This window comes from Hippocampus guttulatus, chromosome 6, assembly GCF_054856545.1.
Source record: "Hippocampus guttulatus isolate MCC_2025c chromosome 6, RoL_Hgut_1.0, whole genome shotgun sequence".
NCBI classification, from domain to species: domain Eukaryota; kingdom Metazoa; phylum Chordata; class Actinopteri; order Syngnathiformes; family Syngnathidae; genus Hippocampus; species Hippocampus guttulatus.
In genome coordinates, this window is record NC_141266.1 from 4,535,542 (window position 1) to 4,606,863 (window position 71,322).

General features: G+C 42.3%; 4 protein-coding genes across 8 annotated transcripts; 3 read left to right on the plus strand and 1 right to left on the minus strand.

Annotated features, from left to right (window-relative positions):
• Positions 1–4,208: 4,208 nt before the first annotated feature.
• Positions 4,209–15,292, minus strand: hpn (hepsin). 4 transcript variants are annotated; one of them, XM_086113378.1, is made up of 13 exons: positions 14,904–15,292; positions 14,387–14,516; positions 11,338–11,445; positions 11,181–11,222; positions 10,603–10,732; positions 10,423–10,539; positions 10,169–10,209; positions 9,884–10,049; positions 8,875–9,065; positions 8,199–8,294; positions 7,952–8,094; positions 5,820–5,984; positions 4,209–5,733 (listed from the first exon to the last, which is right to left on the minus strand). In XM_086113378.1, exons 2-13 carry the CDS (start codon positions 14,421–14,423, stop codon positions 5,689–5,691), a joined length of 1,281 nt encoding a protein of 426 aa, XP_085969504.1. In that variant the 5' UTR covers positions 14,424–14,516; positions 14,904–15,292; the 3' UTR covers positions 4,209–5,688. The 4 variants fall into 4 exon arrangements, with proteins under 4 accessions (XP_085969504.1, XP_085969505.1, XP_085969507.1 ...); XM_086113379.1 differs by having other exon boundaries at positions 14,387–14,543; XM_086113381.1 differs by lacking the exons at positions 14,387–14,516; positions 14,904–15,292 and adding an exon at positions 14,083–14,362.
• Positions 15,293–24,298: 9,006 nt separating this feature from the next.
• On the plus strand, positions 24,299–29,260 carry LOC147203342 (uncharacterized). The gene is made up of 6 exons (XM_086114375.1): positions 24,299–24,506; positions 25,227–25,310; positions 26,974–27,176; positions 27,881–28,028; positions 28,557–28,679; positions 28,816–29,260. Exons 2-6 carry the CDS (start codon positions 25,250–25,252, stop codon positions 28,881–28,883), a joined length of 603 nt encoding a protein of 200 aa, XP_085970501.1. The 5' UTR covers positions 24,299–24,506; positions 25,227–25,249; the 3' UTR covers positions 28,884–29,260.
• A 4,521-nt stretch (positions 29,261–33,781) lies between these two features.
• On the plus strand, positions 33,782–36,795 carry fxyd11 (FXYD domain containing ion transport regulator 11). Of its 2 annotated transcripts, none has more exons than XM_086113128.1 (7): positions 33,782–33,904; positions 34,911–34,952; positions 35,163–35,195; positions 35,578–35,592; positions 35,861–35,935; positions 36,271–36,295; positions 36,430–36,795. In XM_086113128.1, the coding sequence occupies exons 2-7, from the start codon at positions 34,919–34,921 to the stop codon at positions 36,458–36,460; spliced, it is 213 nt and encodes a 70-aa protein (XP_085969254.1). In that variant the 5' UTR covers positions 33,782–33,904; positions 34,911–34,918; the 3' UTR covers positions 36,461–36,795. The 2 variants fall into 2 exon arrangements, with proteins under 2 accessions (XP_085969254.1, XP_085969253.1); XM_086113127.1 differs by having other exon boundaries at positions 33,792–33,894.
• A 237-nt stretch (positions 36,796–37,032) lies between these two features.
• fxyd3 (FXYD domain containing ion transport regulator 3) lies at positions 37,033–58,743 on the plus strand. Its single transcript, XM_086113126.1, has 8 exons — positions 37,033–37,262; positions 48,684–48,740; positions 49,719–49,751; positions 50,161–50,184; positions 50,934–51,008; positions 51,123–51,159; positions 51,242–51,285; positions 58,057–58,743. The coding sequence occupies exons 2-8, from the start codon at positions 48,707–48,709 to the stop codon at positions 58,074–58,076; spliced, it is 267 nt and encodes an 88-aa protein (XP_085969252.1). The 5' UTR covers positions 37,033–37,262; positions 48,684–48,706; the 3' UTR covers positions 58,077–58,743.
• The last annotated feature ends 12,579 nt before the right edge of the window (positions 58,744–71,322 follow it).

Consider the following 71,322-nt stretch of genomic DNA (forward strand, 5'->3'; position numbering starts at 1 on the left):
GGAGTTTTGATCATTCTTATACCAGATTTGGTGTGTTTCAGCGGCCCTCAGTAACAACTGACACCGTTTTCTATGAGGCGACCCAACCGACGATGCCAGTGAGAGAGACCTTCATGGCTGACATACCAGTAGGCGGAACTAAATATCTTAAAATCTTGGCAGCAGAGAAGGGGCATTAACACACACACACACACACACTCTTTTGTGCAGGAGGAACCTGAAGACTTGAGTGACAGCTCCCATCCCGCAATTGTTCCTCTGAAGGATGCTCCTCCAACGACAGGAGCTGAAACGTACAGCCCTACCTCCAAATACATTACAGTGCATTACTCCAGACTGTTGAGGTATTAGCTCAACGAGCTTTCTATGATATGCTCCTCACATCTTCTCAATTTTTTTATTTTTTTTTGCTGTCTTCCTTGCTCATCCATTAGTCAACCGAAGCACATGACTCCCACCCAAGGTGTTGACAGCAGAACTGTAGACACGTTTATATAACGACGGCATCCTCTCATTGTGCTGTGCTTTCTTTATTCTTCTGTTGTTGAAAGGCAAAAGTGCAGTCTGCCGTAATGATGATGCGATTCAGATGTGCTCGTGAGCTCATATGTTTTTGTTTTGTTTTTTTTTGCTGCTGATGTTGATTCAGGGGCGAGCAGGTCCGGTTCCAAAACCTGCCACTTAGGGGCGACAAGACACCAAAGGAGTCCGCTTAAGTTGTTTACAGTCTGCGTCCCCGCGCATATCACCACTGACAGGAGAGGTCAGTTGAGGTCTGACGTCCATTTTTGAGTGAACGTAAGTGCATAGAGGTTAACCTTTGTAGATTACCACGACCTGTGAATCTCATCAAATAAAAAGACAGACAAAAATTCATACTCGCATTCACACCTATGAACAATTTGAGTGAACCGAACATGCATATTTTTGGATTTGAATGTGGGAGCAAGTCGGAGTGCCTGGAGAAAAGCCCACGGAAGCACGGGAAGAACATGCAAACCCGAGACAGGAAGGCCTGCGCTGAGAAGCCAACTCAAACCTCCAAACTCTAAAGCAGACATGTTAACTAGAATCAATAAAGTAAAAAGACAAAGAAAACGACTGCCCTTACAACGATGATGTTACCACGATAATGACCGACATTAGCCTGCATGTGTCTTTGTCAATCTTTGATACTCATCTGTGAGCTAAAGACATGTGTCGGTGAACCCAATGTTGTGGCCGTGAGTGCCAACGAAACCGCCTTAAATTGAGGCAGCTGGACTCAGTTTGTTTGTTGAAGACCTTCGCCTTTCATCCAAAAGTCTTCTTAAATTCTAATTGCCTAAATGTGGAGTCCATTTTCAGGATGTCACTGGTGGGTGGGTGTCCCTGGGGTGCTCACAATAGGGTTGCTTTTATTGTTGCTGATGCTGCTGCCAGGTCTGGCTGGTGAACCACGGGGTGACATGCAGGATCGTTCACCGGCTTGATGACAAAACGGTTCATTCGAATCCACTCTTCCCTACTGGCTACCCTCTTAGAATGACACAATGTAATGACATAGTTGCAAGCAGAAGGTGTTCTTGGGTTTGTTACCTATGCTAGTTCAACTCAAAGGAGAAATTTGTGAGAAGCAAACTCTTGCACTGGAATTTAGTGAGGGGTGAAATGACCTCTACTTTGGAGGAAACAAGCAACCGCCTACACAAACACATGGCTCAACAGCAGATATTTCGGATCCAGAGCCAGCAGGTCATTTGCATCTTATAAAGACAGGCGTTCCTTTGAGGCCAATGTCCACATTCCGGGAAGGGAAGCCCACTGGTTTCAAAGAGGTGTACAAGAAGCGATCTATGACTATGTTTACATATCGTGAGTAACCCTTTCAAAAAGTATTGGCAATATTTGGGGTTTGAAAGGCCATGTTAACACATACAAAACCCCAAATATGCTCATCTTCGGGTTTTAAAAAACCTCTCAAATTAGACAACAACCTTATTTTTCCACCCGGAGTACAAATCCGCGGGCGTCAATAGGCAGACTCCACACTTTAACCTCAGACCCCCAATCGCGCGGTTTGTGTGTGACACCACCCCGTGACGGCTGACAGGGGGTGCTGTTAACATATCTTTACGATCATAATGATTATAATCCATTCAATTCATTTGCCTTTTGCGAGTCTAAAATTTTGTCTACTTTTTGTAACCAAATTTTCACAAATGCCGGCAAGCACGGCAGGAACGGTCAGTGAGGCGTTGTGTCCAAAATTATCCAATTACTAAATTCACAACCACGCTGAACTATATATACCATTGCCCCGGCATAAAGAAAAGTTGATGATGCACCCATTTCTACACTGAGCGAGGTTTCTTTCTGTTACCATATTGTCTGAGGCAACTTAGTGCGCCAGAATACCCACATAGCCCCAAACACGGTAAACTGGACACTAAACACAACATTTTTTATTTTATTTTTTCCATCGAGCGCACGGGCGCCAGGCTACCAAAACATGGCCCCAATGTGTGAGTTCTGAACATGATCACACATGCTGATTCATCATAGGTTTGTTCGTCACTGTTGTTTTAAACCAAACACTTATTTGTGGTTCTGCTGCTAACAAACTGAGTTCATGTTCTTATCAATGCAACATAAAACATCCATCCATTTTCTGAATCGCTTCATCCTCACAAGGGCCACGGGGCGTGCTGGAGCCTATCCTAGCCGTCTTTGGGCTGTAGGCGGGGGACACCCTGAACTGGTTGCCAGCCAATCGCATCTGCACTCGCACTCACACCGAGGGACAATTTTGAGTGTCCAATCAGCCTGCCAAGCATGTTTTTGGAATGTGGGAGGAAACCGGAGCACCCAGAGAAAACCAAGGCAGGCCCATGGGAGAACATACAAACTCCACACAGGAAGGCCGGAGCTGGAATCGAACCCGGTACCTCTGCACTGCGAGGTCGATGCACTAAGTACTCGGCTGCCGCAACACAAAACAAGTCATCCTAAATTATCTATGGTCGGAAAACAACAACTTTGCACGACGCAAATTAAGCCTGCTGCTGCATTTTAGAGTGGAACACTTCAATATGCACATAACGACTGGATGCTTTATTATGAATGATGCTACATTTACTCGTAAAGTCAACGTAATCGAAGCAATTTGTCCTTTGTTTTACTACCGCTGTACCGATGTACTTACATACACAATGCACGTACTGTACATACAATAGAAAACTCTCTCTCTCTCTCTCACACACACACACACACACACACACACGGATATAGTTCATGTTTGTATCACATACTGTGTTTACACTTGTAAATAAAATGTATGTGAGCGATACAGCTGCTTTTTTTCGGTGTTGTCCAGAAGCAATCATAACTATGTGAATGAAGCAAAGTTTTCTTGTGCTCTAATCTTAAAATGACAAATTCAGACTCTCATTAGAACATTTTCATACATACACTTTTTTTTTTAATGAAACCCCTTTTTGTCGATATAATGGGCTTTTTTTACTCTCGTTTTGAAAACACTCTTCAAGAGTTCAGCTCAAGACCATGTCTTAACACAGCTGTCATGGCATTGTTGTCATATTCCTTGAGATGATTTTGTATTTTTTTTCCGCATATACAATGGTCCGTTCCAAAAGATGAAAGTTAAGTGAGGTGAGATCTGGGGATGTGGGAGGCCATAACACAAGACCACACTGACCAATCCAAGCATCTGGAAACTGCTGATTTGACCATTGACGCACATGAATACCACAATGAGATGGAGCACCATCTTGCCAAAACCACAAATTCAAAAACACTACAAAGGTGGCCCACAAAATCATATTGAAATGTGTTCTCAAAACAGCAGTAAAAAAAAAAAGTGTACTGTATAATTTTTCCTATGTAGGGAAACCTACAGGGTACTTATGTTAAATCAGCACAACACTGAGCAAACGCAACAATGAAATGGAGATAAGAGCAAAACATTTTTTTTTCCCCTGTGGTTGAAATTACAAAACACCCAGAATCAGGTCAGTCTGACCAGTGTCAGGTTGTCATACACCATTCTAAGTTCACTTTAAAAGCAAGCAGTCATGTAACTCGATTCATGTGCAGTAGCTCCAAATTATTGCCACATTTAACACAAGAAGAAAATACTCAATGTTACATGAACATGAGCAGCATTTCAAAGACATTTTCATGGATCCAGTGATTCAACTTCAATCACCTTTCGATTAAGGTATTTATTTTTATTACATGAAAATAAACAATTTTCATACAGTGCAGCTACACGAAGAGTGACAATCATCGCCAAGTTTTGATTTTGCAAATTCAGTGTGATTTTTCTTTCCAAATAACTATTGACTCATTCTACTAGCTTTTCTTTCTGTTACAGTTACATCTTTGGATGGTCACAAAAGGACACGGGGGGGGGGGGGGGGGAAATCTGGATAAATGAGCTCCAAATTTCTCATCTGTCGAGGAGTTTTGAGCACCTCTAATATATAATACTATGCTCGAGTAGTGATTATACAGTACATACTTATCTAGACGTAAAACGAAATATAACTTCTGAGCACATGATTCTTTACACTGTGGGCATAAAAGAGACACAGATTATTGGGAAATCCAACAAACGATGGATAATAAAACATGCTACATACACAGAACATCAGCTATTATTTACAAGACCACAATATATTGATTCCAATATGAGCGGTCTATCCTCAATCTTCGGACATTTCATCAGAGGTATGAGCACACTGTAGTTTCCATAATTGTAGGTATTTCAGAGGTTTTATATTACAGCACCATTGCACACCACTATTATTATTATTTTTATTTTATTTTATTTTTTAGGTCTTCATCATTACTGGTCCTGTAGAAAGGTGACTGTTCTATAGAGCATGCTTGAATCTATAAGGCACCCTGGAGTTCTCTAACCAAAGGACCATTTGGTTTCATATCCAAGAATGATTTGGCTCTCATTTGGTGCCATGCAGTATAGAACTCCTGAATCATGCTTGGTTCTTTATGGAACCAACTGAGAACGAGTGATACTTGTCCCAAAAGTGACGCCCTTTGGTGTCAAACGACGAACCTTTTTTTTTTAGAGTGAATGTGAGCCTTTGTGTATTCATTTGTTTTTCTTCTTTACCATTGCTACTGCGGTGTCTCATAAAAGTGCCTTTGTGGGATTATCACGAGCAATCAACAATCCTGGTTTCATAGTGCCTGAGGAAAAGAAGCAAAGAAAATCATACCAGTCTACAGTGTCCTCCACAGAACATAAGAAAAATGAAAAGTCATAAACTCTGCAACCAGGATCTCCAAGACTGAGCTCGCCAAAGGGGCCAAGAAAATATGCAATTATAGCCAATCCATTCAGAGCCATGACCCATTCGCAGCACTTTTCATTACAAAAAGATGCAATTTGATGGCCATCTGCCATTAAAAGTGAAAATTGTCATCAACATAGTAATTGAGGTGCACTTGGACAATGGCAGCAGGGGATACCATGCTGTCAGGTTGCCTTTGACCTTTTGGCTGTTGCGCTAAACAAATTCAGAATACAGAAAAAGGGAACACAAAAAGCAAGATATGCAGAAGGATTTAAAAAAAAATCAGGAACCCAAAGCTGACAACGTTGAAAACATACACTAACACTCTTTAGTGAGAGAGGCAAGCATGGAAACATGGGTGCAAAAGTCATGCCCGCGCCATTTTGTGAATCCCTGGTGAGTTGTTATAGTTCTGCAAGCCCAAACAAAACAAGATATGAACATCATGTGCAAAATAGTTACATAAACGAGACACGTATAAGGTAGCAAACCTCTTACCCTCATGGCAGTCGATATCCATGGCAGAAATCGGGAAACAGTGGTGTAAACGCCAGGCTTCTTTGCCGTTGCACATTCTATTCCCCAGCTCACCACCCCCAGCAAACGGTATCGGCTGGTTTTGGACAAGCGGTCGTCTGCCATAAAGGGGCCTCCACTATCTCCCTGACACCACCAAATAATAGATATGAAACGTATTGATAGAAAACAATTGAGAGATTGATGTGAACAAATAGTATGTAGCATATCTGACAAGAAAGACGATGCAATGGAATATACGACAAAACCTCTCACTTGCCCCCTCAAAAATACACCCATCAAAGAAAGTTCTCTTTTTCACCAAAAAGCTCCAAAATTTACTCAGTTGGACAAACAAAATGGTGGTGGGGGGTTTTTTTTTGTTTTTGTTTTTTGCTAGAGCAGGGGTGGCCAACCAGTCAGACTATTTTTTTACTGTGTTACTGCAAAGAGCCACACACACACACACACACACACACACGTGCTTGCGCGCACTTTTTTACCCAAAGATGACTTTTGGGGCGACCAACCTCCCACGATCGACCTGATCGTACACGTGCAAGCATATGAAAACACACACACACACACACACACACACACGACCATGCACTCGCACACATATGCATGCACGTCACGACGCGCAACAGCCTGAGCGCCCGAACATAAATGAAACCTTAAGACACAAACATACAAATCCCCCCCCCCCCCCCATTTCCTCCTCCCACTGCTCGCGTTCGACTTGGGACCAGTCTGCTGGCTCTTGGTCGATTGCGATGGACATATTGGGAACCTCTGCCTTAAAAACAGAGGTAATTCGCTGACTAGCTTAGCACTTAGCAGTTAGTGCCGTTGTCTGCACATGACCGGTGATTCAGTCATCTGATTGGTTGCCCTCTATGTCAATCAAGTGACGGGATTGGTGATAGGCTGACGTAGTACGTTCAGTGTATTTAGCACTGTTGTTTTAATGGCAGCGCCATCGCCGAGGCGTTTGACAATTGTCGTGTAAAAGCCCGGGAGCTGCATTGAACCAGCCAAAGAGACGCATGCGGCTCGTGAGCCGCGGGTTGGCAACCCCTGTGCTAGAGTAATGGCATGAGAATTTTTTTAAAGTGAATTGTCTTGGTCTGGTTCAGGGGTTTTCTGGTGCATATGAGAGTTGCTTTTTTGGTGAGGGTGGAGTTTTTTGTCACAAGTATTTTTGGTAAGTGAGAGAGAGATGTTTGCTCGTGGGTGTGTGAGTTTTTTGGTGAGATGCGAGTTTTTGGTGTGAGTGGTTTATGAAGTTGTGTGAGATGTTTTCGGTTTGTGAGATAGGTTTTGTGATGTGTGTGACAGGTTTGAAGGTGAGAGTTTTGTGAGCATTTTTGTGAGCGAGAGATTTTTTGGTGCAACTGACAGGGAGTGAGTGTTCTTGTGTGTGTGATGATTTCCCTTGAGAGACGTTATTTTTTGGGAATATAACTTTTTGGGGTGAATGTTACGAGGACAGTTATTGTAAGAGTTCTTTTTTCTGGGTGGGGGGGGTGATACAGAGCGTGTTAGAAAATTTTGCAGTGTGAGTTGGATTATTTTGGTTGGCGTGGCAATATTTTATGAGCATGAGTTTGTGTGTGAGTTCTTTTTGGTTAGTGTGAGAGGTTTATTGGTGTGTGTGTGTGTGTGTGTGCGCGCGCGCGCGCTTTTGAGAGCAAATTTTTTTCGGTGCACGTAAGAGGTTTTGGTGAGTAACATTTGTGTGAGTACTCCTGGTGAGTGTGAGAGGTTTTTCAACCTGAGAGAGGTTTAGTTGATGTGTGTGAGATGCTTTTCAGTCAAAGTGAGAGGTGTCTGTGATCTTGAGAGATTTTCTGTGAGCTTGAGAATTTGTTTTGTAGCCTGAGAGGTTTTTCGATGTGTTTATTTGGGATCATGAGAGCTTTATTCATGAGGGCTGGAAGTTTTGTGTGTGTGTGTGAGAGAGGGAGATTTTGGGTGTGCGTTCACTTTATTGGTGAGAGTTTTGGGGGGGTTTTCTTGGTGAATGTAAGAGTCTATGATGTATTTGTGTGAGGCCCCAAATGGCACCGGGATGTTACAGCCACGTCAGCACAGACATTAGAGGACACACTGACCTGGCAAGCATCCACACCTCCCTTCTCAAAGCCAGCACAGAACATGCTGCCGGTGATCTGGTTGTAGTAGTAATCAGGCGCATTGCACATAGCGTCACTGATGACGGGGACGTTCACCTCATGCAGAACGTCCGTTTCGTCGCCTTATTGTACAGTAAGCATAGAGTCTTATTAGAAGTGACACAACAGTAACGGTACTTTTTCACATCAGCATCTATACTGTGACCCAAAAAAACCCCCCACTCACCAGAGTCTCCTAAGCTCCCCCAGCCTATTACTGTGCCTATCTGTCCGTCTCTTATTCTTTGGCCATACGCTGGCAGGCAAATGGGTTGGATATATTCTACAAACAGCAGAAAAAAAAACACATTTATAGAAAAAAAAACACATGTATAGTGTGTTTGTTATTATGCATGCCACACAATGTAAATATGTAATAAAGCAGATTCAGTTCTTGAGCATTCACCAGTCTGGATTGCTAACCCTTTATTTTGTCCTTCATATCAAAATAGTGTTATAAAAGGCAAACACTAGACGGGACAAACAAACAAGCTGAAATGCGGTTTTGAAAGCATGCAAACGCTTCACTGCTGAACAACACACAAGAAAAAAAATCAACTTTTAAAACACTCACCAGTGCCACAGAGATAAATCTGTTTTGGTTTAGACTTTTAATGAGTTCTGATGAAAAGCTCTATCTAAGGGACCAGGATAACTCTCTGAACCAAATGCTTCAATTCTAAGTGATGAATATTAACCCTTTCAGGGACAGCTGTCACTACAGTGGACATGCAGCTTATCAGGTTACGGGGTGCGTGAATGGGTTAATTGTGTTTGCCTTTATCGCTCTGGTCATACGAAACAGACATGCGTATGTGGAAGAAAATGCTTGCATGATTCCTCTCTTCCTCACTATGTCTTACCATTGAAGGTGATGGGCTTAGCCAGGGCCAGTACAGCAATGTCGCTGCTGTGATCATCAATGCTATTGACCACAAAGGGCAGGTAGTTGCCGTGGTAAACGATAGTTTTCACTTCCGCCACGTTGGCATTGGCTGGTTTGTTGTAGATGGAGCCCATCAATACACGCCAGTGACTAATAAAGCCATTACGCCTAGTAAAAACAAAGGGACAAAAAAAAAAATAAAGACATTGCACATTAGTATTATATTATTCATAAAACATTTCTTGTATTTAATGGTACACTTAGACAACCTTTGGGATCCAACGTATACTGTAATTGTTGCAGAATTCTGCCTCCCGAGCTGAGACTGACAGTCATTTGTTAAACAATATTTGCTTTATGATTGCAGTTTGTAGTGGTGTTGTGAGTGATCTAATGGACTGAAATGTCCAATTAATGTTTATGCTTATGCATATCACGCATATGCTATAAAATTAACATAGTATTGTGAACTGTGATTGTTTTCAGAATAATACAGATCAGATATCCCTTGGCAATCATTGTAAATGTGCACTCATGAAATCTCATGGGGGGGGGGGGATAATGAAGTGAATGAATAAAATTGTTACTTCAGTAGAATTTTCAAGTAGCTGCGCTTTGCATGAGTATTTATTTTTCTGACCCATTTTTACTTTTACTTCCTCTTCATTGATTTTACAGCATTAGCGCCATCTACAGGGAAATTATTTTGTGTCCAGTTTTATTTTTTTATTTGGGGTTTTTCACTGTGCCAAGTTATCAAAATGGGTAGTGTACATAAGTCACAGGTAAAATGATCTTGACATTTTACTTTTGCACTAGAGTACATTTCAGTGTCTTTACTTTTTTTAACTAACTTAAGTGAAGCTCTTGAGTCTTTTTTAGTATATTGAGGCAATTTCTTAAAAAGAGAATGTGAGTACTTTTGCCTGCAGTGCAAATAAGCGATGATCTAAATTTCATGCATGAGATCAAGCTCCGCCTCTTACTTGGGGAAGCAGTGAGCTGCAGAGACAATCCAGCGGTCGGAGATGATCGATCCGCCACACTGATGAACTCCATTGTACTGCAAGCTGACCTGCCACGGCCACATGCCTTGCCTCGCTTCCATGCCACCGACGATGCGGTCTGCTGCAAAACTACGCCTGCCGCAGTCTGATGAGGGAGAAGGAATTGAATTCTGGGGTAAATGTGAACGGAATGGGTCACGGGACTGATGGGATGGGCAAAAAGGAAAACAAAGGTGAAGCAATGGTGGAATGAGAAAGATTTACCTTGGCATAACAATGTGAGAACTTGCTTGCTCTCACAGTCGCTGGAACAGAAGTGACACTTGATAAGAGAAGAGCAACCTACCTCATCAGAATTTAAAGTACAGTGGAATCTAAAGTAAGTCAAGAGAAAATGATTTAAAATGGACAACCAGCAGGAGTGTTTGCATGGCTAATATGAGTCAATGGAACGAGGTGAGCGTTTTGACTGTTTCTACACATCTTGCATGATTGAATCGAAATGTCAGTGTAGTTACCATAGGAACAAAGCATCTTTGATTTTCTTGCCAAAGCTCAGCTCTTCGGTTCTGACACAGAAGAAGCCTCCATCACTGCCAACATCTTGCACGGACGTGATCGAGTAATTCACCACGCTGAAAAAAACCGCACGTTCGTTTTGCGTTGGTCATACGATGGACCTTTCGACATCGTCTCACCTGACAAAGCCCACTTCCTCACAGCTGACCCGAGCCAGAAGCTCATTGGCTGAGGAGGAGCACACTTGACGCCACCTCTTCTGAGTGGAATCGAAGATTCTGAGATGTTGGTCGGCAGAATTTACTTGAACTGTTTGGGATAAAATCAACATGTTAGTGGGATGTGGCAGTGGTACGCGAAGTTTAGTCTGAAGCTTTTTTTTTTTTTTTTTTGTGTGTGTGATGATGAACATCTGCACCCAGCCACAACACTCTTTAGTACAAGAGTTGGACCAAAAATCGTGTCTTCCCAAACATCACGATGCTCAGTTTAGACTTTGTAGTACCAGTATTAACTGGACAATATGTGCATTATTGTGGCTGTTGTTTCAAGTGGGGTAGAACCGGAATGCACCAAGTCTACAACAGCAATAATATTATAGGATCGCGAAACAAACACCCCCAGCTGCCAATCAAAACTGAGCATTACTTGCGTTATTTGATACAGCTCTTGTACTGCATGTCATGTATTGTGAAAGTGGTCAACAGCTTGTAAGTGGTCACAGGAAACAAACCAGTGTGTTTTGAACAAAAATTACCATCGTAGTGTCCTGTATCTTCCTCCACAGTGCAATATGTGACTAAAAAGGAGACAAGAAAAAAACGCACGTTCATTGAAGAAGTGCAAAATGTCATACAATTATGTGTTTATTACGTGTATCTTTTCTACTGCTTGTGTTGGAGTACGTATCTGACCTATGACCCAGATTGCTGCTCCAATGGCTCCCAAGGTCATGAGCATCACACACACACCCATCAGGCGGCAAGGGGTTAACACACAGGTGAGCGAGATCCCCCGGTTCACTGCATACACGCAAGAATAAGTGGAAGACTCAACAGCAGAGATGCAAATTAAACTAACAACACTAGCAATCATAACAATTGAGAATAATGGAGTCATGTCGACACCAATGAGCAAGTTTTAGTGTAAACAGAAATAAATTCAGAGGACTTGGAAGGGACTCCAAGCTATGGTTTGGCACATGGCGAGAATAAATGACTCGTGATCAATAGTCTAAAGCAAGGGTCAGTAAGTTTAAACACCCAGAGCTATTTGGGCCGTCTCCCACAGAAACAAACACGCGCGCGTGCACACACACACACACACACACACACGACCCGATTTATGGAATCACTTAACTTCAAACACATTTTATTTTATTTCTGGAAAAAGTGCTTAGTTTTCAAATAAAATAATCAATGTATATTTGAGACTTCCTCGTCTTTATAAAATTAAAGCCAACTTTAAAATTTTCCACCAGCCCCAAACCAAAAACACCATCTGCCTCCGTGTTCTGTCATCATTTCATTGCACATGGAGCGTGTAGCTGTCCACTTCAATTTCAAAAGAACAATTTCACTTCACAATTTATAAATTAAATATCTCAATAAGTCTCGGTGCCAGGTGTCGCACATTGGCGGTTGTAATGCATATTTTGAGTGATTAAAAAAAATAGAACGTTCTACTTTGTTGTTAAAAGGTCCCATTCACCACAATCCTCCAATGTATAAATGAAATTAAACAATCAGCATTTAGTTCCCAAAATCACAAAGAGGCACAGCAGGAGGATGAAAGAGCCCCATACGGTTGTCTACCACTGGTGTCAAGTCTAATGTCCACGCAAGAACACGCTTAAGGATATCGTGTCATAACTGCCCTGCATGCACAGTCCAAGCGTTGGCACACAGGCAAGCCGATGCCTCCGGGTCAAGAGACATGGAGTTTTTAAACTGAAAAAGTGCAAACACTGCTGAATGTTTGACAAAGTAAGTTAGCTGAAATTATAGACCACTTTCGCCAGTTGGTGACCGCAGACAGCATCTCCCTTTTCATTTCATCGCACTTCATCTTTACCACTATTTTTATCAACAATAGAGCCACAGTGACCTTGGTAATATTATTCACATGTGAATTCATGCTCACTTCAATTTCACAATTCTGCGAGTTGTGCGTGTTTGACGCATTTACAGCAAATGTGGAGGAAACCAAGCAACATATTTGAATTTTTTTATCAGTGTACGTAATGGATGAACCCGTCGCCGATCCACTCCTTAGACCCCGCCAGTGTCGGTTCATGGACCGGCAGGGCCGTCCAATTAGGCAGTGCCTTGCTCCCCATACTACAGAGGCACTGCAGCTAAAATAACACAAATTGCATAACAGCTGTGGTAAGATACTCACCACAACTGCGCTGTAGTATTGGAAATTTGTTGTTATTTGTTGCAAAGTAACTTGCAATTGCGCAGGACAGCCACCGATGGAGTGAAGAGACTTCCTTAATATAAAGTGGTGCAATTAAGGCTCACTCATGCCAATAAGCCCGAATGTGTACTTGGGGCCCCGTTTTAACCCCGCCTCAAAAATCCAGACAGCTGGAAGAGTGAAAAAGAGTTTCACGATATAGCTCAACAATTCAGTCCTAAATTGTTTTCAGACAGTGCATGTTTTCTTCAAACAAATGACATGCATTCAGAAACAAATCCATCAAAATCACTTTTCCGGATTTTTAACAGAAAAAATCCTTTAATGCAGGGGTAGGGAACTCCGGTTCCTGGAGATCCAGATCCTGCCTGTTTTAGATCCCGCCCTACTCCAACACACCTGATTCAAATGATCAGCTCATCAGCAAGCTCTGTCCAGGCCTGAAACAATTATGAACAGTTGAATCAGGTGTGTTGGACACGGGATGGGATCTAAAACAGGCAGAAAATGGCTCTTGAGGTACCAGAATTCCCAAGCCCAGTTTTAATGGCTTCCACAAAACCTTGTGGAAAGGTCATAACTTAAGCAAGGGGCAGAGGCGGAAGAGACCAGATAAGTATCTAAATCCAGCATCGTGCTTTTGTCAAGAGTCTAAGCTTGGCAACAGTAGCGGAAAGTCTTCTCAATTAGTCGTGAGGAATGATCAGTTTCATTTGTAACACTGAAAATGCAATTAGGTTTAGGGTGGTTTTATGTTTATTCAGTTTCATGAGAAACATTACAGCAGTGAATATCCTTTTGACCTGTTCCTGACATTTGGACTTTGGGAAACATGTTCTAAAACAAACTAGAAATCCAGATCTTTTTTTTTAATTCATCTGTTTTCTTTTGGTTGAGTTTTTTCAAAAACGATACTCAGCTAAATTCAACATAACTTCACTCCAATTTAAATAGGAAACGAGGCCTTAATGTCTCCGCGAGCAAGACAGCTTGCTTCCTCACAGCAAAGATAGTGGTTTAAAAAATAATAATCAGCAGGAGACCTCAGTCGATGTCAGGGGTCCCATTGCATAAAAACACAGTGCCATACAATACAGTCCACTGGCTGATTATTCTTTCTATTTTCACGCACAACTCCTCACACACAGCAAGGCCCAGATTGTGCAAACAGCTAGATAGGGAACTGCCCAAAGCTGCAAGTGCAAATACTTCATAAGCAACTCATCCGTGGCACTCACTTTGAGCATCTCCTCAGCAAGGCAAGGAAGGACCACATAAGATCATTTGCTGCCATTCTTTGAGGATTGACCAAACAGATAGGAATAGATCATTTATCTTGTCTGGGATGTTGAATTGACAAATAGAGGATAAGCAGTCAGCTTGGAACAAATCTGTTAATAGTTAACAATTGTCAAATGGACTGATGTCTGCTCCCTGTCCAAATGCAAAACAACATGCAACTTGACCATCAACACATTTTAATTTGAGCATGTGTGCGTCCGCACACGCGCGTGTGTGTGTGTGCGTGCGTGTGTCATTTACCCATCTTCCCCTCTTTTACAATTTTTTCAGCATACATCTTTGCAGAGTAGGAGGGAGAAAACAACTGTTGAAGTTCTCCTCCTCCTGTATTCCTTCTTTCCTCCCTTGATTTCTTGTGTCACCAACTCCACTGAAAAGATGGAAAGTGGCAAAGAACCTGCAAGTTTGAACTTAACCATAAATAGCAAACCAAAGTGTGTAACTCATATATACATATGTGTGGCTGGATGGACAGACAGACAGACAGACAGACAGATAGATAGATAATTCTGTTATTGTTATTATTGTTGTATTTTAGGTACACACAACACAGACCTATTCCTATTCTATTTGTAATTGCTTTTCTTCATTCCATTTTGGACTATAGAAACATCTTTTAAGTGACAATATTTACACACATTTACGTTTTGGCTAAATGGCAAATGACTAAAAATTCAACAAACATTAGCGCTTAGTAATTGTTTCTCCACAAACGGCTCAGCTCTCTAAATTAAAACTCAATTTTAAAGAGGCTCACCTTATCGTCTCTGAAAGCAGGTGTACTGGTAGTTTCCTTCAGAATTTAACAGGAATTTGCTTTAGTCCACTGGTGGGGGGAAAAATGACCCAAAACGTTTGAGTGCTGTCAACAAGATAAATCCCAGTATGCAAAGTTTCTCCCCTGTTAATGTCTTGGAGTTCCCTCACAGGTTACTGACCCCAACAAAGCCCTTAAAAAGTTTAGTACGTCGGGTTTTTGCTGTTGTTGTTTTTTCTTTCTTTTCTTTTTTTTTTACACTTTCTATCAACCGAAACCACCCGCCTCAGCTATCAATATAAAGTGCGCCACCATCTGAAAGACTAGATACAACGAAAAGGGAATCTGGGTGACTTTACTGGAAGTTTTTTCGAGCTAAGTAGTCGTCCTGTTAGGGGGAGAGGAGGAGGGGCGTGCGTGACGTACTGATCGGACTTGCGTTCTTTGTGCATTCGCGACTATTTGTCAAGTGAATTCACTTCAACTATGGGGACATGAGTTTTATGGGCCAGTTCATTCATAGATTAGGTCTTTGTGTAAGTAATATTATACAATGTGAAATTTCTGTAAGATTTTTTTGCCCCAAAAATATGGTTCTACCAGCGCACAAAACTTCAGAGTTGGACTAATTACTACCGTTTTTCCTCTGTTGGTTTGGCTCATTTCTTTAAACAGAAATGACAATGTCTATATAAAATGTACAAATCTCCACGCTGCCTTCCAAGTGTTCACAACAGAATGTAATTTCTCATTGATTTCATCAAACTGCAAATGTCTTGCAAATGTACGAGTAGCCTGCATTAGCACAATGAGCCCACCGATAGCACATTTTCAAAATAAATATAAATTGCTGATCTAAATGAGGGCCAGTGGTTAGCACGTCGGCTTCACAGTGCAGAGGTACAGGGTTCGATTCCAGCTCCGGCCTCCCTGTGTGGAGTTTGCATGTTCTCCCCGGGCCTGCGTGGGTTTGCTCCGGGTACTCCGGTTTCCTCCCACATTCCAAAAAACATGCATGGCAGGCTGATTGGACGCTCTAAATTGTCCCTAAGTGTGAGTGTGGGCGTGGATGGTTGTTCGTCTCTGTGTGCCCTGTGATTGGCTGGCAACTGATTCAGGGTGTCCCCCGCCTACTGCCCGAAGACGGCTGGGATAGGCTCCAGCACCCCCCGCGACCCTAGTGAGGATCAAGCGGTTCGGAAAATGGATGGATGATCTAAATGAATGAATTGATTCTCAGTTCAATGGTTGTGCTCTCCAAATCATATGTGCATGATTTCATTGTTACCGAACCCCCTGATACGGGCGGTTCGGTCACTATACCACCGATGTCAGAGTTTGGTTCGCATTGCCGGCAGTAAGTCGGAATCGTTTCCAGTGGGGGTAGGACTCCGCCAAGGCTGCCCTTTGTCGCCGATTCTGTTCATAACCTTTATGGACAGAATTTCTAGGCGCAGCCGAAGCGTTGAGGGGTCCGTTTTGGGGGCCTCAGTATTGCATCCCTGCTTTTTGCAGATGATGTGGTGTGGCTCCTTCAAACAGGGCTCTCCAACTCTCACTGGAGCGTTTCGCAGCTGAGTGTGAAGCGGCTGGGATGAAGATCAGCACCTCCAAATCTGAAACCATGGTCCTCAGTCGCAAAAGGGTGGAGTGCCCCCTCCGGGTCGGGGAGGAGATCTTGCCCCAAGTGGAGGAGTTCAAGTATCTTGGGGTCTTGTTCACGAGTGGGGGCAGGAGGGAGCGAGAGATCGACAGGCGGATCGGTGCAGCGTCTGCTGTGATGCGGACGTTGTATCGGTCTGTGGTGGTGAAGAAGGAGCTGAGCCAAAGGGCGAAGCTCTCAATTTACCGGTCGATCTACGTTCCAACCCTCATCTATGGTCACGAGCTATGGGTCGTGACCGAAAGAACGAGATCCCGGTTACAAGCGGCCGAAATGAGTTTTCTCCGCAGGGTGTCCGGGCTCTCCCTTAGAAATAAGGTGAGAAGCTCGGTCATCCGGGAGGGGCTCAGAGTCGAGCCGCTTCTCCTCCACATCGAGAGGAGCCAGATGAGGTGGCTTGGGCATCTGATTCGGATGCCTCCTGAGCGCCTCCTTGGTGAGGTGTTCCGGGCATGTCCCACCGGGAGGAGACCCCTATGTCACCCAGCTGGCCTGGGAACGTCTCGGGATCCCCCGGGGAGAGCTGGAAGAAGTAGCTAGGGAGAGGGAAGTCTGGGCTTCCCTGCTAAAGCTGTTGCCCCCGCGACCCGGCCCCGGATAAGCGGTAGATGATGGATGGATGATTTCATTGTGTAAGTCATCATATGCACAGTTGTCAAAATTAGTCAAGAACTTTACACCATGAACACCATCTATGAATTTCTAGGAACATTGGATAAAGGTTGATGGAATGGAGCTACTTCTTTGTTTAAATCAGATAAATACCCCTGCCCCCCACCACACACACACACGCACACACAGTTTTATACATTATTGCATTCTGTTAGCTAGTGATGAAATATCTAAGCATTTTGACTTGCATTGAATTACACAATGCCAAAGGGATGATGCATTTTGCGGGGGACTCATATATGTGAGAAAGGAATTTGGTTTTGACACATGGAGGTACTGCTTTGACATACAGTAGATATAAGCTTTTGCAGATAATCAGTGATGTTGTACCGAACCATCCAGGTTTCTGAGGGCGCAAAAGCACAGAGTGAATGCAAATATGCCAAAGCAATTGAGAAGAATCTTTGCAATTTTGGTGGTACTGACCACTGACAGTATATTTGAAAGGGATCTAGTTTGAAGCATGTGTTAACAGTTTTGGGAGCGATATGAGCTTTTGCTAATGAGTTGTACTGTCAAGCAGACCTGTAAAACTGTTTGGCCAAATGACGATTTAGTTTTAAGAATGTCATTTCAGTTTCAAGAAACAAGACAAACCAATGAGAAAAACTGTAAGACATCACACAGGGTGGCCATAAATGACAGGGAAGTGAAGCCGTTTCCCAAAAAATTTGGTGGTGTATTCAGTTCAAAGTTGGGGGCCCAAAGCAGTGGCCTCTCCCAACTGAGTCACCTTGAAAGGCACGGATTTATCCCACTTAGACTGTCACAGTTATGACTGCAAAGCATTCCAGGCAAAACAACAAAGACAACTGATTCCGAAAAATTGTTTGTTGTTCTGGTTCATCACAACACATTTAGACCTCTAAGCAGTGGCGTGCGGTGAGGTTTATGGTTGGTGAGGCTGTGACTCCTTTAGTCTCACATTTACAAATATATAAAGCAAAAAGGGTCGCTTATTCAATTGGCTAAACATTATATTTGGGACATGCAGATATACGGCAAGCAGCACGAGCCAGTTGCATGTATCGACCCAGTTTGTGACGAGCCAGTTGCATGTATTGACCCAGTTTGTGATGATTGCGCAATGCAATGCGCATTCAGAGGTGAGGCTCTGCCTCACCTGCCTCCCCTGACCGCACGTCCCTGCCTCTAAGAAACATCCATCTGTCCACCCATTGTCTAATCTGCTTATCCTCCCATGGGTCGTGGGCACACTGGAGCCTCAATCATTCCTTCATCATTTCCTTTATTTATAAAATAATAATAATAATAATGTCGGCCCGGTGGTCCAATGGTTAGCGCGTCGACCTCACAGTACAGAGGTACCGGGTTCAATTCCAGCTCCGGCCTCCCTGTGTGGGGTTTTCATGTTCTCCCCGGGCCTGCGTGGGTTTTCTCCGGGTACTCCAGTTTCCTCCCACATTTCAAAAACATGCAGCTGATTAAACACTCTAAATTGTCCCTCCGTGTGGTTGTGAGCGCGGATGGTTGTTTGTCTGTGTGTGCCCTGCGATGGGCTGGCAACCGGTTCAGGGTGTCCGCCGCCTACTGCCCGAAGACGGCTGGGATAGGCTCCAGTACCCCCCGCGACCCTTTTGAGGATAAGCGGATTGGAAAATGAATGAATGAATCAATTATTACGTCATATAATATGCATTACATGTCATTTACCAACTATAATTTGTCATACGCTGTCACATTTTAGAACAAAACAGTAGGAAAGGGGGCAAATGATTTGATTTGCAAATGACCAAGTTTTGGTAGTCGAGCAGATCCTGGCAAGCAGGCACAGCATGGCGCATTTACAGCAACTGTATTTTGCGCCGTTGTGGGTGTGAACACAGCTCACTTAATTTGCCGCCATTCAAAGCGGTTCCTCTCATTCTGTTAAATGCATCACGTGAGAGGCTCAATAGTCATTTAAATGGTGAAAGAATAAAATGATTTGCTGTGTTTTGCGGTAGGTTGAGCGGATCGGAAGATGGGTGGATGGATAATAATAATAATAATAAAGTAATATCTTGTGTTCAAAGCATTTCATTCATTTCACCTAATAACTTGCTGGAACACAACAGTGTACTTTTCCTGGTCAGAGGTCAGAAAAGTCCAACTTACCACCTACCTCGAATGGAACATTAGTTCCACTTGAGGACCTGGGAGGCCTCTACTTCACTGCCTTTTTTTTTCCAAACCTTAAAGGGATCATCTGGCGCGATGGCCCATTTTTCACTAATAAGCTCAATTTATGAATGTTTTTTTATCAGGAAAATGATATCAGCTTGGATTTTCAATTTTATCAATTTAATTTGGAGAAGTCTATAAAAAACAATAAAATTAAGGCTTTGATACCGTCTCTGCTATGAGTAGACAGGCTGAGGTGGGAAAAAAAAGTCAGACAGATGACCATGATTCACCCACACTGGCAATTAAGAACAATAAATATGGGACGGTACTGCAAAACAGCAAAAGGGCAATACCGATCAATACTGTGATGATAATGGCAAAACAATGTATTCATAGGTGTAGGGAATGTCAACCACTGTTTTTGGGGTTGTTGGAAGGAAATCGAAGGTTTCTGAGGGACATTGAGGAGGATTAAAACAAAGCAGGCCTCAATGGTACATGATAATAGGAAGATTTAAATGTTCTGATTAGACCTCTTTTTTATTTTATTCATTGGTTTCGTGATAATTATTTCTAATGAGTCTTAATTTGAATGTATTTAGTTTAGAGTCGTATCATTGTATCATCATTGTAGACTCAGCATGACTTAGATTTGTTCTTGGTTTTACTGTTTGGTGCTTTCTACCGCCTTTATTACCGATTTGTCTTACTGTTTATTGTGCATGTTAAATTGCTCCATGTACAGCACTTTGTATGCAGCGATGGCTGTTTGAAAGTGCTCTATAAATACTGTTGACTTGACTTGACTTGACTTGACTAGAGTTAATGTCCTTGTCATGCAGTGTTTGGTTTATTTTAAGCGTGTGCTCAATTGTATGTTTTTATGAATAAGTGCTTTGTTTTGATTAATAAAGAGACAAAGAAATGTTTGGACTAAATAGGCTGCTGTTTTCTTAAATGCATTTGGCCACATGAAAAAAATAAAAAGACTTTACTGCAAACCTTAGAAACAGGTGGATGCTTAGACGAAGTAACAGCCCCAAACGGAAGAGACACTCAGCAAACTAAAATAAGTAAGGAGTAACAGGAACTGATGATTAGCTGTTAAATTTGACATCCCGTGTCCCTGTATTATGTATTCATGTCACAGTCAGGGCATTATGTCCGGAAAGAGCCAATTAAACAAGCAGTGAGAGAACAGGGTCTTGTTGATGTTAATTCTCAAGTTCCCAAATTGTGATAAGGCCCAACCAACAGATACTGAGCAGGAGTGAGGATGAAAACCAGAAGAACAGTGACTCCCAACAAGAGGACACTTGTTTACAAGATAGTTTTGGACATCAAGATTTCATTCTCAGCATTCAACATTCCTCTTTATTTTACCTCCTGTTTAAGGGCGGATGCTTACAGTTATTGTAGAAGAATGCAGCTTTTCACTCTGTATTATATTTTAAGAGAGAAAATGGATTGAACAGTTTCGTGACACTTGAGGTTTGTTAAGGAGGTAGCCGTATACAAGTAGCACTGATCAAAACATTAATCTGAACATTATTCGAGATTTCGATTTTTATTCACTTTGCAGATGGAAGCGAGTGAAATACTCTTTACACTTTCTATTTTGCTGCACAGTTTTGCATAAGACTTAACACTGTATTGCACAATATAATTATATAAAAGTAAACATTACTTGCAACAAAAAATATATATATATATAATGTGTGAAAAACAATTGTTAATAGCACTGCGATTTATCAATTTTGTATTTATATTGCACTTAATTGAACGGTGTTTGTTTCTTCTTTCTACCCACATTCTTGCTGCTGGAGGCTGTAAATTTCCCCAGTGTGGGACAAATAAAGGATATCTTATCTTATATTTTTAAAATGTTGGGTTCAATCAGGGGAAGAACTGCTTGGTGGACAGGGCCACCATTGGCCACTCTCCAGGAAACATTTGATAAATGGGAGTTTGTGTTTGGGCGGCACGGTGTGCGACTGTCACGTTTGCGAGGTGGTGGTAGACCCCAAAAAGCATGCAGGAGGAAGGAGCAGGGTGTACTTGACGAATTGTATTAAACATAGAGAAAACTGATTGCAGCAAAGAAACATGACAGTAGCCAAGAGCAAACAGCAACAATGACCTGACAATGAGTGGTCGGGCTGGGAGTCCTTTTAAAGCACTAATTACCTAATGACCAACAGGTGTGCAGCTGCAGGGGGAGCCCTACAGTGCCACCTGTTGGTCCCAAACCGAATCATGACAGTAGCCAAGAGCAAACAATGACCCGACAATGAGTGTTCAGGCAGGAGTCCTTTTATACAACCGGTACTAATCACATAACGACCAACAGGTGTGCAGCTGCAGCGAAAAGCCCCACAGTGCCACCTGTTGGTCACAAACCGAAACATGACAGTACCCCTCCCTCAAGGGACGGATCTCAGACATCCCAAGGTTGTCCAAAAGGCTTGCCTCGCCGGGGAACGGGAACAAAAAACGACGGCAACCCTTGCCTCGCCGGGAAACATGAACAAAAGCGACAGCAGCCCTTGCCTCGCCGGGGAACAGGAACAAGAAGCCTTTGGCTGGGCTGGGCCTGACGTGGACAGAGCTCGACGTAGCAGGGGACATGGGACAGCCGGACGTGAACAGGGGCTCGGCCTGACGTGGGCGTGGACGTGGCACGGCTCGTCGTCGACGTGAATGTGACTCAGTTCGAACAGACACGTGACGAGCCTCGGCTCAACGTGGACGCAGACGGGGCTCGGCCCACCGTAGACGGGGCTTGACGAGACGAAAACAGAACAGCCGCATCACCAGCGCTGCCTGAAAGGGAAAAGGGCCGCAGACGCGGTCCGCCAGGCACATGGTGGAATAGGGACCGGTCCTTAGTACCTGCGGGGTCCAGGTGGTCGGGTCATTTTGTCACGTTGCGTGGTGGTGGTGGACCCCAAAGAGCAGGCAGGAGGGAGGAGCAGGTTGTATTTGATGAATTGCATTAAAACAGGAAACTAAATCCAAAACAAAGTCTCAAGAACAAAACGAATCCAAAGTAACAAACAAAACCATGGCAGAAGCTAAAACCTCAATAACAGAAACATGACCGAAACAAACCTGACAGGAACAAACAGCAACAAACAAACATGACAGTAGCCAAGAGCAAACAGCAACAATGACCCAACAATGAGTGGTTGGGCTGGGAGTCCTTTTAAAGCACAAATTACCTTATGACCAACAGGTGTGCAGCTGCAGGGGGAGACCTACAGTGCCACCTGTTGGTCCCAAACCGAATCATGACAGCGACTGGTTTGCACGCCCACCTCACAGTGCAGAGGTGCAGGGTTCGATTCTGCCTTCGGCCTTCCTGTGTGGAGTTTGCATGTTCTCCCCGTGCCTGTGTGGGTTTTCTCCGGGTATCCTGGTTTCCTACATTCCAAAAACATGGATGGCAAGTTACTGGAATCCTCTAAATTGTCCCCAGGTGTGAGTGTGAGCACAGATGGTTGTTCGTCTATGTGTGCCCTGCGACTGGCTGGCAATCAGTTCAGGGTGTACGCCGCCTGCTGCCCAAAGTCAACTGTGATAGGCTCCAGCATGCCCGCGACACTCGTGAGGATGGATGGATGGATTTTGTGGTTTTGAGAACTAACTCTGCTGTATTGCCATATCCACACTGTCACATTACACTGTAGCACATACATGCAATGAAAAGGCACCTTCCCAGCATGGGTAAGTGGCAGAACGCTCCGGCCCTCTGGAAGTAACTCTGAGCTCCAGCACGGACAGGCCAGCAAGTGTAAAAGTGTGTCCGGGAAAGAGGCGCCCAATGGAAGTCACCCCGATCACCAGCAAAAATAGTGTATTCAATTTGGTCATCCTTCTAAACATGTGTTCAGACAATTGAGCTGCATACAAAATATAGATTCAAACTCTTGAGAGGGAAGAAATTTCATCTGTGCTGTATGTTACACATACGGTACATTTGACAATAAAGTTGTATCCTATCCTATTAAATGGTATCCAAGGATCCTTAAATTGAGCATTGAGTGTCTATCCCTATCCTATCCCCACTGTCTTTGGGCAGCAGGCAGTGGACACCCTCAACTGGTTGCCAGACAATCCAAGAGAAATAGAAATGACAAAAACAAAGAAAAAATAAATTAAAGGGCCTAATCGTTTCAATTCTGATCAGCTAAACGTTGCTTTTTTTCCTTAGATTTGGTCTTGCTTGTATCCTGAGAGCGTTGGGCAAGGATGGATACACGTGCATTTTATTTCATGAAACCCTGATTGTGGATGAAATGATATAACATGACTTCTCTCTCGTCCATGTTCATCGTGAAGCACGCCAAGCGAGGTATGCGCGCGCGCACGTCTAGTCTGCGCACACGTCATGTTATTGCTCCCCCGTCGATGAGTCCTTGGGTTACCCTGGCCACCCGACCCAAATGTTTCGGAATTCGCCCCAGGTTTCATTAAATCTCTAAATGTACAGTCCATGCAAATCATTGAGTGCCCCAAAAAGGTGCCTGTGAACAAAATACAAATAATAATGTGAATAGTAGAAGTAGTACGACAGATATTATTCACGAGAATGTACATGTGTTCATCCAACTCAAGGGGGCAGCATAGCTTTTTGACCGTGACATATCGTTGCAATCTATGAATTTGACGTTTTGCAGTGATAGCAGGGTGAGCGTCTTAAAAAAAAAAAGAAAATGTTTAAATTAATTTGGGTAACTATAAGAAATGCTGTCCAACTAAAAAGAAAAAAAAACAGGAGTTCCGTATAGGAAATAGGACTGACCAGGTTTGTTCTTGTCGGTGTGTGCAGCGTTTCTCAAACGGAAAAGAATCAAAATAACTACCAGTAAGCAGCCACTTTAAGCCAGCTCAACCTGTTTGCTTTTTTTTCTCCACTGCAGAATTGTTTCTTTTAAATCAGAGACTTGACTTTCTCACAGTCATCCTCTGAGCTTCACCTGAGAGAAGTTGGAAGATGATGAATTTGTTTGACATACAGCAATTTATTATTTCAAGCTATTCATTATAGTTCCAGCTTTAGAAAGAATTTTGGATTCATTTCTGAAGCAGTGTAGTTATCATCAGTTAAGAGGTGTTCTACTGGAAAGCTTTAATTGAAGGTTAGTTGGGGTTTTTTCTACCTTTTCTTCTTAATCTTGAACAGGTTTGCATGAAATTATGGTGGAAAGTTTGTATTTGAAAATATCAATGGAATTCACTTCAGTTAGAAATAAACATTTTTGTTTATGTGTATAGTTCCTCTTGAAGACCAGAAAGCAATTTTAATAAAAGGGGAAGTGCATCAATGAGGCCAGTTCTATAAGCAGCGGGGAAAGAAGTGGTCAACAATGAGTTTTCAGGGTTCTACCAGCCATAACACACTATTGTCGAAACACCCAAGAGTGAGTCCATAAAGCAAAAAATAAATAAAAAATCATATATCAGGAGGCTTTGTTTTACTCTGCTGTCTGCTACCAAGTCGATATTGCAAATGAAAATCTGTTCTTGGCTGCCTTAAGTAAAAGTTAGCAAAATAGATGAAATACAGTAAAGGGTAGTCCAGAGTGTAGTCTGCCTTTCGCCCGAAGTCCGCTTGGATAGGCTCCAGCACCCCGCGACCCTAAACAGAATAAGTACAGGTAATATTGAAAATGGATGGCTGCGTGGGTGAACAATACAGTCTAATAGACCATTGTGGTAACACCTTTAGTTTCACTTTTGCATTGTTTCATAATTACGGTGTTGAAGATGATGTTTCTTAATTATTGCATGACATGACAAAATAATACTGTCTGTTGTTGACATTATAACCTGAAGTTACCATGTCTATGTTTGAACAGATTAAAAGAAAAATACACAAAGGATGAGGAAGAACATTAACGTGTTGCTACTGATCTTGATCCACATCTTCACACCCTCATCGGGTATGTGTTTATTTTTACTTGTTTTTTTAAACCTAACGCTCCAGTTTTTACAGTGGTATGAAAAAGCATTTGCCTCTTTTCTGATTTCTTATGACTTTGCATGTTTGTCACACTTAAATATTTCCCATCCTCAAACAAATTTAAGTATTTGTCAAAGACAAAAAAAATCGAACACAAATGTTTTAAATTATAAGTATTTTTAAATTTTAAATATATATTTGAATATATATATATTATTTTCAAGGTTGAAAAAAAAAACCTCAAGCCACATAGCCCTGTGTGAAAAAAATGATTGCCACCTAAACTTAAAAAGTGGTTGGGCCACCCTCAGCAGCAGCAACTGAAATCAAGCGTTTTTTTTTGTTTTGTTTTTTTATCACTGCCATTGAATCTTTCCCATCTGTGTGGAGATAATTTGGGACACTCTTCATTCCGGAATTGCTTTAATTCCATCAATCACAGCAAGTCGTCCAGGTCCTGAATTGGCAAGCAGCCCCAGACCACCACACTACCACCACCATGTTTGACTGTTGGTCTGATTTTCTTTTTCTCAAATGCTGTGTTACATTTACACCAGACTTGCAGACCTTCCAAAAAGCTCAACTTTCATTTTGTCATCCAAAGAATATTCTCTTCAACGTCTTAGAATTCATACTTGTTTTGCAAAACTAAGGCTGCCATTAATGTTCAATTGATCAGCCCTGGTTTTCGCCTTGGAACTAAGCCTTGGATGACATTTTTGCTCAGTCTCCTCCTCATTGTTGAGTCATGAACACTCACCTGAGGCGAGGGAGGCCTACAGTTCTTTAGTTGTCATGGATTCTTTTATGACTTGGCTGAGTCGTTAGCTGTGTCCTTTCAGGCTAATTTCTGTTGGCTGGCCACTCCTGGAAAGGTTCACGACTGTTTCAAGCTTTCTCGGGGACTATGGCTCTCACTGTGATTCACCGCAGTCCTAAAGCTTTAGTGATTCCTTTGTAACATTTTCAAGACGAGATGATATTGGTTACTTTATTTCTCTTCTGTTCCTGAATTTCTTTGGATCAGGGCATTTTGTTGCCTTTCTGCTCACCTGCAGTATTTTCTCCAGATTCTCTTGGTGAAAATTGCCCTTAAACTGCTCGACTATGTCCTCATGCAGTTGCCCATAAAGAGGTGAACACATCTTCCTGGTAAATGACTGAAAAGTTCAGGAGAGCTCCATATATCGCCAATAATGGCAGTCAAGGGTTCTGAGTTAGCCTGTTCACGTGTGGGATGTTCCAAACAGTTGTTTGATGAGCACTCCTCAACCTCAGTCTTTTTTGCCACCTGTCCCAGCTTTTTTGGAACATATTGCAGCCATAAAAAGTTCATGATTATTTGCTAAAAACAAATTTTAAAAATTGTATATATTGTCTTTCTAGTGTATTAAATTAAACATAGGTTGAACATGATTGGCAAATCACTGTATTCTGTTTTGGTTTCGGTTTAAAACAACGTCCCAACTACATTGGAGTTGGGTTTGTCAAAGGGATCGCATACTTTTTCATGACTGTACATATTTAATTACATTTCTTTATCAATATACCATGTCATTTCATGACAAAGCATCCCTTTAAATTTTTACCTACAATGTGCAGCAGCTGAGATTCGGCATATGTATTTCTTCCACATCTTGCAGCACAAAACACAACCGCGGTATCCACAAATACAACAACAGAGATCTTGACACGGCCAGTGGATGTCTCGGTGTTTGTGGGGGACCCCGCCGTGTTTACCTGTGCTGTGCCTGAAACATCTCCTGTTGTCACCTTCACCTTGTTCGGTGGTCATGGCAGTTACAGCCTCACCTGCCCTGGTGGACATGTGGAAGATATCCCCCAGGTCAGATAGCAACTAGAAACCTTGTTTCGCTGTTAAGAAGCACTAATAATCTTTTGTGTTTTCACATTTCGTTTCATGTAGCCTAAAATGCAAAAAAAAAAAAATAAAAATGTTAAGTGTCTCACATGGCCAATGATCAGTGGTTGTGCCGATTTTGATGCTTCTAAATATTTTCAGTTGAAGGCAGGGGTGGTTTTAAAAACGTAATCACACATCAATCACAGAAGGATGTTGCTTCTTCACAGATTTTCATATTGTTTGATGCCCCATCAGTGACGATTGTCAGAGGGGTGATGCCCCCTCTCAGGTGGATGCTCGAGATCCCCACCTTGTCAGCAACACCCTTTGCATGCTACCGCCAGTGACACCCATAGCATGCGATGGTATACATCCAAACACAACGTTTTTAGCCACATTATTTTTTAAATTGTTTTTGCTGGTTAGGAAGTGTGCGGACCCTCCAGCAACACTGCTAAAAAATTGTGGCCTTCTCCATCATTTAAGGTGCCAATCAAAGGCAAAACATTAATCCAATGAAGATCCTATTGCAGCTAATGGGATCTTCATTAAAGGACAATCAAGGTTCATCTTGGCAACAAAAGCAACGGATCTAATTTTATATACGGCTGTCATGAATCAACTTCAAAATTAAGAATTTCAATAATGTGATGTTCAGTAAGTTATGCCCTCATCTGTGTCCTTAGGCTCTTTATGGAAGTTGTCATATAAAAAAAGGACAGTCAGTGGCTGTGTGGACCTTCAAAGGAACTTCGAAATCAGACAATAACACAAGAGTTGTTTGTCAGTTACCAAATGGTTTTGACTCTTCCACTGCCACTCTACGTATCTATGGTGAGGACAACCATGCCATCCATCCATCCATCCATTCATTTTGTACTGTTTGAGTCATGGGTGAACTTTCGGCTGTCCCAGTTGGCTTTGGGCACCAGGCGAAGTAGACCTTCGACTGGTTGCCAGCCACTCACAGAGCAGATATAGAAAAACAACCATTCACACTCACATTCACCCCTACTGGCAATTTAGAGTGTTCCATTTATCCAAGAAAAGAAGCCAAAGTGGGTCCCAGAAAACAAACTCACGCAAGCACAGGGAGCGCCTGCAAACACCTACATGGAAGGCCTGAATTCAATCACCCAACCTCAGAAATATTAGGCAGCTAACCATATCATGCCACACGACAAAAATCTATCATATCACATTTTAAACATTCACAAAAGCCAAATCTTGAGGACTAAATTATGCAATTGTTGGAAAAGAAGGGCATTTCGATGATAGATGAAGTAGGTCATACTTTACAAGAAATCTTCCATTTTATTCCTTCAACTGTTCCCCACTAATGTCTGATGTCTTCACTCTTAGATAATGGCAGTTACATGGCCATCCTCATTGGCTGTGCTATTGGGGGCTTCTTTGGCATCATCCTCGTGTTTGCTTTGTCTTACACATTACTGAAGAGATCTGAGGCCTGCCAGAAATGTTTCCGTAAGTAGAGGCTCAAATCCAAATATGCTCCGACATGTTCACTTTATCAGGAACTATGCTGAACAAGTAGCTTAGACTCCTTGACTATTAGAAGTTATTGAAGTTGGGATGTTTTTGTTTTTTTTTATCCTTGCAGGGGCCAAGGAAGATGAAGATGATACATTCGCAATTATATCCAAGGATTTTGCAAAGCAGAAGAATTAATGATATCATGTTTTTCCCTAATAACCTGCAAAACAACTACCGATGAATCAAATCACAATTAAAACCAAGAATCTGCTCAGGTGCCAATGTGACCTACAAATAAAAAAAGGCTTACACAAAATATCTATGATAGCAAAAAAAATAATAATAATAAACATGGTGAACTTTTTTTTGAGGAGCTTCATTGACATAGTGATTTAAGCCACATACTAGTGTCATCATCAGTTCAAATTCATGGAACATTGATGTTTTGAACATGAAGCACTGAAGGGTTGGGTTTACATGTGAGGCATTCCTTGAAGGTGAAAATTTGCAGTGTTTCCCGATCCCTCATAGAAAAATGTTCTGTTTAAAATAAACAATGAACTAAAATATCACGTTTTGAGTGTTTATTTAAACCTTGAATTGCAACGTGAAGTCTTTTCATTTTGTAATGAAATCCAAAATATATATTTAAAACCTAAGTTTCATCCATGTAGGGCACAATTTTATTTACATTGTTTTAGTCAATCTCAGCGGTTCCCAGTGCGATGAAGTTAATTTGTGGGGGGGTTTCTTTTGTTAATGAATTGTTTTCGAAAAGCATTATTTTATGGGCTTGTCAAATTTAGGCCACTAAAAACAGATTGAGATAACTGGTAAGTGCATACTGTGTGTGTGGTAATGACTGTAATTAACAGACTGAAAGTTGTTTGTACAGCTCAGACGTGAGGAGCTCAATGAAAATGTGATAGCTGAGTAATGTGTTGGATTAGTGTTTCCCCTAGTGGTGATCAACCTTCATGCTTTGTTGCTTTTTTTTTAGTTGTTGTTTTCTTTGGGGGGTGTCCGATTCAATCAATAAAAATCTAAACACAGATTGGAGGCATCTTTCAACACACTTTTTGTTAAGCCATTAAAAGTTGAATGAAATAAAATTCACTTATATTAAAAAGAGAGAGATAGAGAGAGAGAGAGAGAGAGAGAGAGAGAGAGAGAGAGAGAGAGAGAGAGAGAGAGAGAGAGAAAAGCAACAAAAAGTGCTCAGTGCAATAATGGACTGCCCCCTGGATGTCAAAATCAAAAGAACTTAATGTGTGCCTTTTTTGTACGCATTTTCGCTCTTCACACCAAAATGACCACACTCTAGCTTTCAGTGGCTCAATTTACAATGTGTGTGAATTGGCAAAACGTGACCAGAAGGAACCAAAACAGAAAGCAATCAATAATCAAGAAAAAGGTGCCAGGCTAAAAGGTAATAATTTACAGTATGCAGTGTGACCGCCTGCTGGAGCCTACCCCAGCAGGCTTCATCCAAGACACACTGGACTGCATGCCAGCCAATCACAGGGCGTGCCACGGACAAAGACAAACTATTATTTTTGCACTCACATCACACCAAAGGATAATTTAGAGTCTTCAGTTAACCTACCATGCATGTTTTGGAATGTGGGAGGAGGTTGGCGTACCCAGACAAAAAGCCACGTAAACACATGAAGAACATGCAAACTCCACACAGGAAGCCCTCTTGTGAACCCATGACCTCTGAACTGTGATGTGGTCTTGCAAACAAGTCAGCCACCGTGCGGGCGACCTTCGTTTTTTCGTCTTTTGTATGTATAATGGATGTGCTTGCTTCATTTATTTTAAGGCAGTGTTTCTTAAGCTTCTTAGAGGTACAGAACCCAACCAGTTAATATGCACATTCAGCGAACATTTTATTAGTGAAAACTAAATAAATAAATAAGATTTTTTACATATATATTTAAAAAACCCGCATTTATTAATATTTCATGGCATATGTATAGTGTTTTTCTAATCGTATAACGTACAGTCACACTGTGACTATTAAGCGAACTAAATTTCCCACAGCACTGATTGGACAAGCAATGTAATGTGATCACATGCAGCCAGTCATGGCCATGGCAGAGCCTCCGTCGAACCCCTGAGACCGATTCACCGAACTGCTAGGATTCGATCGAACCCAGGTTAAGACCACTGTTCTAAGGGTAATATATAATCACACCGGTTGATTTTAAATTAGCAGTTCTAATGTTGCAGCTCCGAAAAAAGAAGAGCTGTAGTGTTGTTTTTTTAAAACGTAGACTTTATAAATGCTTTTAACAGGCTCAACAAATACAGGCGCGTCTCTCCCGACTACGTGCCTGCTCTTCGGCTGTTCGACTCGAGAGGCGTTCAAAGACCGCCCCCGAAAAACGTGAATTAACGATAACTTCAATGACACAAGAAAAAGCAAAAATAATGCACCAAAACAGAAAATCGGGCGAGGAAATCACTAAATAAATTCTATGGGGGAGGGGGGTGGTTATGAACACACAACAAAGTAATAAATAACAAACAGTTCTGAGACAGTCCAGTCTCTTACACTAAGAAATGGGCAATGAAGAAAAATGCAGTCACTCTTATTAGATTTTTAAAACTTTTTTAATCCATCATTTGTGTTGTGACACCTGTGTCAGATATACAAATGCACATCAGCAGGAGAGAATTCTCTCTCAGCTTTTAGTTTATACAGCAGAGGTAGCGTGCAGCAATGTGTTGGTTCAGCTGCTTCCTTAAAATGTCTTTCTGTTTCATGTATCTACAGTACACGAATAAGAAATGATCTTCTCTATATTACAAAGAATTTTCAACCGTTGATCGACTGGGTTTCGCACAACGTTAGTTAATTTGTTCTAAGCCCTCTAGTTCCACTGTTTCGAGACAAACACACGAAATACCACCACTAACAGTGCAACTTCTGTGACTGTGTGTGAGTGTGTGTGTGTTGGGGGGGGGGGTGCAAGCCGGTGACATTATCTTAAAAAACAGAGGAAACATGACAGGTCCAACCAGATGGCAGTACAACTCACCAGGGAGTTTATTAGTTACACCTGTGAAATCCATTGTTTTTAAGGAACAAAGGTAGTTATGCTCAATTATCTTGATTGACACACATTATTTAATAATAACGTAAGTGAATTTTTAATACAGGAGTGGTTCTCAAAATTTTTCAATCGAGTACCACATCAATAAAAATACTTTCCTCTCCATTTACCATCATAAAATCCAACGTTAAAATGCCATAATCTAGTTGGCTGAAGTGTTTATCAAAAATGACGCAGAGGTTTTATTATTAAATGTTGTAGTTGTAATTGAAAGCCGTTGTTGTGAGGCGTACGTGCTAACCAGTCGACCACGGTGCTGCCCAGACGAATAATAAGTCACTCATAATGCCTCAAGTCAATGTCAATGAGAACGCCCTGGAAAGTGAGATGTCAGTGCCACTGTCAGGAACCTTCACATATGGCTCTGTACTAGCTCTTGCTGGCTGGTGTGCCCCAAGAGACTCTGGAGAAATTGGTCCGTATCAATGAAACAGCTGTCACATTACAGTATATTGCAATGACAAGTTGGAATTCCAAGAGCGCACCAATACGGCCACAACCAGCCAGCTCGTCGGAATTACACTGACAGTACGTACAACCAAATAAACTACCAATCAGAGCATGCAAAAGAAACAAGAGGATGAAGAAAAGAAAAAAATAGCGAAAAAACTGTCAATATGTACCTGCTGCATGAGTAAAGTAGCCAGCCACCAAACATCAAGACAGCTTAGCTTACTGCACATTATTAGTGTTTAGTTGAACCGCAGACCCGGGAATATACAAATTGAGACAAAACAATATACAGCAATCCCTAGCCACTTTATGTTTTGCAGCTTCAGTGCTTCACTGGAGTACTAGGAGAAAACCCACGCAGACACGGGGAGAACATGCAAAATCCACACGGGAAATCAGGAGCTGGAATCAAACTCTGCACCTCTGTACTGGGAGGCTGACGTGCTCACCGCTCGATCACCGCGCCGCCCTCTGGAATAAAATCCATCCATCCATCTATTTCCTAATCAATTTATCCTCACAAGGATCGTGGGCGTGCTGGAGCCTAGACTAGCTGAGAAAACCCACGCAGGCACAGGGAGAACATGCAAACTCCACACAGGAAGGCCGGAGCCGAACCCTACACCTCTGCGCTGTGAGGCAGACGTGCTGGAGTAAAATATCAGAAAGCTTGGTTGCAGTCGCAGATCATGGGTTCGCCAACAAATTAAAGAAACCATTACACACAGCGAACAATAATGGAGTATTCTGGAATGCCCTGAACTAATATTCTCGCGCGCCCTTATCTAAGTCCTACTGAACATCTGTGAAAGAATCTGAAAAATACAGTCTGGAGAAGGCATCTTTTAAATCTGAGACAACTGGACTATTTATTGTATTCGTTTTTGTAATTTTTTATCACTGGCAGACTCGCTTGCTCAGAACAATCAGGCAATTTGGGGATAACAGCAGTCAACGACATTCCTGTAGATGTTCATACTCCACTTTCTAAAATGTGATATGAAATTATGCAAATTTTTCTCAACTTCTCTCAATTGATATCAGCAATTGTAGTTTGCAGTTTTAGGGTTAAGAAAATGTCGGGAAAACGAAAACCAGCAACACAAATGTTATTTTGTTACAATGGGAGCCACATATTCATGATATGTCATTCGTAAATTTACCGCTTCACCAATTTATTTCTTTATGGAACCCATCTCCTTCTAATCGCAGAAACCCACTGTTTATTCACTTTTCTTTTTTTTTTGACCTCATCTCCCACTTATTCACGTTAAACCAGTTTTTTTTTCCCCCTTTGTGGCAATTGTAATATGCAGATCAACCAATTGCAAACACCCCAATGTATTACATCCACTTGCGGGATCTGTTCAGCTGTGAGTATTGAATATTAGTGTTTAACATCACGTGCTTCAACAGCTATTACACAATGTGATGCGCTGATGTTTATGGGAAAACACGACCAATGGCCTTCAGGTACAAACGAGTCACACACATACACAATAGTTTATACTCTAAACATAGAGGAGGAGCCGGCGCAACAAATCAGATGAAACTGAAAATAGAGACTTTTGTCTAGGCTGCAGTGTGCAACATTCACACACTCTTTTGCGTCTCGGTCCTCATCTGTTCAGGTAAGCCAAGGTACGGACGAGATAGGTATGATGGGGGTCTGGGTCAAGTATATGGTAAAAATCCTGATTACAATTTTGTTTGAAGGTTTATTGTTAGCGCAATGTTTGAACTGAAAAAAAAAAATCAATAGATGATGACGAACCTTTAAATGAATGTTAACATAAACAAATGTTTTTTAATTAAGAATAGGAGTCGGTGTTGATTACTTTCATGAGACTTGAAAGTCGGATATCTGCGTGGCCTTCGCCAATGTCATGCTAGCTGATAGTCACGGTGACCTCTGGACAGGGGTCATGATGGAAGATGACGAAGAAAAGATGCAAAACAAGCGGTCTTTGTGCTGTATTTTGATTCTACGACCATTCCTTGAAATCTTGGAGAAGATCAACAAGTAGTGCAGGTTGCAGAACAGAACAGAAAAAATGCTTTGGCTAACTCTACGATCCTCCTTGCTTTTTATTTTTTTAAGTTTATCTTGCTTCTACTTCTTGAACGAATGTACTTAAGGACCATATACATAATTTACAAGGTCAATCGAAGGTGAGCTTCAAAATAAAACATTTCTCTCACACTTCAAAAAGGTTCTAAATGCTTACTCTATAATAGGAATGGGAAATAACAGCCCAAAACTATTTGGGCTTTTTTTCTCTGAATTATTTATTTATTTATTTTTTTGGTGGGTGTAAAAGGAAGACTCATGATGAGGTTAGGCCCTGTGTTTTGTGTTTCTTTTTAATTTGAGAGGTGGAATGAAATTTGACTGGAAACTTTGCTGTTTGTTCACCAAACACATGAAATGCATCCCTGCTGAGGGGATTCTGACCTCTCACACGGCAAGGACATGCCTCCTGAGGAGAGGGAGAAGAGTGTGTGTGTGTGTGTGTGTGTGTGTGTGTGTCCGCGTTCGTGCATGCACATGTATAAACCAGGGGCAAAGTCGTGAGAACAAAATTGTGTGTCCTTCTCAGTTTCACAGTCATATTATCTTTCTCCTCTTTCATGTCTGTCTTAACAGTGTTGAAAATGGGACATCTCACACTCGTGGCTGTGATAGCAGGTATAATGCAAAATACATCTTAAAGCATCTCTATGATCTATACCATCTCATTTAATTTTCTCTCACGGGATTATTAAAGCGTATCTTTCTAGCTCTTACAAGAAATATTTTTTAATATTGATAATAATTCTGAAAGCTGCAGAGCTCGTTAGCTGTAGGCTAGCAAAGACATTCCCCAATAAGCATTTCCTCTGTTTTCTCCTCTTCTAGTGCTCTTCACTCTCTTCACTGAAACTGAAGCAAGTAAGGCAAAAACTCCCTGTCTGTCTCGGTTCGTTTCTCAGGCTGTTTCTGTGGACAAACTAGTTTGTGGAGAAACTTAACGCTGCTGTAAACCTGAATTGCGCTGAAGTTGACCCATTTTGAAGTTTTTAAATCTTCAGGTTTTTTGTTTTTTTTTGGAAACTTGTTTCATGTTCCAAAGAAACAAACATAACAGGAAGGTTAAAAGTGTTTGTGGGTCAATGACAATGAGATGAAAAGTGAATTACTCATTTATTTGATTGATTCTTTTCTTTTGCTAACACTCTCACAGAGCGAGCCTTTGTGGGGAAAAAAGTTTCATTCCGTATCATTTTGTAAGTGACTGTTTTCTTTCTCTCCTGTTCTTCTGTTTGCTCTCTAGGTGCATTTGTTTATAGTAAGTATACATCCTCAATTGCATCTATTAAAAGGCCTCACGTGTATAAAGTATTATTTCTATTGTTTATGTTTATTCTGGGAAAAAAATGTCTATGGTGTTGTACATATCATCAGTAAAAACAAATATAATATACCTATGCTTATTGAACTACATGTGATGAAGTCCCATTGAGTAAACATGTTTTTGCTTTTTTTTTTAAATACTGTACATAAAAATGGAACTGATATGGATCCTTTAAACTTGGAAAATTGTTCTTTTTTGACAGACTATGAAAGGCTTCGAATCGCAGGTCTGATCTGTTCAGGCCTTTTATTCTTTGGAGGAATTGGTGTTTTGCTATGTAAGTGCCACACGGTCAAACTATCATTTGACCACCGTAATATGTTGAAAGGATGAAGCATTCTTAAAGTGAATGACCAAAACTACTAACGGATAACAAAAGTTGCATTCTTGACACGTGTCTATATTTTAAAATCACCTGAATCTATTTCATTCTGGCATGTTGACAAAATCTCAAAAGCATCCATTTGGAACTTTTGGTGATGCTCTCACCTTTAATTGTATTATTTTATTGAAAATTATGAGCTTTTATAAAGACAATTGCATTTGGGTGAAAGTTTCACTCTGCAGATGTGTTTCAGAATTCACACAATAATCTGTGGTTTTCCTTCACAGATAACAAGTGCTCCAGGGGCTCCAAGTAAGATGACTCCTCTTTCATTTTTACCCCCCACTAGCTAGGGGAATGTGCAACCCCCCAAGCCACTTGTCTGTTTTCTTCCTGAACCAACGTGCTAACTGCTGCTCAACCTCCTTTTTGACCTCCGGTTGCAGGAAAGTGGAAGATGACAGCAGTGAAATCTGATATGGAACCAGATAAACCGGTTTCCACGTGGAGAAAGAAGAACAAACAGGAGAGGGGTGGAGATTGGAGAAGACTATTTTAGGTTCATCTGCACATTTCTGGGTGAAAAAAAATATATATATATTTGGTAAATACCTTGTATTGTTTGTCTAAGGTGCTTACAGAAGATCCGAGAACTGCAAAATGCAATAAGCTGTATAATGACAGTTGCTCACATGTACAGTATATATTGCATGAAGTGGAATTTTTTAAGAGCCTGTTCGCTGTGGTCAAACATTTCAAGAAGAGAAAGTATGTATCCAGTGAAATTAAATAAAATGTGCTTTTAAAAATGATCTGATAGACACTTCTTAATTTAGATACGTGTTGCATTAGCATACGGCATACAACAGGAAATCTTTGTCACTAATGTGGATGGATATCCGTATTATATCCGATAGTGGAGTGAATCAACACGAGCAGCGAATTTGACATGTTCGCTCATGTTAAGCAAACGTTCAAGCGACACTCCCCCTCCTGACTCGTAACTCTGAGCCAGGATCAGTCTGGTTAGCCAGTACGTACTCTCAGCTTGCTTGTTGCAACACAGAAACCGAGCTGGGATCAGGGACCCAATCCACCGTGTTGACGCTCTTTAACTTCCCTTTCCCGAACGCCTGCCAACCTGTGGAGCTTTTTCAGTCGAGAAGGGTGTTGACACACCGAGCGGACAAGAATCCACAGCACTTTCGTCGCATGATCTCCAATATCCTTCGTCACTCAAACCTCTTCGTTTTTTGAGGGGGAGTCCAGCGTGTCGAGGGTGAGTTAAAAACACAGGAGTTTGTGTTTTAAGCGAGCTCGTCTCCTCCTTGACCGGACTTCAGGAAATGAGCTGATCAATCTCCATCTTGGGAGCATCTTTAAAACTCAGATGGTAGCAAACTTGTTTGGCAGTTTAATTGTTTCATGATGCTAAACGCTCACTAACCTGGTCAGGAACGTTTTACATTTTAAACAATTTCTGAAAAAAAGAAAAAAAAACGTCTCACATAATGCAACCATAGAGACAATACATAGCAAGGTAATGTAACGTCGACCAAGTTCACATTGAATTAACAAATGAGTGACAATGTCAGAGCCTTTATTAGCATTAGCTGTATTATTTTTTTGTGACTCGACAAACTTAGTGTGCACGTTAGCTGTAACATTTTATAGTCACAGTCTTCATTTTGTGCGCGCGCGTGTGTGTGTGTGTGTGTGCGCGCGCGCGCGTGTGTGTGCGTGCGTGCGTGTGTGTCTGCGTGCGTGCGTGCTTGCGGCGTGCGTGCGCGTGTGTGAAAACGCCAGATGATAAAAACCCTGCTGATAACATTTTGCTACGATATACTGGCATATAAGGATTTAGATAAAGAGACGAAAATATGTACCCTTTCAACTCAACTGTATTTATGGAGGACCTTCAAACAACCACCACTGTATAGAAAGTGCTAGACATTGGGGGGGAAAAAAAATCTGAGAGGTTGCATGTTATCCCCTTCCTTGCTTGGGTTTCCTCCTGGTACTCCGTCCTCCTTCAACATTATAAGCATGTTAGGTTAATTAAACACTCTCAATTGACCATAGTTGTGTTTTTGTTGTTGTTGTTGTTGTTTTTTGTTTGTTTGAGGGGGGGGGGGGTTGCATATATGTACCTTGTGATTGACTGGCGGCCAGTTGAGGGTGCACCCTGCCTCTCGCCCAAAGTAATCTGGAATTTGCTCCAGGTCAGCTCTGACCCTGCAGGCGGTAGAAAATGGATGGACTCATAGACGAATGCTTACAGTAGCTGTCATTATTGACACGGTAATAAAAGAAAATTTACTCAGACAATGTTTTAATTCAGCAGAACAGACCTTGTGGTAATCTTTTCACACCTCACTCACGTACAAATTCAAGAAGAAACAGCCAAACATCTGATTCTCACACATCTAAAAGTGGAGAATTGTTTGTGAGTTACTCAAATTTCAGCGCACCACATCTCCTTTCAAGTGACCACAAAAGAGGGAGATTAAGAGGGGAGAAAGGAGTGACAGGCAGCTTTATCTTTCCTTTCCCAAATGAGACAGACTCTCCCTTCTTCTGTCCTTGCATGACTTCAGACAGACAGAAAGAAAAGTATTGGCTCGGAAAGAGCGGTCATGAGAGGACATCCTCGCGGGGAGGTGCATTTGCTTCGAATCACTGCTCCCACCCAACATCCCCTATTTTACTTGGCATAAATGTTACATCCCAGAATACCTTAATTCGTTTTGAGGGAAGCGTCCAAGACCTTGACCATAAATGCATTAATCCATGCACTTTTGTTAATCTCAACCAACAATGAAAACCTCACATCAACACCATCATCACCATAAGAGGCTGGTTGTCCCAACATTTGTATGTTTCAGTTAAAGAACTCGACTGAAAAGTCCTCTTCTACTTGTTTTTTTAACTGCTATTCAAAGATAATTCAATTGATTTTCAGGTCGGTATCTAGAAGATCATAGTGGCTACATTTAGGGTGACATTCACCGGTTGATTTTGCATTTGTACTATTACTTTACTCGAGGAATGTTTTTCCTCAGAACTTTTTGGAAAGACATTTTATGGAGAGAAGTCGTGATGGCTGTTGTAGCACAGTAGTGAGCATCAGGTCTCGGTGCTCGCACTACTGAGTGTGACTCACTGCCTCAGTATGCTCCACTCCCTTTTTCCCTCTTTCCGATGCCACCGTCCCTCCTTCCTTTCCCAACCGGTCCCTCCCTTTTCTCCCTGCCTCACTCAATAATGCCCTCAGAATTGCATGTTTCGCTTATTCAATTGTTCTTTGCTATTTCACTGTATACGTGATGTGTTCTAGTTTCAGTCCATCTGTGTCTCGCAGGCTTGTGTCAAAAGATGGAGTCTAGTGCTGCTAATTTCGAAGTAAAACAAGCCACAGAACAACAGCTGTCTTTGTAGTGCACCACAGGAACACACACACACGCACAAACACTCTCACATTCCCATCCAATATTCAAGTTGGTGGGCGTAATGATGAAAAATAGAAACAACAATGTGACTCCGACATTGTGCACAACACATTCTACAAATCACCACCACATCCTGCCCACATAAATTACAGGAATCATAAACATTTCAAACAGATGTGTCAGTTGTCTGATGTGAAATGTATTTCTAATACTATACTTATTGTGTCTTTGAATGTATATTAATGTACTGCACTTGTGTGATATGTATTTAGATTGGAGTGAATACTTGTCCCATGTTGAACTGAAGGCCTTTTCGCAAGATTTATGGATACAAACTGACTTACAGCAATTTTTTGGTACACTTAACAATAATGCTGTGCAATATTGATAAAAATGAGATCCGGATTTAGGTAATTTTATACCTCAATAAGAACTCAGAACATGTTTGCTGAAAACTAGATGAAATTGACGGTGTTTTTCTCTTAGCTTTTTTTCCTTTTTTTTTTATGAACCATTTTATACCAAGTGATACATTATATATATATATATATATATATATATATATATATATGTGTGTGTGTACACAGTCATACCTCGGTTTTCGACCATAATCCGTTCCAGAAGGCTGTTCGAAAAGCGATTTGTTCGAAATCCGAATCAATTTAATTAGCCCACGATTAGGGGCTATTACACTATACAGAAATAACAAACCAAAAAAAACAGTCAGATTTGCGGAAATCACAATTTTGCTCACAATGAACGTTAAACGAGGAAGCGTCACTTCCTCGTGTAAGGAAGCCGAGAGGAGTCGAATGGCGTATTCAGGTTTGCTCAGTTTGGTCGAAAACTGTTTTTTGGTCATAATCCGAGGCGTGAAAATCTCAAATTTTCTGGTCGAAATCCGATTTGGTCGATAACAGAGACGTTCAAATACCGAGGTTTGACTGTATGTGTGTGTAAAAAAAAAAAAAATCCTCGTCTCACCCCCCCTCGGGTGGTGTCCGTCCCTCATTCAGCTCGGGTCCTCTACCAGAGGCCAGGAAGCTTGAGGGTTCTGCGCAGTATCCTTGCTGTTCCCAGCACTGCACATTTCTGGACTGAGATGTCCGATGTTGTTCCCGGGATCTGTTGCAGCCACTCATCTGTTTGGGGGTCACTGCCCCGAGTGCGCCGACCACCACAGGCACGACTGTCACCTTTACCTTCCAGGCTCTCTCCAGCTCCTCTCTGAGCCCTTGGTATTTCTCAAGTTTCTCGTGTTCCTTCTTTCTGATGTTTCCATCACTTGGGACCGCTACATCCACTACAACGGCTTTCCTCCGCCCTTTATCTATGATCACGATATCTGGTTGGTTCGCCATTAGCATCTTGTCAGTCTGGATCTGGAAGTCCCACAGGATCTTCGCTCTGTCATTCTCCACCACCTTCGGAGGTGTTTCCCATTTTGACCTTGGGGTTTCCAGTCCATACTCCGCACAGATATTTCGGTAGACTATGCCAGCCACCTGGTTATGGCGTTCCATGTAGGCTTTCCCTGCCAGCATCTTACACCCTGCAGTTATGTGTTGGATCGTCTCAGGTGCCTCTTTGCACAACCTACACCTTGGGTCTTGTCTGGTGTGGTATATCTGGGCCTCAATGGCTCTGGTGCTCAGGGCCTGCTCCTGAGCAGCCAGGATGAGTGCCTCTGTGCTGTCCTTCAGGCCAGCCCTCTCTAGCCACTGATAGGACTTCTTGAGATCGGCCACTTCAGTTATGGTCCGGTGGTACATCCCGTGTCGGGGCTTGTCCTCCCATGATGGTCCCTCTTCCAGCGCCTCATCCTCTGTTCCCCATTGTCTGAGACATTCTCTGAGTACGTCATCCGTTGGAGCCTTCTCCTTGATGTATTCATGGAGCTTGGATGTTTCATCCTGGACAGTGGCTCTCACACTCACTAGTCCCCGGCCTCCTTCCTTTCGGCTTGCGTACAGTCTCAGGGTGCTGGATTTGGGATGGAACCCTCCATGCATTGTTAGGAGCTTTCGGGTCTTAACGTCCGTGGTCTGAATTTCTTCCTTTGGCCACCTTATTATTCCTGCAGGGTATCTGATCACTGGCAGGGCAATTGCCGTTTATTGCCCGGGTCTTATTCTTGCCATTGAGCTGGCTTCTTAGGACTTGCCTCACTCGCTGGAGGTATTTGGTATATATATACACACACACTGTATATATTAATTAAAACACAAGTGTCCAGTGGAAAACTTCCATTCAAAAATTCTGTCGGGAGGCCTATTCAAAGAATGTACATTGTTTACTTTGTATATTGCAATATAGTGATGGATGTCATTCATTGTTCATACAATGTTAGTGTAGCATCCAAGGTGTAATGCATTTGAAGCCACTCTTGTCACGCAAAACACTGCAAATTCCTATTGTATATCTAATAAATGCCAGCTCGTGCTGTGCAAGAGACTTTTAACTCTTTGAGAGCCTGAAGAGTGAAGAGTTGATGGTTTGGCAGCCCAGGTTTTTTGCCTGTTAGGTAGCGCGCTCGATTCCCAACCCTGGGAAAGGTGGTCGGGTGCATTTGAGCCTCAGGCAGGACCAAATGAACACCACCATTATCCGGATTGGGAGTGATGTTTTAGGGCATTGGTGTAACTGAGAACCAGCTTGCACTGTTTCAAAAGGGGTGTTCACACGGCAAGATTTGGTCCGGTGCTACGCCGGGGCTGCCCCAGTAGAGCGTTCACACATGCAAATTAGCTCCGGCGTAGCCCCGGAAAACAGCTTACACCGGACCAAATTTGATCCACCTCAGGGAGGTGGTTTAAAAATTTGCTCCGGAGCAAATGCTTGTTAGCGAAGCAGCACCGGTGTAAATTTGCACGTGTGAACGCAACTGGATTAAATTTGCTCCAGAGCAAATGCTTGTGAAGAGTTTACGTACGGCGAGAATGCGTTGCTTTCGCGCTCTGTCGGACTTCCGTCATGTGTTTGTTTAATAACGACACAAGACTTGGCTGGTAACATCTTTCCTTTTGTGGGAGACTGGACTGTCTCGGAGTTGTTTGTGTAGTTTGTTCATTTGTTGTGTGTTCACAACCCCCCGCCCCCCATAGAATTTATTTTGTGATTTCCTCTCTTGATTTTCTGTTTGGCGCATTACGTGTTTGCTTTTCTGAGTGTCATTGAAGTCATCATTGATTTACGTTTTCGGGGGCGGTCACTCTCGAGCAGAAGGCACGGAGACCGAGAAGGAGAAGGACGTGCCGGTCCAGTAGTCGCTTGAGTTGTGTATACGTTTTAAAAAGAACCAATACGACAGCTCATTTGTTTTCTGTCGTTTTGCGCCGCTGCAGAAACTGTCGTGTGAACGCAAGTGGGGCTGCACCGACGCTGTGCCGGTGCTGACACGCTCAGTGGCTTTGTACGTGTGAACGCTCCACACAATTTGCTGCGGTGCAAATATATCGCAACAAAATACATCGGTGCAGCGCCGGAGCAAATGTGTGCCGTGTGAACACCCCTAATGTATGTGAGTCAATCGTCACTCCTCAACAGCCTTAAGAGTAGCCACCATCACCCATGCACACATCCCAGACTGTGTATTGATGGCAACTTACAAGTGACCAGCAGAGAGTAACATCGCAATCACCACTTAGGCACGTTATCTCTGCACCTCACTTTCCAGGCATGACCACTGAACCCACGCTGAAACCATCACCACCTTCATCAAAACCTACGATGTCTTTATGTTTGCAGTCATGGGAGTCGACTACCGATGGATACATCATCATTTGTGTTAGCTGGCACATTTCAGTTCAGCATGATACAGCATACTTGAAATGGTCAACTCTAATCAGTTTTTTTTTGTTTGTTTCCACTGTAGGGTAGATTCACTAGCTACTCCAACAGACTAATTTCAGCCTGACCGTGTAACTTCCCATTCAATTTACTCAAGAACAGTAAACAAACAACAATAGTTGACATCCAACTTTCTGCTTCTTCCCTTTGTCTTATTCTTTGGTTATGTACCCGGTATCTGGTTATTACAAGAAGGCAAGCTTAGTTTAAGTTTGAGGCATAGAGTAAAGTGCTGTTTTGTGACAGACAGGGAACCATGGGAAGGCCTGAACAGAAAAGTCTTTATCAAGAGATGGAGTAGGAGAAATGTCTCCTTAGAATTGTGGTCCCCTGCAGGGGGACAACAGGACAACATTGTAACCTCACAATGGCTCTTCTCAAACTGTTTTAATACACTATACCACCGGTGTCAAAACCCGGGGGCCAGCTCCGGCACGCCACATAGCAAAATTTGTGAATCGACTTCATGTTTCTAGCTAAAATACCAACATTGCAAATTGTCTTCACTTTTAAAAACTTGAGATATTTCAAGCAGCCCTTGTTCCCACTCCCCTTCAAAATAAGTGAAATATTTCAACAGTTTTTACCAATGCCTGAATTCAAAATGACTTATTCCCCAGTTTTGCGATTTTACATTTTATTTGGTTTCACAGTCATAATGGCCCTCTGAAATAAATCAAAACTACAATGTGGCCCCCGACAAAAATATACTGCATTCTACAGTCTGTGTGCGTGTGTGTGTATCCATCTATCCATCCATTTTCCATTTACCGGTACTTCCCTGTGCTCCGTGTGTGGCGTTTGCATGCTCTCCCGGGCCTGTGTGGGTTTTCTCCGGGTACTCTGGTTTCCTCCCACATTCCAAAAACATGCATGGCAGGCTGATTGAACACTCTAAATTGTCCCTGGGTGTGGATGTGAGCGTGGATGGTTGTTCATTTCTGTGTGCCCTGCGATTGCAGCCGGTTCAGGGTGTCCCCCGCCTCCTGCCCAAAGACAGCTGGGATAGGCTCCAGCACCCCCCGCGACCCTTGTGAGGATAAAGCGGATCACAAAATGGATGGATGGAAGGGTATGTGTGTGTGTGTGTATGCAGTATATATATATGTGTGTGTGTGTGTGTGTATATACAGTATATATATATATATATATATATTTTTTTTTTAAATGTTTTATTTTTTTCATTCACGTCAGATTTTTTTTTCCATTTTCCAAATTATAGTTTTTTTGTTTTTCTACAACGCAGTTAAGGCAATAACCACACATTTTTGATCCAAATACCAATATGTTAGCCATACAGCCACCAATTGCAGAGGGAGCACTCCATCTGAATGCCTCTAACGGCATAGTTTGGAATTTTGTCCTTGTTATTTAAGTTAAAAAAAAAAAAGTATTTCGTTATTTCAAGTCGCTGATGGTGTCATGTTACACTTGCGTGCGGGCAACGTGGGATCGGTTCCAACTCAGTGACAGTGTGATTGTGGGTGTAAATGCTTGTTTATCTCTATGTGTGCCCTGGGACTGACTAGCGACCAGTTGAAGCTGCAATTTGCCTTCTGCCTGAAGTCCACTTGCATTAGCTCCAGCACCCCTGTGACCCTGTATAGGATCAGCGGTGATGAAAATGGTCTTAAGAGTTACTTATTCTTGCACAGGAAAATTTTGCTCCTCATATTTTTTTCTGGAAAGTTAAGGAAAAAGTTTTTTTTCATGGTGACAATTTGATCCTGATGCAGTTGATTTCTAATTTGATCAACTGACCATCATCCTGAAATCAGGCTTGCTCGACTTCTAAGGTTCAACTGTATTCAGATGTACGACTTGAGCTCTCGCTTCCTGCAGGCTCCACCTTGAACTAACATTCATTTGATTATATAATTTGATCTTAAAACAAGAGGACAAGGCGCCGTCACTTCTGGCCCGCCCTCCCTATGCAGTTGCCTTGTCCTTGTACCTCGTATCACACACCGTCTCACACTTTTCGCTCACTCACCTTGAGTTTGCCCCCTGGACAACTGGAGAACTTCTCTCCCTGCCCTTCTCTCTCCTGTTTCAGTCTTTCTCCTCCTCCGTGTGAGCACTCTCTCTCCTGAGGTAAACCATCCTCTTGTGGGTGTTGGCTTGTTTCCCAAGCTGCACATTCCCGCTGCCTCTTCGTGGGTTGCTGTGGAGAGGCACCAAGAGACAAGCACTTGCCCTGCTCTTCTCTTTCTCTTTACCGACAGCCTTCAAATGTCAGCACTAGAGCCTTTTTCCCCCCTCGATCTTAATTTCCACTTCGAGCTTCATATGTGCTCATCCCATCCCATACTCAGTCATTACAAACATTACTTGCTCACAATCGTGACCGACAGCACAAATTCACATTTGTTTCATCAGATTACAGAGACGTTTCTTGAATAGGAAGACTCCAGGCTGAACTAAAAGCAAGAGAATGTTTCCAGACGCCATCTTAGAAGTTTAAGTATGTATATACGTAAGCGCTGAAAGGAAACAAGCACAGGTGTGTTTGCTCTCGAGCGAGCTCTCAGGGGATAAGTGCAGTTGTGGAAAATCACTGCAGTGATGCAGATGTTTGTGTTACCTCCTGCTGTGATGTCATTGTTACACAGACATGCAGCAACTCAGAAATGCTTTGGGATCTAATTATAGTGGCCCCAGAACAAAGTCCATACATACATTCTGAACAAACACATTAGAAAATAGCATTGAAATACAGACAAGAATAGCGTTTGAAGGGCAAGTGCAGTTTAACAGTGTTGTCATGGATTTTTCTTTCAGCTAAGTTGTCAAAAGAAACATTTGGATGGTGGCAGCAGATCGCGAAATCTCTATGGAGGCATGCATTATTAATATATATTACGTAATAAACCCTGTCTTTAAAAAATAAAAAAGGAAATAGAAGGTGTTTACATGGATGTGATGTAACACATTACCCTGAGGCTGGGGCGTCACTCGGTTTTATGGACGGTTGTGGGGAGGGGAAGGGGGCACTTAGCCCCCAGGGAATGCACAGGTTGTGAGCAAGTCCAGCGCGGGAGCAGCTAGCAAAGACCAATAATACTGTTTCAAAGTTTCAAGTCAACATTAGATTCTACTGTTATTTCAGTTAGTTTTTTAATACATTACACAAACACAAGAAGTACATTCGCCGTACAAAAAAAAAGTTGTGTGTGAGAAAGTAAACCAAACCCATCCTTTTCAATTAAAACAAAACACTGCAGCTAAGAGTTAATCATATTCTCAAAATCAAATTCCTAGCTGCAATCACCAGCTATTTGGTGTGTGAAAAGATCAAAGAAAGCCGTCTCTTTTTAAGGATGGCAAATCAGTTACTCTGTTGTGATTCGGCATGTCAAGGCTAATGACATGACTTTGGCTCACAACACGCATTACAGATTACATTTCGGCACATATGCCGAAATGGTTAAAGAAGAACATCGCTAAATGTTATTGAAGTTCAACAACAAAAGAGATATTGTATAGTCTTGAAAATATCTGGGACGGGCTAATTTGGCTTATATTTATGTTTTGGCTCTCTCCACTTTCAAATCATAACTTTCCAAAATCAATTTTAATAAAAATAAGTCTTCTATGATGCACCTCGCCTGAAATGTTTCAAATTTCCAATCCATATTGAGTTTGATATGATTCCTAGACTCTTTGCATCACAAATGGCTTCTTCTGTTTCAGCCTTTCACCTCATGTTTCTTGCACTTGTAGATGTCGCTTTCTTTGTTGCGCTCTCAACTCATGTCCTGATGCCTCTAGTTCAATATCGATGAAGGATCATATTAATATCGATTATTATTGTTGTGGTTATTATTATTATCCAGTGATGTCAATCATAAGTGAATAAACTCAGGTCGGGAATTTATACACCGAGTTCACTCACGAACCCCCTTGATCTTCATGTAAACAGCCAGTAGCTTCCAAAATGTATTTCAGATTAATTGACATGCTAGTTACGAGTGGCATGGGACTTTCTGCTGTTAGGCAGGAACTAGCTAACTGTCAATACAAGCAATCCTGAAGAGTTACTTTTCCTGAAAAACGTTCTTTTTTCCATCCTTTGTGTTTGTTTTTCTCTCTCATAAGACTAAGAATAAAAAAATGCAACAGTAACATTTAGGGGAGATTGAGAACCTTTTATTGAGGGAGTGCCGCCTCCCCACCCTTTCCGCCCATACAACATTAGTGCTCTGTGGTTTACTTCCATCAACAACAGATCATATTTCTGCATTTTCTCAGTGTGGGAGAGAGCAAGAGGTGACATTGTGCTCCTCTTAAGTTGTACAAATGCCTTGCCTGAAAGAGAGAATGGCAGTCATTTGGAAGTTGTTTGGTATTCAAGAGATTATATAAGAGACTTTCATTCGATCTAATCAGCTTCTTGGCTTGGCACAAATATTGAAAAACATTGTGGCTATTTGTACCATTGTTGCTGGAGGTAATATATTCCACAGAAAAACACAACCAGCCACTTGTTCTTGTGACCAGCAAACGTTGCAGCAACTCCAAATAATGTTTTCATTGTCATAGTAGAATGAAGTGGGCAGCACCAAAGAGGTGAAGGGGAATTGAACATTTGCACATGAGAACGAGGAATTATTAGGCCAGCGTTTTCACAATCGGCAGTATCCACTCATCAGAACAACAACACACGCCTTCACTAAATAGTGTTGTGTCAAACAAAGCGATGAGACACAGATATGGGGAACGTAACGACAAACTGAGAGCTGATTGGAGAATGGCACATGAGAGAAACCAATAAAAGGCAATAGTCAAACATAAAAATACAGAAGGAGCATCTTAAATAACGAACAATCCGCGAAGAAGGCGTCCATTTTTTAATGCATCTATGAATTACACTCTCACAGTCACTTGTCCCTGCATTATTCATCCATCCATCCATCCATTTTCTAATATGCTTATCCTCGCATGGGTCGTGGGCATGCTGGAGCCTATTCCAGCTGTCTTCGGGCAGTAGGCGGGGTACACCCTGAACTGGTTGCCAGCCAATCGCGGGGCACCCGTAGACATAAAACCATTCAAGTCAAGTCAACTTTATTGTCAAATAGGTTCTATGTGCAACATAAAGTACAGATGAAATTTCTTTCCTCTCAACCACAGTGCAACCACAGGAGAGAGAGGAGCCGCTGCGGGTACCCGCGCCGCCATCAACAGAACAGTTAACATAAAATGACAAAATAATACCATTATAAAAGCATCTGTAGGGATTTTGGGGCTTTTTTGTCATGATTTTCGTCACACTCCGTTTTGGTGTCTTGACATTCTTTTTTTCTTCACCTCAATCTGTCTCCTCATAGCACCGTGCAGCCCTGCATGATTCATTGTTGCTAAAATTGTGTTTTATATCAATATTTGTATTTCTCTTGCAGGCCATACATTAACAAGCGCGAAGATGTCAAAGATCTGTGCTTTGGCGTTCATGGCAAGTGAGTCAAATTAATTACAGTTTGTGTTATCCAGAACAATTGAGTCTGAATAATGCTAAGTGAATACTCTCAAAGAGGTCAAAGCTTAAAAATGAAATAACATGCTCACGGGTCATTTTTTATTCTGAGGATTAGCAGCAGTTTTTATGTGTGCAGTATGATGTAAATTATGATTGATAGGTGCTTGATAAAGTGTCTTGTTCGGAAAGCGATGTCAAGGCAAGGCAGTTTTATTTATACACTACGGTACATTTCATATAGGAGTTAACTCAATATGCTTTTCACGAGCAAAGAAAAAGCACCAAAAAGCACACCCTTACCGGAAGACTTTAAATAGAAGTAGAGTAAAGAAAGAAAAATAGGTTTCTAAAATTACAAAAAGATCATACTGTGAAATTGGGTTGAAACGACCTTAATCAAAGGTATCGGAGGGGGGGGAAGCGAACCTTTAAGTACGGATTTAAAAGCATTTACTGTATACTGACTGGCTGACCTGACTTCTGTTGGCAGGTTCTTCCATTTTTCTAGCCCAATGATTCCCAACCAGTGCGCCGGGGCACATTAGTGTGCTGTGAGATCTCTTAACGATGTGCTGCTGGAAATGATCACATTTTACAAATAATGCATCTTTGTCTGCAACTAATGGTGACAGAAAGACTTTGTTTGGGGGTGTGCCGTGCGATTTTTGACCCTAGAAAATGTGCCTTGGCTCAATAAAGGTTGGGAATCACTGTTCTAAAGCATACCGGCTGTATGCCGCTAGACCATGTCTGCTTTGAACTGTGGGCTCAACTAAATCAAGTCAAGTCTAGCTGGTGATTTGATGAAAATACTTGTTTCCTTTTCCTGAAAGGCATTTTCCACACATGGTGTGATATTTTCCTGACTGTTGCGTTTGTTCTTGCTGAACACACTGTGATGAGGAAAAAAAAACTTCAGGATATATCTCCTAATGCTATAATGTGCTCTCTCTTGCAGCTGTCTCGCTGGTGTTTGCTGAAGAGCAGAAGTGTAAGTACACCTGACTTCCCGTACATTTTTACCCCCTGAAAAATGTCCCTGACTTAATGGTTAAATGAAAATCACTTAGTATGCACAAAATGCACATAGCAGGTTCTTGACAGTGGTGGTGAATCATTAGTGAGGGAATCAAACTAGGTCACATTGTCTGCTCATCTCACATTGCGCTGTTGACTCTCATTTGCCTGTTTGATGCTTGAATGGTTAGAGGTGTGTCAGAAGGTTCCAGGACAAGTAACCCCACTGGAGTCTAAGACAGTTATCCAGCCTCCTCTGCATGCCTCGATGCAGTTCTGGAATGAGACCCTGGGTCCTGCATCAACATTCCTGGAACCTTTCTGACATCACCCCAATATGTCCTGTACCTGATGCTCAAACCAACTTTGTTTCTGTCTTACAGCTGAAGATGACCCATTTACCTTTGGTAAATCCTCTTGTTCTACCCGCCTCTTTAAAAATCTATCCAAATCAATATTGCTAACCTAACGCTTCACTACCATTGGGCTTGAGACTTAGTGACAGAGACATGTGCAAGAAGATCCATCGCTAGTTGTGAAGTGTGTCTCTGTGCACCGCGAGAATGGATTTGACACCAGCCTAGTAAAATGGTCAGACTTTCAGCTTTATCTGGCAGCTCTTTACTGGAACATGTGAGAAGTGACCATGAAAGGGGTTGTAGGTCAATGAAAAAATCTAAACTTTCAGACTTGATCACACACTATGGACGGCATTGATGTGCTGAGCTGAATAATACCCAAAAGTCTGAGAAAACCAAAGACTGCTGTCCTTTTTAAAAAAAAATTTATTTTGAATTCTTCCAGTAGAGTATAACTGTCAAAATCTGAAATCAAGAAACCCCTTCAGTAATGTAAATTCAATAAAGTCCTGAAGACATAAATTCTTGTCTTGTGCAGTACATTTTTCTTTTCAGGCTCATTAAGTGTTGTATCTAAAGCAACACACCACTGAATGTTCATTTTCCTTCATTCTATTAGGCTGAATGTCTAAACATCAAAGGGATACGAAACATATTTATCATTTTTTTAGCTCTAAAAGGTTAATATTTTGTCTATACCGACTTTGATAACTTCATCATTTTTCATGCATAATTACCAAGTCAGATTTTTGAGTGTTTGCTTTTGTATCCTCTTATGGAAATCCTGCTGTACACAGACTACCACAGACTGCGTGTTGGAGGTCTGATTCTTGCAGCTGTCCTTTGCCTCATTGGCATTACCATCCTGTTCAGTAAGATGCACAACACACGCTCATATGCCCATACGCTTCCTTGTATACATTGGCGTAGATGAGAACGGTCCGAAAAATCATGTCAAGACTGCATACGTCTTTCTCTTTGCACAGGCGGCCACTGCAGGTGCAAGTTCAAGCAGGACAAAAGGTGATACTCATACAATTGCAGTTGACAAAGTAGCGTGAAAAAAGTGCTTTTGCCTTGTCTCACCGTGCCCATCGCTCTGCAGGAGGAGGGCAGGAAGCAACACTCAGGCAATGCTCACCGACAAAGGTAATGTATACTCAGCAAGCAGACATGGCAAATTCTGCCATCAAAAATTCGATATAACTGCATCCAATACAATACGTGAATACCTCTACCTAGGTTGGACTAAGTATTTGGTACCCGGGCCCTCAGTCGGGACTTACCCGACCTTAATTGACCTCTTAACACCACCACTATCACGTCGCAGTTGTCGAAACCATCAATACCATACAATAAGGGGTGGCCAACCACTCAGAGACCAACAGTGACAATTTTGACTGTGTTGCTGCAAAGAGCCACATCATACACGGGGGCGCAAATAAACTGTCCTCTGCCCTTCACTCCCTAACTTCTTTTTTGCATGTTAGGACAAATTCCCCTTCATTGCCTATGCTGCAGGCGGCCCGGTAGTCGAGTGGTTAGCACGTCGGCTTCACAGTGCAGAGGTACCGGGTTCGATTCCAGCTCCGGCCTCCCTGTGTGGAGTTTGCATGTTCTCCCCGGGCCTGCGTGGGTTTTCTCCGGGTGCTCCGGTTTCCTCCCACATTCCAAGAACATGCATGTCAGGCTGATTGGACGCTCTAAATTGTCCCTAGGTGTGAGTGTGGGCGTGGATGGTTGTTCGTCTCTGTGTGCCCTGCGATTGGCTGGCAACTGATTCAGGGTGTCCCCCGCCTACTGCCCGGAGATGGCTGGGATAGGCTCCAGCACCCCCCGCGACCCTGGTGAGGATCAAGCGGTTCGGAAAATGGATGGATGGATGGATGCCTATGCTGCCTTCCAAGCAAGATGACATTCGTGCTTCATCAATTCTGCGAGCATTCATTCCTCACATTAGTCACTGGCAATGAGGTGCATTGAGTGCATTGACGTTTAACTCTTTCAGGGACAGCGGTTATCAGGTCACAGGGTGCATGAAAGGGTGAAATTTGATTTCAGGCTTTGAAAAAAATGAAATCTATAAAAAGAGAGAAAATGCATTCCTGTAAATAAGCGTAAGTAGTAACAGACGTATAATACACAATGTTTTAATTTCTAGGAGAGCCTTAGATTTTACTCATGTTTCACTTCTCTTCATAACAAATGAGACCGTGGTCCGTGGACTCTGCCCCTCATTACGCACACAATGGCTGGTAGTCACAACAGGAAGCTGCACCCCGTAAAGTTCAATATGAAGAGGGTTTCAAGAGCCGCATGTGGCTCGCGAGCCGCAGGTTGCCCAGGTCTGCTATACAAAGGCACAACTGTTTCTCTCGACCATTTCAGAATCAATATTTATCTACTGATAGGACTTGCTAATGTAGTTTAAGTCTGTTAGTTAGTTAGTTCCGCCCGCTCCTATTTGGAACATTGGGCGACGAGCCTCCTCCATTTGTTCCGGTCACTGGCGACCTTTCTTGCTCCATGCCAGCTGACACCCATCTCACTGAGGTCTTCTTTGTCAGTCTGTCTCCACGTCTTCTTTGGCCTACCTCTCTTCCTCTTTCCACCCTCTGGCATCCAGTCCATGGCCACACTTGCCGGTCTCTCTCTTGGCAGCCGGAGTACGTGGCCGATCATTTTCCTTCTCCTTTCAGAGACAATGTCTGATAGTTCAGCCACTCCTGCCCTCTTCATCACCTCCTCGTTGGTGATGTGGTCTCTCCATGAGATCCTCAGGATGGATCTCAGGCAACGCCGATGAAAGACATCTAACTTGTTGGTAATGTTGGCTGTCTTCATCCATGTCTCACAGGCGTAAATCGCTGTTGGGATAACCACTGACATATAGAGGCGTAGCTTGGTGGTCGTAGTGATGGCTTTCGATGACCAGATGTTGCGGAGGCGTTGGAACACTCCCGCAGCTTTACCAAGTCTACTGTTGACGTCTTTCTCCACACCACCTGTATTTGAGATGTTACTCCCAAGATATGTGAAGCTGTCAATGTACTCTATGTCATGTTGGTGTAGAGTGAGTGGTTGAAGGTGTTGGTGCTGTCCGACGGCCATGGCCTTGGTCTTTTCCTGGCTAATTCGTAAACCGACCTTAACTCCGTGCTCATGCAGATTGTTGGTCAACTCCTGGAGTGCGGGCTGGGTGTGACTTAACAGAGCCAAATCATCTGCAAATTCCAGGTCAGCTAGTCTGCTCCCTCCCCACTTGATACCAACTTCTTCCCCTGTGATGGACTTCCTCATCACAAAGTCAATTATGATGATGAAGAGTAGGGGTGACAGAATGCAACCCTGTCTTACACCAGTGACAATGTCAAAATCATCAGTTGTGCCACTGTTGGTTTTGACACAACAGGTTGAGTTGTGGTACAATGACCTGAAGATGTTGATGTACTTGAGGGGTACACCATACAGCTGGACGATCTGCCACAGTGACTCCCGGTGGATGCTGTCGAAGGCTTTCTTGAAATCGATATAGTTGATCATGAGTGGTGTCTGAAGTTCTTGGCACTGCTCTATGATGTTTCGAAGGGTAAAGATCTGTTCGGCGCAAGACCTTCCCTTCCTGAAACCGGCTTGCTCTTCCCTCAAGATGTTATCCACTTCATCTTTAAGGCGATGTAGCAGAACACTGTAGAATACCTTGCTGGGGATTGACAGCAGTGTAATGCCCCGCCAGTTATCGCAGTCTGCGAGGTTTCCCTTCTTAGGAAGCGTGACAATGACCCCACGTCTCCAGTCGGCAGGAACCTCTTCAGCATGCCAAATCAGGTTGAACAGGTGGGTAAGGCTCTCCACAACAGCGTCTTGGCCGTGTTTCAACATCTCGGCAGCTACCTCATCGAGTCCCGGTGCCTTGTTGTTCTTAAGGCCCTTGATTGCTCTGGCAACCTCAGTCTCGGATATCTCTTTCGATGTAATATTTAGAGCTGGAGCTGGTGTCTCTTGATCGAAATTGAAGAGCACGGGAGGCATTGGTTGGTTGAGAACTTCCCTGAAGTGTTCCAGCCATCTTGCTTCTTGCTCCTCGTCGCTTAGAAGTGTCCTGCCATCCTTGCTCCTGATTGGCACGCTAGAGCTGCTCCTGGAGTTGGTTAGCTCCCGCACGATCTTGTATAGGGTCGTCGTGTTGTTGTTCTCGGCTGCTTCCTGTGCCTCTCTTGCTTTCTCTTCTAGCCACTGTCATTTATCCTTCCTGCAACTCTTCTTCACTGCCCTGTCCAAGCGCCTGTACTCCTCGTCTTCCATCCTCCAGCTCCGGAGCCTCCTCTTTTGTTCTCTTTTTATCTTGGCCACTTTCCTTTCATCAATCAACTTCCAGGTGTTGTCTGTTATCCATCTCTCTTTGTTGGTACCCCTCTTTCTGCCGATAACTGCTTCTGCAGTTTCAGCAATGGCACAAGAGAACATACTCCACTGCTCCTCAATGTTTGCAAGGTGTTGTGATACCTTGAGCTTCCTACTCAACTCCTCACAGAAGCTTTCTGATATGTTATCCTTTAGCTTGTCCACTGCGTAAGGTCTCTTGGGCTGCACCTTTTTCACCTTCTTCAGCTTCAGCTTGATTTTACTCACCACAAGGAAGTGGTCTGAACCCACATCTGCACCTCTGTGGGAGCGAACGTCGAGCAATGACGAGTGCCACCTTGTGTTGATGCAGATGTAGTCCAGTTCGTTCTGGGTCCCGCCACCAGGTGAAACCCAGGTTACTTTGTGGATCCGCTTGTGCTCAAAAAAGGTGTTGCCAATGCTGAGGCCGTTGGTACTGGTTAGCATCAACAGTCTCTCCCCGTTGTCGTTCGTGGAGCCTGCAGACCCATGTGGTCCAACTGTGGCATTCAGGCCCCTTCTGTCATTATCCAGTTTTGCGTTGAAGTCTCCAATCAGCATTTTGATGTCATGTCTGGGGATCTCCTCAAGCACGGTCTGGAGCTGGTTGTAGAAGGTGTCTTTATCGTCCGCTGAGGCAGCTTCGGTTGGGGCATAGACTTGTACGATGGTTACTTTGGCATATCTGGTGTAGAGCCTTGCTGTAATAATCCGTTCATTCACCGGCTTCCATCCAATCAATGCTTTTGCTGCACTATTGGAGAGGATGATGCCGACTCCATGAGAATGGTGGTCTTGCTTCCCAGAGTACAGAAAAGTTGCTCCATCAACCACGAGACGCCCTTGCCCCGTCCACCTCATTTCACTAACGCCTAAGATGTCCAGGCGATAGTCCCTCATATTCTTCAGCACCTGGTCCATGCGACCAGACTGGAACATTGTGCGCACATTCCAGGTGCCTACTCTGGTGTTGGTGTTGGTTCCAAAGATCGGGGTCATCAGGGGTCGGGCTTCCTGCTGGATTTCACCCGGCCCTGTCATAGATACATCCAAGGATGTGCCGTCTCTTCTTCGCCGTGGTTTACCGGAATGGCTTCCTCTCGTCGTTTCTGTAACAGGTTTTGTTTTACAGGGTGAGGTTGTTAACCTCACGCCCAACCCCCAACCTGGAGGACCAGTTGGATGCAGTTTAACGTCGTACCCAGGACTTTGATCAACCTCACTAATGAGTCTGAAGGTCCTGGACAGGTTCGATTGACACGGTAGCACGCTAAAACAATCGAGCATTCAAATTCACTCCTGCAAGCAGTGCAGCCAAGTGAAACGCTTGTAAATCAAGAGAATTCACTTTTGGGAGTAAATTATTACAATTTCACTGAACAAATATGTTTGGGTGGTACATGTAGGTCAGTGCTTCAGTGTTAAAGCCAGCAGAGAAAATCCTGCTGGTCCCCGACAGCTTACCGCGGCATATGGTACCTTACCTATATGTAGTAAGCTTGAACTCTCCTTTCCTGTTGCAATATTGACAATTGTATCACCCGTTTGCCATCCTGCCAAAGTCTAAAGTTATATTTACTCTGTCCATCTGTCTGTGAATGGACTCACGTCACACGAGCTGATATAATGTAGAGCAGGGGTGCCCAACCTTTTTTGACACAAGATCGACTTTTTAAGCAGCCAACCTCCCGATATTGACCGCACACATATACATACACACACACACACACACACACATGCACGCATATGTATGCCAGAATGAGCAAGAGTCAGAACAGATCCCAACTTGAACAAAACAAATACAAGGCAGGTAGATTACTGTTTGTAATAATAATAATAATAATAATAATTTTTAAGTGTATTTTTTGGAAAGTGGGAGGAAACCGGAGTACCCGGAGAAAACCCACTCAGGCCCGGGGAGAACATGCAAACTCCACACAGGGAGACTGGAGCTGGAATTGAATCCGGTACCTCTGCACTGTGAGGTCAACACGCTAACCACTGGACCACTGGGCCATCCTTACTGAGTTCAAATAAATGCAAAATATTCTAAAAGTTTGTATTATTCATTTAGATATTATAAACATATTGACACTCTAAATCGAACAAATGAAAAAATATATATAATTACTTTAGCTGAGTAACTAATTACTTTTACAAGGCAGTGACTGAGTTGTAATGCAAATACTTTCTGGAAATCGTTTGTAACAAATTACTTTCTTAAAATAACTTGCCAAATACTGTACTGAAAGTGACCTTATTCTGCCCCGAGTGATTGTATTACAGTTCAGTGCAGTGCCCCTAGCGGTGGAAGTAGTTAAAATCACCCACAATTGCATTACAGTACAGTAAAGTGCCCCTAGTGGCGGAAGTAGTTAAAACCACCCAAAAAGTCAGTGGGGTAAACATTTTGATTCACAACAGTGGAGAGGTGTGATCACATCCCCTTTCATACTTTCTTTTGACAAGTTCAGGCACAATCTGTAAGTACATTGACACAGTTGTACATGTTACTGTTTGTTGTGCAAGTTATTAATCGGCACATGCCAATATTTCACCAGTTAATCTCCGTAGATATTTACCATAGAATTGTTGAATAAACTAGAGAAAAGGGCTGTTACATGAGTGTCGAGTGTTATTTCATATGTATAATTGGATGCTATACAAACATTCGTGTTGTGTTTCTGTTTGTATGCAGTTTTACAAGAAAGTCTTCCTTAGAAATACCAAACGGTGGATTCTCATCTTTGTGTTTTTATTGGAGGATTGTTTAGCTCGCTGTCTACGCCATGCTCTCATGTCAAACACATGGTTAGGGCAGAAGAGACCTACTTTAAAAAGAAATCAATCAATAAAAAAATTGTTGGGTGTGACATATGTAGTTGAGTAGGCTCAAAACACATAATCATCCGCTTTATCCTCACAAGGGTCGCGGGGGGTGCTGGAGCCTATCCCAGCTGTGTTCGGGCAGTAGGCAGGGGACACCCTGAACCAGTTGCCAGCCAATCGCAGGGCACACAGAGACGAACAACCATCCGCGCTCACACACACACACCTAGGGACAATTGTTGGGTGTTCAATCAGCCTGCCATGCATGTTTTTGGAATGTGGGAGAAAACCGGAGTACCCTGAGAAAACCCACGCAAGCCCAGGGAGAACATGCAAACTCCACACAGGAAGGCCGGAGCCGGGATCGAACCCACGACCTCTGCACTGTGAGGTCGACGCGCTAACCACTGGACCACCGGGCCGCCAAAACATAATGACAAAAATAATGACAGCACACATGCACAGACACTATTTTAGAGTGTGGTTGGACACTCCTGATGTAGAGAGTACCGGTAGCTTAAAGTTGTCCAGCAATGACTTGGACCACACTGTTCAACAGGTGGTGGTGTGAGGCAACCAGTTATGTAGCTGAAAGGTGAAAGCAGACCCTTAGAAAATTGATGTCAGAAATTGCATCTGTATGAAAGCAAATTTAACGAATTACTTTGTGTTATGACTGCCAAATATCATACTGTTTGTCTGCAGGTCGTGCCTGTGATTGCTAGAAGTTGACGAGAACTCGATGACGTGGGATACTGCAGAGGCAGCAGCATTTGAGACCCAAGTGGAGGGGATTTTCATTTTTAAGGAAACCAACCTGAGGTTGAAAGATGTGGGCTTGTTGCGACTCATTTGTGACTGACAACTGCTCTGTGGACAGCTATTTCAGGCACTCACAAACACACACTTGCATTGGAAAACTCTGGCTTGCGTGCGCGCGCACACACACACACACACTTGTTGAGGCTTTCGTGTCATATTATTCAATTCAATTTTTTTACTTTGTCATAATTATTCATCAATTTGGGTTAAAAGCTTGAATTTACTCTCGTCAAAGTGACCTGTTACACAAACCAATTACAGTTCCTTATGTAAGTTGTGTCAATGTATCTCACTACTCGGTATTGCGCGTTTAAGAAAAATGTAGAGCTAGGCATTAGCGACTTACTGTAAGCACCCTAACGCATGTTTCATGTATCCCTGCCACGTACATAAAATGCACATCGTAATAATTATCCATGAGTGACAATATGTTAAAAAAGTTGTGTTAATTGATGATAATCTTTACATTTTCCTACTCAGCTTCTTTGAGCAATGCCGTGGACGTCACCGTTCAGAAACACAGTCTGCCATATTTCAATTAAAGAATCGTTGAAATAATAACAATGAAAACCTGTTTCATTTGTGTATTTAAAGGGTTCGACTGCGTCAGAGTAGAAACCGGTGTGGTATATGTTCATAAAGGGCTGCCCCTCCCTCGGGTGCCACATTTTTGCACGAGGGGAATGTTTGGCTCATATGCAAAATTGATGTGTGATTGCGCTATCATCAGTCACGCCATGGACCAAATTTGCTCAAGAAAGTCAATAATTGCTGAAATGACAACACTCGACATCTCTGACATCAGAAGGATGTGCTGGTTAACACTTGCATATCAAAGATCGAATTAACTTGTCGTCCAAAGGAAACAGACAGGCGCGCTGGGATTTTCGGGCCGAGACAAGTGTAGCTTACTATGGATGGAAATTTGGTGGACCACGCCTTCTATTCCACGCCCACGCCACACCTGATAATTCAGTGACAGAAAGTACACCAGATTTTAGACCAGATGAAACCAGGTCAAAGTTATCAAGTTATCAACCAGTTACCAAGTTATGGCACAGGTCGCATAGTGCGATTTTGGTGGATTTGATCCAGGGCGCAGCCAGACGGAGATGTGCTTCTTTGATTTGTGTGCTGGATGTCATCGGATTTCATTCATAATATGACATTGGCATGCACCGAACACTCTGAAGAATTGCCGAAATCAATTCATTAAATATATTATTATTATCTTGTATCTATTTTTAAAAGCACCCCGCGCCATCCTCAAATGGAGATGTTCTTGCAATTCCTTATGAACTTAGTTTGTGCATGCCGATCCCCTGTTCAGACTCCAGCCAATCGCATGTGGACTGCACATGGACTGATTTTGACTCAACTCAACTTTATTTATATAGCTGTATACAAAGTACTGTACATGGACCAAAAAAAAAAAAAAAAATCAGTCATACAATAACAAACACTGAAAACACTAAATTAACACAAATCAACAAAAATATTTGTTATCAATTCGTAATTAATTAATTACTATTAATTAATTATCTTAAAATTGACTCTAAAATGTACAGGGAGCCAGTGAAGGGAGGCCAGAATTGAGGTGATGTAACTCCCATTAGAAGGGGAGCACCAGCATTTTGGACCAACTGGAGACGCTTCAGAGATACTGGCTGGCTCCAAAATAAAGTGCATTGCAGTAATCCATCTGAGATGTCATGAAGACATGAATTACTACAGGGATTTTCAATCCTGTTCCTCAAGTGCCACTGCCCTGCCTGTTTTCCATCTCCCCCTGCTGCGACACATCTGATTCACATGATCCGATAATCAGCATGGTCTGCAGAAGCTGGATAACTATCCTGATCATTTGATCATCGTCCTCCAGGAACAGGCCCGAAGACCCCAGGATTACTCTTTCTAAATGCTGTTGAGAAAAGAGAGGCTTTACTTTAGCCAGCTGCCTATGATGAAAGAAGCAGGATATAACAACAGCACTGATTTGCCAGTCCATTTCAAAATTACTGTCCAATCTAAAATCCAAGTTTGAGACTCTAGGCTTAAAATAAGACGCCAGGGGGCCCCGGTCAACAAGGTGAGATGTACAAGGGCTACTGGGACCAAATACTATAACTTCAGTTTTCTTTTCATTGACGTTGAAGAAATTCAGTACCAACCCAGGCTTTGATTTCTTCTAGACTGAACAAAAGTAGTCTGAAGGAGAATGCATCTTTTTTGCTCAGTGGGACGTAGATCTGACTGTCATCCACATAGCAGTGGAAGTAAATCCCATGTTTCGTTGTTTAATGAGAGAACTCATGCAGCTAAACAGGAATGCTGCAAAGCTCAACACTGGTCTCTTTTCAAATTCCCAAAGCAAAGTTAAGGCGGCTTCCTCTCAAATCTTATTCAGGCAAATCATCATAATCCACGTGTTCTTAAAACTACTGATTCTGCACGGAAGCCCTGTCAGCCTATTTGCACAGACTCTTCCCCTGAAATGTGCAATAGATTTATATTAACAAGGTTGGTACAGTTTGAGCTCTCACTTCAAACGCCACATCCAACCCCACATTTTAAACATGTTGTGCAAACCCTGCTTAAGAAATCTGGTCCGGATCAAGGTGTGCTGTCTGATTTTAGACCCATTTCCAAACTGCCTTTTATTTCTAAAATTCTGGAAAAAGTGATGCACATGCAGTTGAAAATTTCCTTCTGTAAATGTAATATGGCAGTTTTCCAGTCAGGTTTTGATATTCTTTTGGCAAATGATACGAACTGCAGCTTTCAATCCAGTGGATCAATGTATTCTGCTGACTCATTTACAGCACAAGGTGGGCATTAGTGGTAGCGCCCTCCAGTGGTTTTGATCCTGTTTGGCTGACGGGACTTATTGTGTTGGCCTAGTTCGAAAAGCAAGGACAAGGTCCTTGTTTGTGAATGGGGCCAGACACGCAGTGCAAGAAATTCAAAGAATCAATAAGCCTGAAAGAATCCTTCGGCAAAGTTTTTTCAGGACGGCACACATGAATAAATCCCCGATAGAGAAGCTGTGATCATATATCAGCGTGATTTCGGCAAGAAGATTTGGAAAGTCATTCAGAAACCCTTTGTTGTATTTAGGAGGACAGTAAATGACAGCACTCAGCACAGGGATAGCACGTAGATTTGTTCTTGGTTTTACTGTTTGGTGCTTTCTACCGTCTTTATTACAGATTTGTTTGACTGTTTATTGTATATGTTAAATTGCTCCATGTACAGCACTTTGTATGCAGCGATGGCTGTTTGAAAGTGCTCTATAAATACAGTTGACTTGACTTGACTTCAAAGAGGGTGATCGATGTGGTGAATATACACTGTTTACAATTAAAATTGTTTTTTGGAAATTACTTGCCATTCCTTCAACCACAACCCGAAGTTCTAGGAGCGTCCAAGTCAGAACATTGAGGCGGTCATAGTTGGAGCATCGCACTGTACTCGCAGCACCCTCACTTTACTTTGGAGTCAGCCAATCCTCCATTAAGTGTCTCCAGTTGGTCCAAAATGCTGCTGCCCTCTTGGCTTTTACTTGCATTGCTCTTTTCCATCTACAACGTCCTCAAAGGACTTCAACACTGTCTCTCATTTGACCAACTGATGACGTAGCATCAGGAGCAACTAGGGGTTCAGTGTGTTGCTCAAGGACACTTTGACATGGTCACAAGGGTAGGGGATCGAACCCACATCCTCCGGTTTAGAAGATGACCACTCCTGAGCCCGGTCACTGCAACATTCTTTGGAAAGTCCCATCACTGGTGAGCAGTTTTTAGAAGAGCAGGCTACTCCTATCATCCTTGGGGTGACCTGCTACCTGCAGGCACCACGTTGATGACCCCTGATTCACAGAATTGTTACTGTTGTATTAATAGTAGTAGTTGTTGTAGTAGGCAAGCGTTTGCACAGTCTATAATAATAATACCAAATCATCGTGTCATAGTAACAAGAGTAGTTTTAGCAATATTTACAAAGTATACTGTATGTTATCCTGAAATAATGACAGAATGATGATGGATGGACTAACGTGTCCAACACTACAAAACAGCAGGACATTTAATAACTGTCGGGATTCTGGAGAGAAAAAACAAACACGTGGAAGTGAAATGGAACCAGAAAGGAATCACTGTATAACTGTCATGGTTCTGTTTGTGGCCAACAGGTGGCACTGTAGGGCTCCGCCTGCCGCTGCACACCGCTGGTTTACACTTCAGCTTCAGAGTCCAAAGGTGCAAGGTTCGATTCCCACTCCGGGTTTCCTGTGTGGCGTTTGCATGTTCTCCTTGTGCTTGCGTGGGTTGTCCCTGGGTACTCCGGTTTCCTCTCACATTCCAAAAACATGCATGGCAGGTTGATTGGTCACTCCAAATGTGTCTCTCGGTGTGATTGTGAGTGTGAATGGTTGTTTCTCTATGTATGCCCTGTGATTGGCTGGTAACCAGTTCAGGGTGTACCCCGCCTACTGCCCGAAGACGGCTGGGATAGGCTCCAGCACGCACCGCGACCCTTCTGAGGATAAACGGATTAGATAAAGGATGGATGAATGGAAAGATCTTTATAAACTGTCACAATCAGACTGTTCAAATGAAGTCCGTTTGTTCCCGGAAGTGAGCTATTACAACGTCGTCAGTTACTTGATTGTAATTTTTTATTTTATTGGGAATTTCCATTATGAGACAAATAAAGGTTTTCTTGTCTTTTCTTATCTAAAGAGTGTGTACACTTAGGAGGACATTGATGCTGTCAAGAACTGGGAGTCTTATTACTTTGTCTCTTGACGGGTAATGGATGTTTGCTGCATTCAAAACAATCTGTTTTGTGACAGCAAAGATACAGTACCGTATGTTGCTTTTGGTCTCAAAAGTCGATCACTACTTTATTGGTCTAAAAACGTCATTCATTAAATTGTTTGTGTCCGAATAAACTCGTTTTGCTGTACGTTTAAGCCTTTCAAGCTAGCCTACAAGATGCTAACAAAGAGACGTGCTTGTTGATGACTCGTCATCAAATGAGGCACATCGAACATCATTTATCAAGTTTTTAGAATTGCAAAACATATGCTTAAAAAAATGTAGTCCTGCATAGTAGATTAAAGTTGAATGCCAATGCAACGTAAAATTTTATATTATATATATTGTGGCAGTCTAAAGGAGCACACACAACTGGCTGTGAACACGTCTTTATTCCACGACTGCCAACAAGTGGATCTGAACAATTACAAATTTGCGCCAAAGACATTCACATAAACACGCCCCCTACTGTATACCTTCTGGGTGAGAAGCTTGGTCCAAGTGTCGGCCAAAATATATCTTCATTCATTTTCCAAACCGCTTTAACCTCACTAGGGTTCCAGAGGGGTGCTGGAGCCTATCCCAGCTGTCTTCGGGCAGCAGGCGGGGGACACCCTGAATCGGTTGCCAGCCAATCACAGGGCACACAGAGACGAACAACAATCCACGCCCACACTCATACCTAGGGAAAATTTAGAGCAGGGGTGCCCATTACGTCGATCCTGATCTACCAGTAGATCTAAGACAGGTCCCAAGTAGATCCGAGGAGTGTCGAGGAGGAAAAAAAACAACCAACCATTTGTGTGTCTTTGTACATGTTGCATACCTGTCAACTTTTCGGAGCGCCAACCTGTATAAACTACCAAAAACATCCTTATAAAGAGCAAAAGATCCTTATAACATACCAAAGCATTTTATATGTCAAAATAACGGCAGAAAAAAACCCACGAAATTTTCAATGATATTTATTGTAGATCTCCATAATACAATGTCTGGTTAATGTCTAATCATCATTCTACTTAGTAGCATTACTGTGTTCAGAGTTGTATTCCTGCGTTACCTTTTTGGAAAGTTGCCAGAAATGAAAGCATTCGAGTAGACTAGCACCATTCTGGGTAAAAGCAAACGGAACGACCTGTTAGGGGAAGAAAAAAAACCCGGAAATTTTCAGAATCCGTATGATTTGTGCGATACGGCCATATACGTAAGATTCACCACAAAATCCGTATGAACTATGGCTAAACCGTATGAGTTGACAGGTATGATGTTTGTAATATATTTTTTTGTGTAAATGTACGCTGCACCCTAATCATCCTATCAGTCTCATTTTCACAAAAAAAAAAAAATGTTTAAATAAAATAAAGCAGGCGGCCCGGTAGTCGAGTGGTTAGCACGTAGACTTCACAGTGCAGAGGTACTGGGTTCGATTCCAGCTCCGGCCTCCCTGTGTGGAGTTTGCATGTTCTCCCCGTGCTTGCGTGGGTTTTCTCCGGGTCCTCAAGTTTCCTCCCACATTCCAAAAACATGCATGGCAGGCTGATTGAACACTCCAAATTGTCCCTAGGTGTGGGTGTGAGTGCGAATGGTTGTTCGTTTCTGTGTGCCCTGCAATTGGCTGGCAACCGGTTCAGGGTGTCCCCCGCCTACTGCCCGAAGACGGCTGGGATAGGCTCCAGCACCCCCCGCGACCCTAGTGAGGATAAAAGCGGTTCGGAAAATGTATGTATGTATAAAATAAAGCAGGTAAATCTTGAATTTACGATGGCGCGTGATTACGTCACCGGAAGTTCTTAGCGCTCAGCAGTCTGCAATTGCAGCTTGTGATCAGAGCTTTTGCGCTCTATCTTTTATCGTCATTATTCTCATTCAGTTTGCTTCGTGTACAATTCACCGAGGGCACGGGCAAAGAATAGGAATCTAGGAGGGCCCAGGGAAGCACTTTAAAACTGTACGTGTGAGCTACGATAGTTAACAGGCTGCAAAAATCACATTCGTGCCACGCAGCTATCCACGAGCTACTTCGAACGTCGTCGCACTCGAGGAGGCCAGAGCTACGAGGAGGCCACAGAGCTACGAGGAAGTGTGAGTTGCTACGCATTGCAGAGCGGAAAGAAGGAGCAGCAACAGCAAAGTCAACATTTCTCTCGTGTGAAGCTTTCCCACATTTGAAAGTAAAGAACAGAGCGAAACATGGTGGCAGCGCGTGTGTAGAAATTGGCGACGTTAAGAGGGGGTTGGACGAAACGCTAGCTCGTTAGCACGGAAGCTAACCGCGGACGTTAGCACGGAAGCTAATTGCGAAAAGTCGCTACGCAGCTGGAACCCACCACCAGAGACCAACCAGCCGAACGCCAGCGAGCGTGAGGGAGCCGGCAACCCCACTTGCCACGTTAGAAACACCCAGCAGCAAGCCCACTGGACACGTCACAAACTAGCATACAACTGGCTAGCAACGAGACCCGACAAAATGCCACCCAAACAGAAGCAAGACACAAAGCAGGATGAGGATTTCCTGACCCTCACTCAAGGAAACGAATTACTCCAGCAACAAAAAGAGCTTTTTACGGCGCTCTTGCAACAACAACAGGAAAATTTCAAAGGATTTGTCAAGATGATAATAGACTCAACAAACTCACGACTTGACACTTTTACCAGGGAAGTCCAAGAAATAAAAACCAGCATCAACTTTACCCAAAAAGAGGTAGATGACATTAAAAAAAATCTAATCTGTCAAACTGGCCATTCCAAAGACATGCAAACAGAATTCTACAAAATATGTGACGGCATGCTTGTATTAACAGACAAGATGGACTACTTGGAAGGACAGTCAAGAAGAAACAACTTGGTAATTGATGGAATTGAGGAAAAACCGAGAGAAACGTGGACTGAAACAGAGGAAAAAGTTCAAAAAATCCTCAAGGAGAAGCTGCTGATACAGGGGCAAATTGAGGTGGAGAGAGCTCACAGCACAGGAAGACAAGAACCTGGAAGACCTCGTCCGAGGCCAGTTGTGGTGAAATTTCTCAAATACAAGGACAGATCAAGGATCCTACAAAAAGCAAAATACTTAAAAGGCTCCAACATCTACATCAACGAAGACTTTACAGATGCCGTACGACAAAAAAGAAAAGAGCTCCTCCCAAAATTAAAAGCTGCACGTGACAGAGGGGAAACTGCCTACTTAAGACATGACAAACTTATCGTCCACCCCCGCACCAGTACTCCAACACAACAGGCTCGAGTTCAACACCATCAAGCAGCATACTGAGAATTATTCACCACCCGAAGATATAAACTCTGACCCTACTGAAGCAGGAAATTCACATACCAAAAACATGGACTTCGAACCCTTTGATGACCCTTCCAACCCTTTGATGACTTCCAACCCTACTGACCACAAGATATTTGACCCTGAGAACAACTTGGACCCGGACAATAACTTTTTCAAGACCGACCGACCGCGAGGGAGCCAGCGACGACCGACCGTGAGGGAGCCAGTGATGACCGCGAGGAAGCCAGCGACGACTGCAGGGAAGCAAGCGACCGCGAGGAAGCCGGGAGACAACCAGCCAGCGACCACCGCGAGGGAGCCAGCGACGACCGCAAGGGAGCCAGAGACGACCAAGAGGAAACCAGCGACGACTGCAGGGGAGCCAGTGACCGTGAGGGAGCCGGGAGACAGCGAGCCTGAGGGAGCCGGGAGACAACCAGCCAGCGCGCGTGAGAGAGCCGGGAGGCAGCCAGCCAGCGAGCGTGAGGGAGTCGGCGACGACCGCAAGGGAGCCAGCGACCACGAGGGACCCAGGAGACGTCCAGCCAGCAACCGCGAGGGAGCCAGTGATGACGGCGAGAGAGCGAGCGACGACAGCGAGCGACGACAGCGAGGGAACCAACGACGACCGCGAGGGAGCCAGCGACGACCGCGTGGGAGCGGGAAATTCACATCCCAAAAACATGGACTTCCAACCCTTTGAAGATATTGACTATAAGCCATTCGATCCCGAGAACAATTTGGACCCAGACAACAACTTCTTCCAGAACAAACAAAGGGTAACAAACTCTGACTATTACCTGGATGAACAATTCAACACTAATATAAAATTGGAAAATGCACTTTCAGTAATACACTTAAACAGTAGAAGTCTCTATAAAAACTTCACAAAAATCAAAGAATACCTGACTAAATTCAATAAATTTAAAATAATTGCCATATCAGAAACTTGGCTTGATGAAGATAAAACAACTGAAATGGAAATAGAAGGTTATGAAATGTTTGCAACTAATAGGGAAAACAAAAAAGGAGGGGGGGTTGCAATATATGTAGACAAAGCACTTAAATGCAGTAAAATCGAGAGATTGACAAACACAATAGAAAACCTAATGGAATGTCTAACCATTGAAATACATAATAAAAAGGCATCAAATATCATCATAAGTTGCATCTATAGGACACCAGGATCATGTATTGACACATTCAATAAAAAACTAACAGATATGCTCAGTTACAACAACGATAAGAAAACACGAATAATATGTGGTGACTTTAACATTGACTTATTAAACCCAAATGGACACAAAAAAACAACCGACTTCATAAATACTATGTACAGCAACAGCTTTTTCCCAGTAATCCTGAAACCTAGCAGAATAACAGTTGACACGGCCACATTAATAGATAACATATTTATAAATAAGATTGACCATAAAATGGAAAGTGGACTTCTCATTAATGACATAAGTGACCACCTACCTGTTTTTGCAGTTTTTCATAATTATTTTGATAGAAAAGCTAAGTCAACAACTCACATAACAGAAATAAGACTAAGAACCCAACGCTCCACCGACGCCTTTAAGCAAGACCTAGAAAAACAAAACTGGACCGAGGTCTACTCAAACGAAGACCCAAATACAGCGTTTGAAGTATTTCAGTCTACCATAATCTCTTTATATGATAAACATTTTCCATTAACTAAAGTCTCCAAAAAGTATAAAGACCCAAGTAAGCCATGGATAACGAAAGGCATAGAAAACGCATGTAAAAAGAAAAACAATTTATATAAATTGTTTTTAAAATTGAGAACTGAAGAAGCAGAAAAAAAATATAAGACCTATAAAAATAAACTAGTAAATATTATAAGAACCAGTAAAAGAGATCATTATGTGTAACCCCCCCCCCCCCCACAATGGATCCCGGTTTAACTACGAATATATAGTAAACTTTCTCCCCCTCTCCCTCCCTTGTTTCTTTCTGACTTTCGGGTTGAGTGAACGCTGGCGCGTTTTGGCTGCCGCTGCTCAACCCGTATTGTTTTGTGTTATTTGTTATTGTAAAGTGTCCTTGGGTGTCTTGAGAGGCGCTTATAAATAAAATCTATTATTATTATATTATTATTATTATCATGCACTATTAGAGCAGAATAAAAGTAACACACAAGAAATATGGAAGATACTTAACCAAGTAATCAGAAATAGTCCTAAAAAAATGTATTATCCAGAGTATTTTATCAAAGGCAAAAATACTATTTTGGAAAAAACTGCAGAAATAGCAACTGAATTTAATGAGTATTTTGTCAACATCGGCAGTAACCTAGCAAAAAAACCTCCTCCACGATGTTCCTTACTGCTGTAAAACAAGAAGAAGTATCAAATATTATAAAAACTTTTAAAAATAAAAAGTCAACTGATTGCTTTAATATTGACATGACAATAATAAAGCAGATTATAGAATATGTAGTGCGACCTTTCACGCACATATGCAACCTGTCATTCAAAGCTGGTATCTTTCCATCAAAAATGAAAATTGCTAAAGTTATTCCAATCTATAAAAGTGGAGAAAGACATCGGTTTACAAATTATAGACCAATATCACTACTACCACAATTTTCAAAAATATTAGAAAAACTATTTTCTCGCAGACTTGATAGCTTTATACAAAAGCATGCGCTGTTAAGTGAGAATCAATATGGCTTCAGGGAAAAACGGACCACCTCAATGGCAGTTATGGAGTTTGTGGAAGCAATAGCCACTAATATAGACAACAAAGAATTTACTGTTGGGGTTTTCCTAGATCTAAAAAAAGCTTTTGACACAATAGATCACAGTATATTATTGAAAAAACTAGAAAGATATGGCATTAGAGGTGTAGCTTATAAATGGATAAAAAGTTATTTAGAAAACAGATATCAGTACGTGCAACTCAACAATAAAAAAACGAATCAACTAAAAATCACTCACGGAGTTCCTCAGGGGTCAGTGCTTGGTCCAAAACTATTCATCTTATATATAAATGATATCTGCAAGGTCTCAAAACAATTTAAATGTGTCCTATTTGCTGATGATACAACTTTCTACTGTTCTGGAATAAATCTGAAACAGCTCCCGACAACCGTAGAAAACGAATTAAACAAATTTAAAAACTGGTTCGACAGAAATAAATTGTCACTTAACCTGAAAAAATCGAAGTTAATTGTTTTTGGCACAAGACCAATCAAACACCAAGCTAAAATTATGGTAAACTCAATTGAGATAGAAAGAGCGTATGAAACCAAGTTTCTCGGATTAGTAATAGACTCAAAACTATGTTGGAAGCCACATATCGATAACGTAAAAAGAAAAATAGCCAAAACCGTAGGGATCCTCTACAAAACCAAGGAAGTGCTAAATAAGAGATCTTTGTACACATTATACACTTCATTATTATTACCATATATGACCTACTGTGTGGAAATATGGGGAAATGCCTGCAAAACAAACACACTCCCTATTCTCAACCTACAAAAAAAAGCAATTCGAATTATTAATAGATCAAAATATACGGAACCCACAAATCCACTATTTATCAAATTAAATACGATGAAATTTTATGACCTGGTTGACTTTAAAATCGCCCAATTAATGTACAAAGCACACAATAACCTGCTCTGCCAAAACATTCAGAAGTTTTTCGAAATTCGAGAAAGCAGCTATGATTTAAGAGGTACCAACTTATTCAAAAAACTCAAAACAAGAACAAACATCAAGCAAAGAAGTGTATCTATCAAAGGTGTTAATCTGTGGAATAATCTCGAAACGGACCTGAAAATGAGTAAATCGCTTGCTGAGTTCAAAAACAAATTCAAAAAAATAGTACAAACCACCTACATCAATCAGAGTTAAAATGATAAATTCAAAACATTAAATATAATGATAAATCAGAACTAAGTTGATAAATAGAGAAAGGTATTGAAATATCCATTATGAATACAAGAGAAAATTGACACAAGAGTGTCAGGGTGTGGAAGTATATAATCCCGATACAAACCAAAAGTTGTAAAAATATCACGGTTAAGGGTAAAGTATGAGCCTTAATGGAGACTTCTTTCTTCTTACTTTTTTCTTTTCTGATTGATATAAAAATGATTTATTAGATACAATCACATAACGGGGTAGGACTAGATAAGTTTTTTACTTCTTCCTACTCCCTTGAACATAATAACTGTGTTGTATGAAGATTGATTTCTTTCTTTTTTTATCTACCTTATTTTCTGTCAAATTATTACTGTATATATGTTTTATGTTCAATAAACAAACAAACAAACAAACAAACAAAAGTGCATCGCATGCCTCAGTTTCAGGCTGTTTCTCATTGTGTGTGTGTGTGTGCGCGCGCGCGCGTGCCGGTAAGGGTAGATCCCGGGAGGTTAGTTGATCGAAAAGTAGATCTTCGGTCCAAAAGGTTTGGGCACCCCTGATTTAGAGTGTTCAATCAGCCTGCCATGCATGTTCTTGGAATCTGGGAGGAAACCGCAGTACCCGGAGAAAACCCACGCAGGCCCAGGGAGAACATGCAAACTCCACACAGGGAGGCCGTGTGTGTGTGTGTGTATATATATATATATATATATAAAAAACAGGCTGAAATGGGGAAATAAATGGGCAGGACAATCTGTGGCAAAAGTCATCACAAAAAAAAGCCCTTAAATCACTGCAGATTCTTTTAGGAGGGGGGGATTTTAGTGCTGACATGGTTTTTACATATAAACCTATTATGTACAGTAAGTGCCAATGTTCATCCCGTCAAAATGTCCCTTTAGTTTAAAGTGGTCAGAAGCATATCCTCGGAGGTTTTGATGGTGGAAAGTGGTCATGTTAAATATTTGATAGCTACCTACTCATTTTCTATAACATAACTGCTCGCTTTTTCCCCATGCTTTCAATCACTGTTGCTATCAGATTTTTTTTTTTTCCCTACTTGAGTGATTGGAACAACTGTCAACAGCACAGATGTTCACCATTGTTGTGGACACAAAACAGACTTTTACCTCAGTTATGTAACTTACTCGACCACACGAAA

Bases quoted from the DNA above. Each gene is read 5' to 3' on its own strand.
- hpn (XM_086113378.1), bottom strand. From the start codon at position 14,423: ATGTATGCTGAAAAAATTGTAAAAGAGGGGAAGATGG. The intron at 10,733-11,180 runs GTAATTTTTGTT...TATCCCAAACAG, and splicing joins AGATACAGGACACTACGATG to TTCAAGTAAATTCTGCCGAC. The intron at 9,066-9,883 runs GTAAGAGGCGGA...TGTTTTTACTAG, and splicing joins GCAGCTCACTGCTTCCCCAA to GCGTAATGGCTTTATTAGTC.
- LOC147203342 (XM_086114375.1), top strand. From the start codon at position 25,250: ATGAGGAAGAACATTAACGTGTTGCTACTGATCTTGATCCACATCTTC. The intron at 25,311-26,973 runs GTATGTGTTTAT...CACATCTTGCAG, and splicing joins CATCTTCACACCCTCATCGG to CACAAAACACAACCGCGGTA. The intron at 28,029-28,556 runs GTGAGGACAACC...CTTCACTCTTAG, and splicing joins TGCCACTCTACGTATCTATG to ATAATGGCAGTTACATGGCC.
- fxyd11 (XM_086113128.1), top strand. From the start codon at position 34,919: ATGGGACATCTCACACTCGTGGCTGTGATAGCAG. The intron at 34,953-35,162 runs GTATAATGCAAA...CTCCTCTTCTAG, and splicing joins ACTCGTGGCTGTGATAGCAG to TGCTCTTCACTCTCTTCACT. The intron at 35,936-36,270 runs GTAAGTGCCACA...TTTCCTTCACAG, and splicing joins AGGAATTGGTGTTTTGCTAT to ATAACAAGTGCTCCAGGGGC.
- fxyd3 (XM_086113126.1), top strand. From the start codon at position 48,707: ATGTCAAAGATCTGTGCTTTGGCGTTCATGGCAA. The intron at 49,752-50,160 runs GTAAGTACACCT...TCTGTCTTACAG, and splicing joins GTTTGCTGAAGAGCAGAAGT to CTGAAGATGACCCATTTACC. The intron at 51,009-51,122 runs GTAAGATGCACA...CTCTTTGCACAG, and splicing joins TGGCATTACCATCCTGTTCA to GCGGCCACTGCAGGTGCAAG.